Below are 72,089 nucleotides of genomic sequence, written 5' to 3'. Positions count from 1 at the left end.
CACCTTTGTGTTGTTGGTATAGGATCCGCCTTTTTAAAGAAGAGATCAGAATGAAGGTCTACTGCTCGCAAGGAACTCTTCAATCCAGTCACATAGCTGGTGTGATATCCCGTACGCACGTAATTTCTTCCCTACGCGACGGTGCGGAACTGTATTGAAAATATTCCGTAAGTCAAGCAACACGGCATTAACCTGGACGCCGGTAACTACTGCCTTATGTCTCTCATGACGAACGGCGCGAGCTGAATTTCACACGGCTGTTGTTTTCGGAATACATCTGCTACCTTTAGAGGAAATTTTCGTCTCCCGATAGGTCCAAAATGGTCCAAATGGCTCTGAGCTCTATGGGACTTAACTTCTGAGGTCATCAGTCCCCTAGAACGTAGAACTACTTAAACCTAACTAACCTAAGGACATCACACACATCCATGCCCGAGGCAGGATTCGAGCCTGCGACCGTAGCGGTCGCGCGGTTCCAGACTGTAGCGCCTAGAACCGTCCCGATAGGTCTGTTACAATAGTGTAACCGTCAAAAGTGAAATCCATAGGTTTTTATACCTTGTGCTTCACTCGCTTACTTTTACTTTTCCTCAATACGAAAGTGCTAGTATCTGGCTTTCTCGGGATGTAATTCCAGTTTATTGAAGTATTTACTCTCCGGTCATCACTTCCGTATTCCCGGGTGTAGAATTTCTAGCAAAACTACCAAAAATGAACTGTCACCTACGGAAATATTCAGAGAGTCAAATAGTAATGATAGAAGCGACCACCGGACGATCAGTCCGTGAGCATGAACATCTCATTTTAGCAGTGTCCTCGCAGTTACTATTCGCAGTTATGATGGAGATTCGTGGCGCGTACTGACTTTGCATTTGAGTGCCCTGAAATAGTGTGCCAACGTCTGGAACGAAAGAAAAACGAAGAGAAGTGTTAAGGTTCGAAATAACACAGAAAAACAGGGAAGGAAAGCGGGGTGACTTACGTATTCCACGTTACATCGAAAATCGAAGGGCAGCCTACTTAGTGGGAGGTGTCGGAGTGGCGAGTGGCGTGCCCTCCAGCGGGCGGCCGTGGTGTATTGCCCGATCGCGTGCGGCCCGCCCGCACTGCAGTCTTAGCCGGCGGGCCACTCTTTCCCTGTCAGCTCCCCTGTGGCTGCGCGCCTTCACGCGTCAGGGACGGCCGTCCAAGGTTACCACAGTCGACGACCTTGCTGACAGGAAATAGCCACAGGACAATAGCTCCCAGTACAAAGATGGAAGTAATATTTTATTACGTGAAAGATTACAGACTTCCTGAGGCGTCTTTCACATAACGAAATACATTGTGACTTCATGCCTCCGAGAAGGCATTGTCAACAACAACAATATCAAATATTATCAATGTCGTTGTGGACCTTGTCTAAAATTATAATACAACAATGATAAAGTCGATAGCGTATATTGCAAGTACCCATCCTAAGAGTCAAAGTTTGTTAATAGGTTCTACATCTACGTTCACATTTACAGCTACTTTCATACTTCCCAAGCGACTGTACTCTATGTAGCGCAGGGTACTTTCTACTGCTTTCTGAGATTGCCTTTCGTATTTCCGTCGATTGCTGTTAGTACACTACTGGCCATTAAAATTGCTACACCACGAAGATGACGTGCTACAGACGCGAAATTTAACAGACAGGAAGAAGATGCTGTGATATGCAAATGATCAGCTTTTCAGAGCATTCACACAAGGTTGGCGCCGGTGGCGACACCTACAACGTGCTGACACTAGGAAAGTTTACAACCGATTTCTCATACAAAAACAGCAGTTGACCGGCGTTGCTGGCCGAGCGGTTATAGGCGCTACTGTCTGGACCCGCGTGACCGCTACGGACGCAGGTTCGAATCCTGCCTCGGGCATGGATGTGTATGATGTTCTTCGGTTAGGTAGGTTTAAGTAGTTCTACGTTCTAGGGGACTTATGATCTCAGAAGTTAAGTCCCATAGTGCTCAGAGCCATTTGAACCATTTTTGAACTGGAGTTGCCTGGTGACACGTTGTTGTGATGCCTCGTGTAAGGAGGAGAAATACGTAACATCACGTTTACGACATTGACAAAGGTCGGATTGTAGCCTATCGCGATTGCCGTTTATCGTATCGCGACATAGCTGCTCGCGTTGGTCGAGATCCAATGACTGTTAGCAGCATATGGAATCGGTAGGTTCAGGTGGGTAATGCGGAACGTCGTGCTGGATCCCAACGGCCTCGTATCACTAGCAGTCGAGATGACAGGCATCTTATCCGTATGGCTGTAACGGATCGTCCTGCCACGTTTCGATCCCTGAGTCAACAGATGGGGACGCTTGGAAGACAACAATCATCTGTACGAACAGTTCGAGGACGTTTGCAACAGCATGGACTATCAGCTTGGAGACCGTGGCTGCGGTTATCCTTGACGCTGCATCGCAGACAGGAGCGCCTGCGATGGTGTGCTCAACGACGAACCTTGGTGCACGAATGGCAAAACGTCATTTTTTGGGATGAATCCAGGTTCTGTTTATAGCATAATGATGGTCGCATCCGTGTCTGGCGAAATCGCGGTGAACGCACATTGGAAGCGTGTATTCGTCATCGTCATACTGGCGTATCACCCGGCGTGATGATATGGGGTGCCATTGGTTACACGTCTCGGTCACCTCTTGTTCGCATTGACGGCAATGAACAGTGGACGTTACATTTCAGATATGCTACGACCCGTGGCTCTACCCTTCGTTCGATCCCTGCGAAACCCTACATTTCAGCAGGATAATGCACGACCGCGTGTTGCAGAAATTGTTCGACTGCTGCCCTGTCCAGCACATTTTGCAGATCTCTCACCAATTGAAAACATCTGGTCAATGGTGCCCGAGCAACTGGCTCGCCACAATACGCCAGTAACTACTCTTGATGAACTGTGGTATCGTGTTGAAGTTGCATCGGCTGCCATCCAAGATCTGTTTGACTCAATGCCCAGGCGTATCAATGCGGTTATTATGGCCAGAGGTGGTTGTTCCGGGTACTGATTTCTCAGGTTCTATGCACCCAAATTGCGTGAAAATGTAATCACATGTCAATTCTAGTATAATATGTTTGTCCAATGAATACCCGTTTATCATCTGCATTTCTTCTTGGTGTAGCAATCTTAATGGCCAGTAGTGTATTATCAATTTCTTTGTGTACCTTGTCTAAATTTATAATACAACAATGTTAAAATCGATAGCGTATATTGCAAGTACCCATCCTAACAGTCAAAGTTTGTTGGTAGGTTCTACATCTACGGTCACCTTTACAGCTACCTACATACTTCCCAAGCCTCTGTACTCTTTATAGCGGAGGGTACTTTCTATTAATTTCTGAGATTGACTTTCGTATTTCCTTCGATTGCTATTAGTAAATGGTTTGACTAATCTTGCATGTAAGAACAAAGCCGAGAATCCTTGTTGTCAGCAGAGCAGCTTCCTTTGGTGTACCTACATAAGGATGGCAGTTTTACCAACTGGCGAAATTTCATAGGACTGGAATTATCTCCTAGCCAGAGATTAACGTTCTTTTATCTACACATTACAGAAAAGACCCGATTTCATCCCTCGGCTGGAAAACTACCCGCTGCATTAAAGGGAGATTTAAGACATACTTTCTTGGTACCACACTGTCTATTATGAGGTATGTGGGTGCACTGTATAAACGCCCTAAATTTCACAAGAGTCCGAATCAACAACGCTTCGCCCGGGAAAAGACGGCGTCGGCCAAAATTTTGGAGACATCTATTCTGAGAAATCAAATCTTAACCTCACAAATACAAGATGTATTCTTTACATAAAGTGCAGGTCGAGAACGTTATGTTTAGCAGAGAGACAGCTGTAAGACAGGGCAACGATTCGATCTGTCTGAAAGACCAACCGAGTGTAGTTGGTGGATGCGCGAGCGGCAGTCTATTGCTCGAAGCCCGGGCGAGCCGCCGACAGCAGAAACCACCAACAGAGCAGGACGCAGGACCAGCAGCGTTCCTCCAGTACGTTTAGACCTATCTCAGTTTCATTCATCAGAATTAATGATAGTAACGGTGGTGCAATTAGACAGACAAAATAGCAGCAATGGTAAAATGGACGATAGATTAGGAAGGTTCGGGAAAATTTTAACAACCAATTTGACAGTTAAAATAACGATTTAATTGACAGTTTTATAGGTCTAAGGTAAAATTATAATGACTGATTTGACCATTACTGGAAATATTTTTCAGATTTAAACGAGCTATTGGAAGAAATTCCAAGACATGTTAAAGAGCAAATCACTTAAATAGAAGCACTCATATATTCTCAGAACTTTCGGTTAGGTTCTTTTTACACTGATGTAAATCAACAAATTGCCACTCAAAATACTTCAATAGATAGGAAGATAGTCTTTGATGAATATATGAATCTCCATGATTGCAACTTGCCGCAGTGTAGGCGTGAACCGTGAAGAAATGCGGGTTGCTGAACTACGAGTGTTAGGCGACGTGAACGACTGGGGCCACTAGAATCGAGAGTAGAAAGCTGTCAGGGTCAGTCACTGGTAGCAGTCAGATTGATATTGAATCTGTCAGGTCATAACCATTACAAATAGCGGGGAGACGAGGATGTCTGTGGTGCGATGTGGAGAAGCAGGGAAAGGTAGCTGAAGATAGAGAAGAGATTATGGAGGACTAGAGTATCCAAAAATTTCACTATCAGAATCCAGTATATGTGTAATAGCCTCTACCGAGACAGCTCAGGCTGGCCGCGGTGGCCGAGTGGTTCTAGGCGCTTCAGTCCGGAACCGGCGGGGCTGCTACGGTCGCAGGTTCGAATCCTGCCTCGGGCATGGATGTGTGCGATGTCCTTAGGTTAGTTAGGTTTAAATAGTTCTAAGTCTAGGGGACTGATGACCTCAGCTGTTAAGTCCCATAGTGCTTAGAGCCATTTGAACCATTCTGAAGACAGCTCAATTTGATATTACACGAACCTCTGAACCAACAAATGGAGAAGATAAGATCATTCAAGCTCAAATAGAATAGATAAGGCGTGGCAAGCACCCCCAGTCACATGGATCATCCATCCATCCTGTGAATTTTATCAGATGTCGTGGGAAATAATGTGCCACTACCTCCATTAGGTTAAATGATTCTCGCTGCACCTAGCGTCAGAAGCTAAACTCTGCAGACAAGAATGGAAACAGTGTTGGAGCTAACGAGTCAAAACTTAAATTGGTAAAGGCATGACTTGGTTGCCCTTGAGAAGCGCACAAAATGTTAATACAGACAGGAGGCAGCGGGTGGAAATGTGTTTCTGTGGTTACCAACGTTCAAACACCTTCTGTAAAATCAGTGTGGTGTCCTAAAGCAGGACAGAGGGAAGACAGGGGGTCACAGATCAGTTTGCAATTTCCGAGCGGTTAGGGGCAAATGCAGAATGACAAATTTCCAGTGAAGGCAGGCTGATTGTTTGCAGAAGCTCCAAGCACTGTCACAAAGCGCGGATTTTAAAATGCAATGGGATGCTCTCAGCAGGAGACTACAGGATACTCAGGGGTCTGATTAACACTGCTTATTTGCAATGACGCTAACTACTACACTGAAGCCTAGTTCTAAACATTAGAAGAAGCAAAGGGTACAACTGTTCTCAGAACCGAAGTTAATGTCTGAGCCCGTGGAGTGAGCGCTATCCAGCTGCACTTTACTGGCTTCAGACAATCTGCCGAATGGTTTTGTACCTCCAGGGAGGTTCTGGTCAACCACATTCAGCTTCCTTTACTTCTGCTCCTCAGCAGGTAGGGATTTATCTCGACTTTACATTAACAAACTCCCAGTTTGGTAGCAATAGCGCTCAGCTGAAAGCTAAACGTCACCGCACTTCATCTTATGGCCAGTAAAAACAGTGTTTTACGTCACTTGACCTCGCCCAGAGACCTTGTGTAAATGGGGAACGCTGATGTAGCACTCTAAGTAACGTTGCGGTTCTCAGGGGTAAGTATCAAGCTTGCTGCGTCTGGTAAGACGTGCCTTTTTGCGACCATCGTCTACTGTGACGCCTTACAACAGCTTGTACGCGGTGTATACAGTCATCAATTAATTTTCTGATGCGAAACTTCTCCCTCTGGGACAGCTGCCCAGGACGTCTGCAGTTCGCAGGGCTCTTGCGTTACAGTTGACCTCTGGTAACCTAAACTCTGTCACTTTGCCTGCTCTCTCTGTTGTGTCTCTGATTTCCAGTGTTTGAGTGCCCTTGCTGGCCTCCATCATCCTTAAGATTAACAATGCTCAAATCATTACATCGTCAATATATGACAACATGTAGAGTTACACAACTTTAAAAGTGAATTTCAAGCCTGCAGCTGCCTGGGAGCGAATGCGAATCAACGAGATGGGATTGATGAGGATTACTACTCATAGCATCAGCTATTCCCATGCTACAGGAAGTCCTGTTAGATTGGAAAAACAAGCAAGAGTTCACTGTTGTCACAATATATTGCACAGTATGAGTACTAGCAACCCATAGCACCCCTAATGCCCCGCTCCCCTTTCCAGTAAATTAGTGTCGTGCAGCTATCGAAGACACCAACATCACAAGCCGCCAAGCTAAAGTTCCTTACTGACTCTGAGTAACAGAAAAATATTGCTATCACCGTAGAAAGAAGGCAAAATGGAAGGATCTATATGAACTTGGTGCAACGTTGGATAGATGTTCTTGATGCACGACATAATTCCCTTTCTACCACCTTGCACTCTACTTCTGTAGGCCTGTTGAATGAGGTATAAATTGCAAGAACTTCAAATAAACGCACTTTCATTGGCCGGGAGAGCTCACATAGCCAGGATGGTTGCCAGATTTCCCATGTGTATTTTAAAGGTAATTTATGACTCTTATGTAAACCAACTGCCCACTTTTGCTCTTATCCAGAGACACACTATCATAATATTAAATGTACTTAACCTTATCTTAGTTACTGTAAGTTACAATGCAAAAGATAGCCGCCTCAGATGTGTCACCCTTACCTTAATTACAGTAATTTATGACCCAAAATTAGCGTCATAGCTCTCCAGGCACTCTGACATTGGCAATCCAACGTATGACTACCTTCTATTGCGATTTACTGTTTCAGGGCAATTTGTTACAGTTTTGGGGCAATTTTTGCTGCAGTCTTGCCAGTTTTTTCCCAGTATTCCCAACACCCACTTTCAGCTACTTTTCACGATAGCCATCCAAGGACACAAGCAGATTATCATAAATGGGAGAATTTTAATATTTAAGGATTACTACAACACATTATTTAAACAAATTCACTCCTGATACATACAGATTACATCAATATCACATTGTCCATTTTATTTGAATCATAATATTTTGTGGTGGATTGTATAACACATCACTCATATTTGCTTGATGATCTCATTTTGTACAGAATATGAAGAGCTTGATATTATATGCAAGAAAAGTATTAGGACATTCTGAAAAGTAATGCCTTGGAAATTTTTATATGAAAGTTTTTAAATCCCTTTTAATGAAACAAACTTTATTAACATTCTACACATTTATTCTTCGTGTCTACGTATTTATTTCTCCGGGTAGCTACGCTGGCAACGAACACAATTTTCCCAAGGAGGCTTCAACTGCTTCATCACTATTAATGTGAAGTCATCGAAGGTGTTCTTAAGTTTGGAAAAGAGATGAAAATCGGATGAGGCCAAGTCTGGACTGTATGCACGGTGACAACTGACAGTGAACCCTACGTGTCGGATTGTTGCAGATGTCGCAGCGCCAACATGTGGTCTGGCATTTTCATGATGAAGGAGAGGGTGCTTCATGTGTGAACGAACTCTTCAAATTCGTGCTTTTAGTTTTGTGAGAGTCTGCCGGCAGCTGTGGCCGCGCAGTACTAGGCAAGTCAGTCCGCAACCGTGCTGCTGCTATGGTCGCAGGTTCGAATCCTGCCGCGGACATGGATGTGTGTGATGTCTTTAGGTTAGTTAGGTTTAAGTAGTTCTTAAGTCAAGGGGACTGATGAGCTCAGATGTTAAGTACCATAGTGCTTAGGGCCATTTAAACCATTTTTTGTGAGAATCTCGCAGTACCATATGTACCATACCTTGAACATCCAGGAACACTGTGAGCATGAATTTGCCTACTGATGCCTTGGATTTGAAACATTTTGTCGTCGTTGATCCTTTGTGGCAGAGCTCCACTGATGTTCTCTTTTGTTAGGGTCAAAATGGTGAACCCAGCTTTCATCACCTCTTATAGGAATAGGCATTTAAGGCACCCACCACGCACACAGTTGTGTGTACCGCAGTCCTGCAATGAAGGCCCATACGAGCTCTCATGTCAGACAAAGAGCTGTGTCAATACTATCTGAAGATTTATTCTGATGAGCTCATGAACCTGATTCCGGTGATTACACCATGTTATTTCTGCACACCGACGTACTTATATTAGACACTGCCATCTTACACGCTACAATTTGGAGCCTTCTAGCGGCAAAGGGTTGCAACCTGCATCGGTGAAGTGGCAAAGTCGGCTGAGCATCATGGATGATGTGTAATACCACAACTGATATTGAGAAAATAATAAAAATTAGGAGGTATTACAGTTCTTCCCTTTCTACCACCTTGCTCTCTACTTCTCTAGGCCTGTTGAATGAGGTATAAATGGCCAGAACTTCAAAATCCACGGAGAAGAAATAAAAACTTTGAGTTTTGCCGATGACATTGTAATTCTGTCAAGAGACAGTAAAGGACTTGGAAGAGCAGCTGAACGGAATGGATAGCGTCTTGAAAGGAGGATATAAGATGAACATCAACAAAAGCAAAACGAGGGTAACGCAAAGTAGTCGAATTTAGTCAGGTGATGATGAGGGAATTAGATTAGGAAATGAGACACTTAAAGTAGTAAAGGAGTTTTGATATTTGGGGAACAAAATAACTGATGATGGTCGAAGTAGGTAGGATATAAAATGTAGACTGGCAATGGCAAGGAAAGCATTTCTGAAGAAGATAAATTTGTTAACATGGAGTATAGATTTAAGTGTCAGGAAGTCGTTTCTTAAAGTATTTCTGTGGAGTGTATCCATGTATGGAAGTGAAACATGGACGATAAATATTTTGGACAAGAAGAGAATAGAATCTTTCGAAATGTGGTGCTACAGAAGAATGCTGATGATTAGATGGGTAGATCACATAACTAATGAGGATTGAGGAGGAGAGAAGTTTGTGGCACAACTTGACTAGAAGAAGGTATCGGTTGGTAGGACATGTTCTGAGGCATCAAGGGATCACCAGTTTAGTATTGGAGGGCAGTGTGGAGGGTAAAAATCGTAGAGGGAGACCAAGAGACGAATACACTAAGCAGATTCAGAAGGATGTAGGTTGCAGTAGGTACTGGGAGATGAAGCTTGCACAGGATAGAGTAGCATGGAGAGCTGCATCAAACCAGTCTCAGGACTGAAGACAACAACAACAACACAGTTCAAGATGCAGTTCGTTGTCTCTGCTGGTGGAGAGCAGAATGAGGTAACGGGATAACTCGGTTACCAGTAATCATGACTAGTGCCGTTGATTGCAATTTGAAACAGTCTGCATTGTTGCCAGATCTCCTTATGTAAACAAACTTACCATCCCCTTTCTCTCTAATTCTCTAGGCCTGTTGAATGAGGTATAAATGGCAAGAACTTCAAATATACGCACTTTTTTTGGTCGGGAGAGCTGGCACAGCCAGGATGGCTGCCAGATTTCGCACGTGTATTTTAAAAGTAATAAATTACATAAGAGTCATAAATATGTAAACCAATTGCCCACTTCTGCTGTTATCCAGTGACACACTATAATAACGTTAAATGTACTTAGCCTTATTTTAGTTACTGTAAGTTACAATACAAAAGATAGCCGCCTCATATGTGTCACTCTTAATTAATTAGAGTAATTTATGACCCAAAATTAGCCTCACAGCTGTCCAGGCACTCTGACATTGGCAATCCAACGTATGACTACCTTCTATTGCTATTTACTGTTTTAAGGCAATTTGTTACAATTTTTGCTGCAGTCTTGCCAGTTTTTTCCCAGTATTCCAAATACCCGCTTTCAACTTTCCAGGAATACGCCTCCTCAACGGAACTGACGAGGCCTCGATGGGATTTAAATTGGGGGAACAGCCAGGCCGGTCCATTCACTAAATATCCTCTCGACCCAACAGCTCTTGCTCCTTCGCTGTTCAATGTGGTCGCGCTTTGTCAGCCGTAAAAATGAAGTCACCGCCGATTGAACCCCTGAAATGACGCACATGGGGAAGGAGTACAATCTCATAATAATGTTGGCCTGTGAGTGCACCGTGTTCAGATATTTGGAGGTCAGACGCCTGTGCAGCATTATATCTACCCACACCGTAAAAGCTTGACCAAAACGATCATGTTCGACAATATTCCTGGCTGTATTGACTATCCCCACCTCTCGCCCTTTGAGAGTACGCCCAGGTTTACTATTCAGACTTGCGATGTCCCACCAGGATTTCTTCCAATAAGGAATACTTAATTTGTATAAATAACGCAAATTGGCAATCGAACTCTTTTAATTTGGGCAGACAATTACGTGCAGTAGGTCTCAGCAACTCGACTGCTGATCGCTCTCTAGTATACAAAGCATGCACACCACCAAACGAAAGGAATTTTAAATAAATAAATAAATTACTATTGTTTACAGAAAAGGCAGAGGATAACGGAACATTTCACACGGTCGCTACTGTGAGGTGCGATTACGTAACTTTATGGACTGACATGGACAACATACAGACATAATATTGCCTAGCGTGAATATTAGTACATATACCGACTATTCACGTTGGTGTGTAGAATATATGAGTCTGGCGACATACCATCTGACTTTCGGAAAAGCATCATCCACACAATTCCGAAGACAGCAAGAGCTGACAAGTGCGAGAATTATCGCACAATCAGCTTAACAGCTCATGCATCGAAGCTGCTTACAAGAATAATATACAGAAGAATGGAAAAGAAAATTGAGAATGCGCTAGGTGACGATCAGTTTGGCTTTAGGAAAAGTAAAGGCACGAGAGAGGCAATTCTGACGTTACGGCTAATAATGGAAGCAAGGCTAAAGAAAAATCAAGACACGTTCATAGGATTTGTCGACCTGGAAAAAGCGTTCGACAATATAAAATGGTGCAAGCTGTTCAAGATTCTGAAAAAAGTAGGGGTAAGCTATAGGGAGAGACGGGTCATATACAATATGTACAACAACCAAGAGGGAATAATAAGAGTGGACGATCAAGAACGAAGTGCTCGTATTAAGAAGGGAGTAAGACAAGGCTGTAGGGTTTCGCCCCTACTCTTCAATCTGTACATCGAGGAAGCAATGATGGAAATAAAAGAAAGGTTCAGGAGTGGAATTAAAATACAAGGTGAAAGGATATCAATGATACGATTCGCTGATGACTTTGCTATCCTGAGTGAAAGTGAAGAAGAATTAAATGATCTGCTGAACGGAATGAACAGTCTAATGAGTACACAGTATGGTTTGAGAGTAAATCGGAGAAAGACGAAGGTAATGTGCAGTAGTAGAAATGAGAACAGCGAGAAACTTAACATCAGGATTGATGGTTACGAAGTCAATGAAGTTAAGGAATTCTGCTACCTAGGCAGTAAAATAACCAATGACGGACGGAGCAAGGAGGACATCAAAAGCAGACTCGCTATGGCAAAAAAGGCATTTCTGGCCAAGAGAAGTCTACTAATATCAAATACCGGCCTTAATTTGAGGAAGAAATTTCTGAGGATGTAGGTCTGGAGTACAGCATTCTATGGTAGTGAAACATGGACTGTGGAAAAACCGGAACAGAAGAGAATCGAAGCATTTGAGATGTGGTGCTATAGACGAATGTTGAAAATTAGGTGGACTGATAAGGTAAGGAATGAGGAGGTTCTACGCAGAAACGGAGAGGAAAGAAATATGTGGAAAACACTGATAAGGAGAAGGGACAGGATGATAGGACATCTGCTAAGACATGAGGGAATGACTTCCATGGTGCTAGAGGTAGCTGTAGAGGGCAAAAACTATAGAGGAAGACAGAGATTGGAATATGTCAAGCAAATAATTGAGGACGTAGGTTGCAAGTGCTACTCTGAGATGAAGAGGTTAGCACAGGAAAGGAATTCGTGGCGGGCTGCATTAGTCAGTAGACAAAAAAAAAAGAAAAAAAAGTACCGGCATAGAATATCGCTCTCAGGATTATAAGCTACCTACGAAATGTATAGTGAAATATTATAGTCATAAAACCTGATAAACACTGAGGATTTTTAGTTACTGTAGTGGTTGCTTACTGAATGTATACGGAACCTATAAACATTACATTCGTATTTCTTTCAAGTAAAAGACTAGTTGAATTTACAGCATTTGTCAATATTAAAGCAGAAGTTGCCCTTTCTAAATGACAAACCGATTTTATGAAATTGTGTAGACTGAAATCCACCACAGAGTTTGCTGCTAAGAATACTATAAAAGTCACAATACTTTTCGTCGTCTTTTCTAGTCACCAGCATCTGCCTTTCCTGGTGTCAATCATCTGCTACATATTGCTTTTTGTAAGGAATTTAGGTCGTAAATATTTGTGGTTGGTTGTACCAAATGGCCTTTGTGTTGAGGCAGTGAGACAGTAGCAGGCAGACAGCTTCATACATGACTCATGTCTCACATGAAAGATGATCTCAGATCCTGTAGTAAATTGCAAGCAGTTTCGGCTGTGGCCGTAAGATGCCAGCATCTTATGGACTATGAAGTTATCAAGTAGTTAAAACTCTATATCTGGGAAAAAACTATATTTATTGTGATTATCACGACTTTCATCAATTATTTATAATTTATTATGTTATTAGTGTGAATGATGATGTGACAGTGAGTATTAAATAAATGGATATTGTTATGTCGATTAACTGTGTATACTGTGTATAACTTAGCGTAAGAACTGTGTACTCAGAGACTGAATCATACTCAGCGGAAACTTGTAAAGAGCAAGTAGTCAGTTTATGGGACAGCGAAAACATGATACATTTTACGATGATTTTGTTATATAAAGAGGAAGTTATTTTGATATTTGTGGGTTTCATAAATCTGTTCATTTAGTAAACTACTCATAAAAGCTGTTAAGTTGTAATTGGTCAAAAGTAAAAGATGCGGAATTGCTCGGTTTAATAATAACATTGGTTTTTTTACGATGTATATGTGCCAATCAGTGTACAGTACGTTAACGCGTAGCTTATGATCTAAAAGAATTGATGTGTGAATCTTTATTCTATATTCCTTGGTGTGAAGCCTAAGAGGAGTTTTGAGCTCCGTCAACATCGTGTTAAGATGCAGATGTAAGGAGTTCTGAATAGATGTGACAATTTTGCAGAATACTGGTTAAAAGACAACCGTGCAGTGATGCAAAGTGGATGTGAACTTTTCAGAAAAAAGAACACGTAAAATTCCGATTTTAATATGAAAATTATGACCCTTTAATAAACAAACTCCGTGTGAGTGCAAGCTCAACATTAGTAGCGGTCAAACTGTATAATATTTGAGCGAGCATTCTTCACAAACAATCCGTTTGTTAATTCTTTTGTAATGGCTTTGGCTAGTTACCATAAGCTAGCTGTTATAAGTGAGTGTGATTGTGTGTGAAGTGACAATGCAGTGACGTTTTCACTCACTAACAACCCTTCAATTAATCGGTCAGCCAACTGTAACGGAACCTATTAAAGGCTTTATTATTAGGAAGTATGCGATACTCTCCTAATACAACCAGTTTAACTAGCAATTATGGCAATAGAAAAGTAGTTGTGTATGTTAGCAATGATTGCATAACATGTCTACATAAACAGTCAACCCATTCAAATATAACTAATAACTGACCCACACAAAAGTTAACATTACTTGAACACTGATACAGCAGATATCATTATGTAAAAACACTATATTCAACTGAAATTATTAATATGAAATACGAATACAATTGGTCAACTTACGTAGTTTGGATCTCCTTAAAAAAAAAATACCCAGTGAAATCTGTTTATTCACTAGGACTATTTTCACTCACTATTCACGTAAACACATCTATTTTAAACGATAACCACTGTAATTTTTAATAATTCACGTTATTTACTTATGTATGCAAATGAGAGAAGTCAATAGATGTACCTTCGACAAACGGCCTTTTTGCAACAAAGAATTGTTCTGACAAGTTGACAAATCTGTCTGTCATTTTAACGACATGTTAAATTATGTCACTCGATGTAAATTAACAAGTTTTATGCACAAGTTACGATAACAGTTCATGAGTAATGCAAAGAGCACCCTAAGCCCACCCGGCTCTGACAAGCTAATAAATCGACGGTAGCAGAGCACTGTGTTGACACTGGGCACTCTGTGGTGTACGGTAACGTCGAAATTCTACTTTCGATTTCATCTTTCTGGGACTCAGCAGTGAAACAAGCAACTGAAATTCGGTTGGCGACGAATTTAATTAATAGAGACAGCAGCTTCAGCTTGGACAGATCATGGAATCCACCACTTTCTGCAATAAACTCACAAAGACGTCGCAACGGTGCAGCTCACAGTGATACAGGGTGTTTCAAAAATGACCGGTATATTTGAAACGGCAATAAAAACTAAACGAGCACCGATAGAAATACACCGTTTGTTGCAATATGCTTTTGACAACAGTACATTTTTAGGTGGACAAACTTTCGAAATTACAATAGTTACAATTTTCAACAACAGATGGCGCTGCAAGTGATGTGAAAGATATAGAAGACAACGCAGTCTGTGTGTGCGCAATTCTGTACGTCGTCTTTCTGCTGTAAGCGTGTGCTGTTCACAACGTCCAAGTGTGCTGTGGACAACATGGTTTATTCCTTAGAACAGAGGATTTTTCTGGTGTTGGAATTCCACCGCCTAGAACACAGTGTTGTTGCAACAAGACGGAGTTTTCAACGGAGGTTTAATGTAACCAAAGGACCGAAAAGCGATACAATAAAGGATCTGTTTGAAAAATTTCAACGGACTGGGAACGTAACGGATGAACGTGCTGGAAAGGTAGGGCGACCGCGTACGGCAACCACAGAGGGCAACGCGCAGCTAGTGCAGCAGGTGATCGAACAGCGGTACATCGCACGGCCGACGTCTTTAATTTCCTGAATGAATATTTCGATGATCGTGTGATTGCTTTGGGCTATCCGAAACATACAGGGTGCGGCGTGGATTGGCCTCCCTATTTGCCAGACTTGAACCCCTGTGACTTCTTTCTGTGGGGACACTTGAAAGACCAGGTGTACCGCCAGAATCCAGAAACAATTGAACAGCTGAAGCAGTACATCTCATCTGCATGTGAAGCCATTCCGCCAGACACGTTGTCAAAGGTTTCGGGCAATTTCATTCCGAGACTACGCCATATTATTGCTACGCATGGTGGATATGTGGAAAATATCATACTATAGAGTTTCCCAGACCGCAGCGCCATCTGTTGTTGAAAATAGTAACTACTGTAATTCTGAAAGTTTGCCCGCCTGAAAATGTACTGTTGTCCCAAGCATATTGCAACAAACGGTGTATTTCTATCGCTGCTCGTTTAGTTTTTATTGCCGTTTCAAATATACCGGTCATTTTTGAAACACCCTGTACATTGTGTGGATCGACCGTGCAGTCATAGGTCTAATTTCACGGATATTTTGCAGTACCTCTTTGCCGCCGATCAACGTCTCTAGCGCCACATTTTATGTGGCCGCATGCGCAGTGGCGCGGTTCGTGAGTTTAGAAGGACGGAGCAAGTGCTGGTTCAAATGGTTCAAATGGCTCTGAGCACTACGGGACTTAACATCTGTGGTCATCAGACCCCTAGAACTTAGAACTACTTAAACCTAACCAACCTAAGGACTTCACACACATCCATGCCCGAGGCAGGATTCGAACCTGCGACCGTAGCAGTCGCGCGGTTCCGGACTGAGCGCCTAGAACCGCTCGGTCACCACGGCCGGCTAAGTGTTGGTGTGTCAGTCACCCGGCTCACTGTGAAGATGGCTGCAGGGTCTAAAGCCGAAATATCAGAAGAAGTGAAACTCATGCGGCCGCACTCCCGAATCTTTATGGAACTAGCAGTATTAATAGTTTTGTTGGTGAACTTAAACAGTTTAAAACTGAAATTAATGTGGGAGTGGAAAAAAGGCTTGCTGAGTTAAAGAAAATGTGGGGAAGAATTCGCATTTGTCTGATTCTAAGGTTGACGAAATAATGTTTCAAGTTGAGGAACATTGTAAGAAATCTTAGAAAATGTTAAAAACCAGTTAACAAGGTTATTAAAGTGGCAATTATTGGAAGCAAACAAATGGTAGATCAAGTTAAGGATTATGTACATGATATTGAGCAAAGAATTGCTGCTGCAGAACTTGTTTACGAAAATGACCATAAAACCTTAGAGATTAAAATTAGTACTGAAAGCGCGAAGTGTGTACAATCAGTGAAGTAATAGAACTTAGTATAGAGCGGTTGACTACTCAAGCTGAAACAGTACAAACCAAACTGAATGAGCATGACATTAAAGTGTCTGATATAGAACATAACATTATAACTGGCACTAACGACGGGGATTGTAGTTTGGTGACGGTTTCTTCCGAAGCGGCTGATATTACAAACTGACAATTTTTACGTTTTGATAGCTCTGGAAATGTGCATCGAAATGGATTTTGAAATGACTCCGAAAATGTTTTGCCTGCTTTGTGGACTGATAGGCAAAATATAGATTTTATTATGTCGAAATTCTTTGTTGAAGCAAGACATGGGGTGTCACTCCAATCGAACAGTATGACTCGTTAGAGAAATTTAAAGAAGTCGTTTTCAAAGAATACTGGGGTAAGCAGAAACAAATGGAGTTGAAAATGGTTTCTGGGCAGGTGAAAAGTTCAATCCTAGAAAGGAAAACGTAAAGAGGTTTGCATTGAAGTGGGTTACTAAATTGTCGCATTTGGCAAATAAGTTACATCCTGAAAAATTATCATGGGCTTAGAAGGCAATGTGCCTATGAATTGGCGTAATAAAATTATTGCCGCTCCTAGGGATGACATTAACAAGTTTATCAAATACGTGGAAATAGTTGAAAAGTTATTGCAAGTCGAGGAGCAAGCAAATAAAATCTGTAGGCTCCTAACTAATGTAGTAAACCGCCAGAACGTGAAAGTAGACAGACTGGTCGTGTTCCAGAATAATAATATAGGAAAGGCACTGGGAGGTGGCGCCATGATACGACAAAAAGTAACAGAGAACAAGGACCTGCGTATAGATCACGTTCTCGAGGTCTGACGATGAAGATTTTCAAAACAGACAACCGGTGGGCGTGAATAAGAAGAGTTAATGAAAAAATTAAGTACTGTAAAAAGAGAAGAGGTGAATGTGGAGAGGTGTTGCTATCTTCCATTAGTGGACAGATTCACGTATGTTGAAAGGGTGTATAGTGAGTGGAATCCTGCAAATATGTATGTAATATCTAGACACAGAGACGGTTTTGGTAGAAGGGAAGTTGTACACGATTTACTGGAGGAAGATGGCGTCAATAATATTAGGAAAAAGACAGGGCAATCTGTAACTAGTTTGAGGGTACAGATTGAAGAAGTGCAGTGTTTAGTTGACAGTGGCAGTGATCTTTGTGCTGTTAGAAACTGTTTTAAAAAAATGTGTGTGAAATCTTATGGGACTTACCTGCTAAGGTCATCAGTCCCTAAGCTTACGCACTACTTAACCTAAATTATCCTAAGGACAAACACGCACACCCATGCCCGAGGGAGGACTCGAACCTCCGCCGGGACTAGCCACACAGTCCATGAGCGTAGCGCCTCTGAACGCTCGGCTAATTCCGCGCGGCACAAATTGTTTGATACACTGCTTAATAAGGATGAATTGGTAATAATGCCTGTCATGGGTAGTCAAATAATTGCAGCCAGTGGAAAAGTAAAGAAGCCTGTTAAATATAAAGTGATGTTATCTATTAACATAAATGTTATCCAGTTATATCACAACTTTCTGATACTTTCCAGTTTGAACATTGACTTGTTCATTGGGGTTGATTTCTTTAATAAATGCAAAAGGAAGTTGGATATCAATGATGATTCTGTGGTTTTGAAGCAAAAAGGAGAATAGTTACTGCACCATTTTCTAGAAAAAACGAACTGACTACTGAGGAAAGGGACAGAATTCCAATAAGATATTGTAGGAAAGAGGAAGAATGAGTAAGGTATAACGAATATGAGGAAGAATTGGAGGTGGATCCAGAGGAATTTGAAATGGTCTACAACAAAATAGAGGTAAAGATGGAGGATTTATGTAGATTAGAAAGGAGTTGGGGTAAAGATCTCAGAGGATGTTGCTTTCTTTCCAATGCCAGGTGGCTGACGATCACCAGAACTCGAGATATTGGTAAAATTATCTTATTTCCCTTTTATATTGCCACTTTTCCTTTTCTGTCATTCTGAAGTACTTCCTTTATCTTTTAGCTTTTCCACTATCTAGACAGGAATGTAAAGGGATTAGAGGGTGTAATTGTGCTGAAGTTGACTATTAGTAGTGTAAAGAAATTAAGAGTAAAGAAAAGTATTAAGGAAGTTTAAGGGTAATAATGAGGTCTGTTGTTCATAAGGAAAGTGATGCTAAAATAAGGTAATTTGATGTATAGAGGACTTGTTGTTGCGTTGAAAAACAGAGAATTGACATTGAATTAGTGTTGTAAAGATTACTAGAGGTGATGTGTGAATGAAAGGATCAGTACAAGGAAATTAATGGTGGAATAAAGTGAATTGTGGTAAAAGGGAGTGTTACTGTATGTTGTGGAAAAGTGAAGTACTTGATAACAGATGTGGTTTATCAGGAAAATAGTTCGTTAACGTAAACTACCTAATTACGGAACAGAGTGCTGATTATAGAAGGGGGCGCTGCTGTATTGAATAATGATTCATAGGTTTTGGAATAGTGAACTAAAACTAGCCACGTGTGACTTACAAAATGAAGCAGATAATGTTTGGAAAGTAACGAGGACAAAGATAGCTAATTACTAAAGGATGTATTGTGGTGATAAAATGGATAAAGGATTTTGTAGTAATAAAGTGGAAAATACTGGATATGACTATTGAAGCGAGATTAATAGTATGGTGATGTAGGAACTTTTGTGGGAATATGAAATGGATCTGTTAATACTGACAGGACTAAATAAAAGTATAAATGAATAAGACTGGGCGTGAGTGGTATGAAATTTTTTTAAGCTAATTTCATGATATTCTGATGTGATCTGTTCTGCATTAAATGAAAATACTTTGTAGCAAAGATTCTGAGAGGCAAAGTGTCCTCTCTAAAGTATATGAGACTGTTTATATACTTTGATGGAGAGAAACTAGTCAAAACATTGGTAACTACATTATGTTGTACAATTTGAAAGAGAATGATTTATGCTAGTTTTAAGTTTGGAAAAATTTTACAAATCAAATGTAAAGTAAATATGCTAAATTAGTTAAGTAGATTTAGACAACTCTTTCGATAGCAACCTATTTAGGTAAAGTCACTGTTTGATTCTTACTTTGAGAGGTAACAGTTTTTCATGTACTTTCATGTTTGTGCCACTTGATTACACTAATTGAAGAAAATTCTCCATTAATTTTCTTCTGATGGGGAGGATAATAAAAATATTTAAAGTTGTCATTAGTTATAAAAATAAAAACAAAAATATTAAGGAAAATATATGTATTAACATTTATCTTTCAGGAAGATGTTTTATAAAATTGTAGTTTTAGCCGAGACCGTGTTTTTCAGGAAACGACCATGTAACTGTAGCCTGGAGGGTATTGGAAGTGAAGGTGAAGTGTTATGGACGCCACACAAATAAGATGCCGTAACGATGTCAGATACATGATTCATAATGTAGCAGCAGACTAGTGAAGTGTCAGCTACAAGGTAGGATGAATCCACAAAGATACAAGTACGCACTACAAAGCGAAAATTTATGGAAGGGAATTCATTATCTAACTAAAATGCTGTAAACAAAGTGGACTGTTTGAGAAACAGAATTTAATTTGTTATTTCGAAAAACATTATATGATTTGTAATTTTGTGAAAAATATAAAAAGAACAGTTTTCGTCAAACACAGACTAGGTTAGTTTTAGAGCTGCTGAGTTCAGATTATAAATTATGTATTTTAGATTATTACGTTTTCTTTTGGAAATTTGTTATATTTTGGAAAATAGTCGCGATGTTGTACAATTATTAAAAATCTGTTTGCAAAAAGTTTTTGTAATCATAGGGGGTGTGAAGCGTAGCGCTTCATATCGCGCCTATGTAAGTAAGAGACAGTAGGAGGCAAACAGATTCATACATGAGTCATACCTCGCATGACAGACGCGCTCGGATCCAGTTGCTAGCTGTAAGTAGCTTCGGCAGTGGCCGAAAGGTGTCAGCATCTTCTGGTTTATGAAATTCTCAAGTAGTTAAAATTGTATATTTGGGAAACAAAACAGTGATTATTGCGATTAATGCGACAGTAATTAATTATTACTAATTTGTTTTAATTATCAGTGTGAATGATGCTCTGAATGCGAAGTGTTAAGTGTTAAATAAAGGTGTGAACGCGAAGTGCGAAGTGTTAAATAAATGAATATTGGTATGTCTGTTAACTCCACATACGTTAGCATGAGACTGTGTACTGAGAGCACTGAGAGAGCGCATCATACTCAGGGGAATGTGTTAAGTGCAACTAGCCAGTTTAAGGGACTGAGAAAACAAGATACATTTTACGACAGCAGTGTTATTTAAAGACGATGTTATTTTGATATTTGTAAATTTTATGAATTTGTTCATTTAGTCAACTGCTCGTAAAAGCTATTAAGTTGTGATTAGCCAAAAGTAAAAGATGCGGGACTGCGCGGTTTAATGCTAATATTGGCTAGTTTACGATGAATATCAGTCAATCAGATAACAGTACGTTCACGCGTAGCTTATGAGATAAGAGAATTGTTTTGTGAAGCCTAAGAGCAGTTTGGAGATCAGCCATTGCCATGTTAAGATGCGGATATAAGGAGTTCTGAATAGATGAGTTAATTTTGCAGAATAATGATTACAACTTGACCGTACGATTTTAATATGCTATATATGAATCTTGAATAACCAATCTCCACGTGGCAAATTACATAAGTCGTGGCTGCAGACTCAACATTCGTAGTGGTCAAACTGTATCATATTTAAGGGAGCATTCTGTCACAGACAATCCGGTAGTTAATTCTTTTGGTAACGGATTCGGTTCGTTATCGTAAGTTCGCTATTATGAGTGAGTACAATTACGTGTGAATGAGGAAAATGTAACCAAAGATTAGCACAGGATTAGCGGTGTTTTGTATCAAACAAGTGACAATACATTGAACTCCTCACACGAAAACTAACTTTTAATTAATCGTTCTACTAACCTGTTTCTGGAAAACATTTGTTGCACCAGTTTGACTACCGGTTCTACTACAGCTTTCCCAATAGACGAGCATTAATCGTGTTTAACAGAAAAGATGTGTGGGCCAGACTGCAGAAGAAGAAATCACCTTAAGGTGAATGGATATGTTTTCTGCTGGCCGAAACACAAATAACCGCGCCGTTGCAATGTACGTAGTTAGCGATGGTTTATATTACGAAATAATGTACCAGCTTTAATCACTGAAATTTATAAGGTTTATAAAATACGTTTGGGTCGAAAAAATGGACTCCTACTAAGAACGTCAATAGAAACACATGAAAGAAAGCTTACGATTCAAACAATAATCACACGTATATTACTTAGCTTTCACACAGCAGGTAGATCATGGCTTTTGCAAAACAAGTCTTCCTGCTACGAAGTCCGCATTTCACTGATTGCTCAAATAAAAATATACTTTTGTCTTTTATACTAGTGGTGACCTATCATCAAGCCTCTAGCGAGAAATGCCACAAAGCGAAGAATTAGCAGCTTACATTCATGACTTGAAGTAACGTAGTATTTCGTAGCCAGTTTAAAGTATCTTTATGCAGCGTAGTGTGTAAGGTTACCCAGTCCACACCAGCTTAGAACTGGCAATTAATTATAGCGCCTCTTCTTCTGTGAATTATCGCTGTTTAAATACACCGCGGAAATACGAGTAGCATTTATATCTTGTCCATTCGAGGCTTCTCTTGGTAATAAGCTACGAATTCCACCACACTCTACTATACATGTTCCTCGCTCAAAAAACTGCACGAGACTGAGTACAGATACTTCTTCTACAACCTCCTCGTTATATGAAAAACGGCGTTAACTTTGCCGCCTAAACCCATTTGCGGGAATGCACCTAATGCTTCTGACTTAATAGTAAAGGCATGACCATGTACATTAATACCTACATAGCTTTTTAATATTTCAGGTGACATAATCTCTCTAATGAAATACATTAAACAATACATAAAAAATTATTTAAACAGTATGACTGACAAATATGGATATCAGTTTAGACTGCATAGTTATTCGCTTGGTGGCAGCACTCCTTAGTGTCCTGCGTAATGTGCTGCTGTCTGTACTATATTGTGTTCTTACTAATGCCGCTAGATGAAATATGGTTACTTTATAAGGTGCTCTGCCGCCTCTATCTCCTCTGTTAGACGTTGTAATAAAAATATTGAGAAAAATTGTATGACTGAAATATGACGACATACAGAGTTGTAAAGATACTTGTATCATTACACACTGAATCTGCTCTCATCCGTGAACCTAAAGCGACTTCACTCCTGGTTGCTCCAGTTCCTGTGCTCTTGGCACCATCAGAAACAATGTCGCCGATGTGCGGAGGTCAACGGACCACAACCTATTGGTTGTTGGACAAATATATCAACCCCCCTCCACGCCCCCCCCCCCCTCCCTCCCGCCCAAAATTTAATCTCATTCACGGCGGTGCATGAACGAGGTTAAATATGGTTGCAACTGCTCCCTATGTTTTCGTGGGTCCCCGTTTGCCTGTTGCACAATGGGGCGGTCATCTGCGCTGATGCCGACTGTAGTCGACTACTTCCTCTCCTTCTGGGGTCGGTGCCTGTGGTTCGGAACGCTACCAATGCTCGTGAAAAAAATGCTACGACCAATACGAAACTCCTGGTCTGCAATTGTCACTCGCAGTTCTTCCCGTTTCCCGATGACTCTCTCCTTGTGAAGACATCTAAATGTTGCCTCCGACCATGATGTCAAGACCACCACCGCAGTACACCGTAACTACTCGCTATTGACTCCCGTTCCTTCAGCTGCCTCGTATCGCAGTCACATTTCGTGTTACAGTGACGCTGACATCACACCATTTGAAGTACAACTTTCTGTGTTCGAATTAAGACCTTTATAGGTGCTGGACGCTATATTAGACGGCATTAGCGACATATCTCTTTAGGTGAATAATTTTATTTTCGGTTGAGCTTATGTTACACTTTCATGTGGGCTATACCACTCTGTTACGATCTTAGGGCAGTGTATTAGAATTATTTCGATTCTGGTTTGATGCCAAACACTGGAACCACTTTCCGGAATTGGTCCCACGAGCGTTCTCTATCCGACTTGATTTACAGACACACGGAATCTTCCCAGAACATTTCCAGCAAGTGTAACGCCTTCCTTAATCCCATTTTACGTCTTTATCTCATTTTTGTTAGTGTTACTTATAAATATTTTTACGATGTCAAGTGTCTCAGCTCTTCGTCACTGATGTCGTAATCTGAATCTCTAGGGCTCTTTTTTTGGTTATTGATATTGCCTTGTATTTATCCTCATTTAAAGAGAAATTACACTAGGTAGAAATTTTGCCCCAATCTACCTTAATTTCATTTCAAACTTTATTGTAGACATAATTGTCTGTGACCAATATGACTGTAAAGCTGACTCTATCCGATAAATTGTTACACATATTGTGCAGAGTTATATAAGTAACAATCCTTTATGAAATGTTTTTGATTTTTGCTATTAACGAGATTGAACGTCTCTGTAATGGTTACTTTGTCTCCTGAAAACCGGTGAGAAAGGGCTCTGAGGTGACAGAGTAACAAAGGAAAAACAATCAGGGGATAAAATGTAAGTATACGGGGTGTTACAAAAAGGTACGGCCAAACTTTCAGGAAACATTCCTCACACACAAATAAAGAAAAGATGTTATCTGGACATGTGTCCGGAAACGCTTAATTTTCATGTTAGAGCTCATTTTAGTTTCGTCAGTATGTACTGTAGTTCCTCGATTCACCGCCAGTTAGCCCAATTGAAGGAAGGTAATGTTGACCTCGGTGCTTGTGTAGACATGCGACTCATTGCTCTACAGTACTAGCATCAAGCACATCAGTACGTAGCATCAACAGGTTAGTGTTCATCACGGACGTGGTTTTGCAGATGATGGTTCAGATGGCTCTAAGCACTATGGGACTTAACAGCTGAGGTAATCAGTCCCCTAGGACTTAGAACTACTTAAACCTAACTAATCTAAGGACATCACACACATCCATGCCCGAGGAAGGATTCGAACCTGCGACAATAGCGGTGGTTTTGCAGTCAGTGCAATGTTTAGAAATGCGGAGTTGGCAGATGCCCATTTGATGTATGGATTAACACGGGGCAATAGCCGTGCCGCGGTACGTTTGTATCGAGACAGATTTCCAGAACGAAGGTGTCCCGACAGGAAGACGTTCGAAGCAATTGATCGGCGTCTTAGGGAGCACGGAACATTGCATTCTATAACACGCGACTGGGGAAGACCTAGAACGACGAGGACACCTACAATGGACGAGGGAATTCTTCGTGCAGTTGACGATAACCCTAATGTCAGCGTCAGAGAAGTTGCTGCTGTACAAGGTAACGTTGACCACGTCACTGTATGGAGAGTGCTACGGGAGAACCAGTTGTTTCCGTACCATTTACAGGGTGTGCAGGCACTATCAGCTGCTGATTCGCCTCCACGGGTACACTTCTGCGAATGGTTCATCCAACAATGTGTCAATCCTCATTTCAGTGCAAATGTTCTCTTTACGGATGAGGCTTCATTCCAACGTGATCAAATTGTAAATTTTCACAATCAACATGTATGGGCTGACGAGAATCCGCACGCAACTGTGCAATCACGTCATCAACACAGATTTTCTGTGAACGTTTGGGCAGACATTGTTGGTGATGTCTTGATTGGGCCCCATGTTCTTCCACCTACACTCAATGGAGCACGTTATCATGATTTCATACGGGGTACTCTACCTGTGCTGCTAGAACATGTGCATTTACAAGTACGACACAACATGTGGTTGATGCACGATGGAGCTTCTGCACATTTCAGTCGAAGTTTTCGTACGCTTCTCAACAACAGATTCGGTGACCGATGGATTGGTAGAGGCGGACCAATTCCATGGCCTCCACGCTCTCCTGACCACAACCCTATTTACTTTCATTTATGGGGGCATTTGAAAGCTCTTGTCTACGCAACCCCGGTACCAAATGTAGACGGCTGTGATACAATACACCATTCTCCAGGGCTGCATCAGCGCATCAGGGATTCCATGCGACGGAGGGTGGGTGCATGTATCCTCGCTAACGGAGGACATTTTGAACATTTCCTGTAACAAAGTTTTGGAAGTCACGCTGGTACGTTCTGTTGCTGTGTGTTTCCATTCCATGATTAATGTGATGTGAAGAGAAGTAATAAAATGAGCTCTAACATGGAAAGTAAGCGTTTCCGGACACATGTCCACATAACATATTTTCTTTCTTTGTGTGCGAGAAATGTTCCCTGAAAGTTTGGCCGTACCTTTTGGTAACACCCTGTATAAAGCACAGCCTGTAATAACAAGGAAAGTGGAGGCAATGCCATATTTTTCATTGCTCCAGTGTAATACACAAACGGTCTGATACATTGTTACATATAATAATTAACAAAATTACTCCGAAGATAGCAGAAATATGGCAAGAGTGGGATGGATAACTAACGTGAATTTTTACATTGCTGGTGAATTTGGGAACCTATGGTGACCATCGTTATAGTCACAGGTTAAAGATAATGGCCGGTTTTGTGCGCCTACTATATTGTGCAAGATAAAGGTATTACTGTTTAGTAGCAGAGGATAGAAACACAAGGAAGGTGCAGGGATCGCACCATAAGTTAACAAATAAGTAATAATGTTTAGATGACGATTGTTCGTCTATTAAAAAAAAGATCGTGTCAACCGACGGAGAAGAAAGTGCTCCTGTCAGCGGCTGGTATGCCACAAGAGTATTTATTTCACGTATGAAACCATGTAACACACATATATTTCCTATGTTTTTCGCCCTTTTATCGTTCGTTCTTAATATAGCATGTGATGTGAAAGTTTCTAGATCTGCAGGTGAGTTAACGTAGTCAATTTAATTCCAAGTTGTTTCGACAAGTCCGCTAGTTTCTTTGTGTAGTATAGACCACGGATTTCATAGCTGGGTGCTCGTACTCCAGTTAAACTGCGAGCGAGATACGCTTCACGCCGCTCTAGAGATTACTACCAACGCCATAAAACAGTAAAACAACTTCACAAATATTTAAGATCAATCAAAAATTTTTCCGAGTTATAGCAGCACTACAATAAATTCCTGAAGGTTGGAATAGCACCCTTCCTTTACGCACTAGCTATACATAAATTTACGTGTAAAAGGTTGTTATTAACCACAGCTGTTGTCTTTCCCTCATTTGAGTTTCAAAGTAAGATATGACGGTCATTCGCCAGACAAATGCAGCCGTTTGTTCCGGAGAAGCAGCTTCGTGATAAATAGAATGGTTTATTTGACAGGGGCTGGGTCGCCGCTCCTCAGCCAGCACGAGAGGAACTTAATAAGCTACGGAGGAAGTATGGCGCAAATAACCGCGTTCCGAGGTCAGGCCTGTGTGTGTTTGCACGCACGTGGGACCACTTATTGCGTGCTGATGCCATCTCTGTTCTTATCGTGGTTCCTTTTGCGACCTGATTTTCTTCTTTCGCCGTTCCTTGGTCACCATCCACTGGCTATAAGAGAACACCGTCGAAAGTGCCACTCATGAATACGAGAACTTGTAAGGTAATCTGTTGAATATGAATGAAATACAAATTTTTAGCCATAAATAAATAAAAGTTATAAAGACATATTCTGATCTCAGATTTCTTGATGTGTTGTCATTTGGAGACGGCGAAAACATGTACTTTAGCGGTTTATTTTGTAAATAACAGTACCTTTTGGAAATGACATTTTATTTTTATTTTTAAACAGACATGTGTCTTTTAGTTGTTTTAGGTATCGTCAGTGGTTTCAAAAGAATTGAAAGAAATGCTCTGTGAGCATTTCTATAATTAACTGCGTTTTAGAACTCTGCTGTTTACATACATGAACATCACCAGAGTGCTCCAACTACCTTACAAACTACCATACCTACCTACCTACCCACCGCAATATGACACTCCCCTGCTACCCTTCCTTGATCTCAGCAGTTAACCTAGCAGGACGATCAAATACAATGAACATCTTTGTTATGACTTAACAACTAAATGAAAAACTTTGAATAAGAGAAGTTCTAGACCAGAAGCGCTTACAGGTGATCGAATGGACAGACATGAACCACAGAAATCGTAAAAGAGCTTAACTTTCATCCCTTAATTCTAAATAATGTGAATCTTAAACTCACGTAATAGCACTGCTATGAAACGCTACGTACCACAAAATTTTTATAATGAAGTAGACAGTTTAATTTTTTATTTCCTTGGAAGACCACTGAAGATGCTCAAAACAGTTAGTTGATAGATATTTGGAAATTTGTGGTAAGGACTATGGGACCAAACTGCAACTTACTCTAAGGACAATACGCACACCCATGCCCGAGGGAGGACTCGAATCTCTGAAGTGGGAAGCCGCGCGAACCGTGACAAGACGCCCAAGACTGCACGGTTACCCCGCGCGGCCATAGATATTTTGTGAAAAACCAAAATAAAGCTTCAGTTGCAAAATACGAGTAATGCATATTCTCATCTCAAAGACAACCAACATTGCATTAGAAACCAGAAGAAAAATGCCTGCAAATATAAACAACGTACATTCTTCTCGTTTACTCGTGTTTATTGTATGTTCTAAATTCATATCTGTTCTATCAGGCGTAAATATTGTAAGTAAGTAAAAGAAACTACAAAATGTACTTCATTTTTATAACAATTTTCAGTCATTTTATTACATAATCTACCAACATTGGACGGATGTACTAGATTCTCCATGGAATTTTGTTGAGAATCTCTACGGTGAAGACCGCATAAACTATTCATCTGATGACCTTGTGATTTATCGTACTATTTTTCTCTCTTCCTCATCATTAATGGACAATTGACTGAAATCAATTGCAGTAACGCCTTATGTCCACAAAAGTAGTAATTTCACGAGATTCCATTTCTGCGCATCTTCGCTGGCTGAGTAGGCTGAGTAGAGACAATGGTTACAATACTAGAGTTTTATTCGAGGGGAATCGGATCGCAACGCACTCTCGAGAAATCCTGTAATAGGTTCGTCGCGATTTAATCTAAAATATGTTGCCAAGAAATTAATATACTGTAAGTGATTATTACAAAAAACGTTTCAGTAACAGATAACTTACAATGTTATGCGTAACTCTTGAGATCTAGTGCTGGAATCGTCATAAGCTCCTCAGAGGAAGGGGTTACATCGTGCATTGCGTGTAATTTGACATTTACGGGGATTGGACAAAAATCTGCAGATACCGTGAGGAATGCATGCTTGAGCATGCACGGTCTAGTCACATTAATGTGACCGCTGCCTGTGTTCAACGTCAACGTAGAATAGCCACCCACAGAGAACAGGTGGTAACGCTAGCAGTGGTGGGTATACGCTAACTTGACAAAAGTCATGGGATAGTTCCTAATATCGTATCGGACCTCCTTTTCACCGGCATGGTCAGGAGCACGACGTGGTTTGGACTCAACAAGTCTTTTGAAGTCCCCTGCAGAAATATTGACTCATGCTGCCTTTATAGCCGTCTTAACTGCGAAAGTGTTGCTGGTGCACTATTCTGTGCACGAACTAATCTCTAGATTACGTCCCATGAATGCTCTGCAGTATTCATGTCTGGCGATCATGGTGGCCACATCATTCGCTCGAATTGTCCAGAATGTTCTTCTACATCTACATCTACATGGATACCCTGCAAATTACATTTAAGTGCCTGGCAGAGGGTTCATCGAACCACCTTCACAATTCTCTATTATTCCAATCTCGTATAGCGCGTGGAAAGAATGAACACCTATATCTTTCCGTACGAGCTCTAATTTCCCTTATTTTATCGTGGTGATCGTTCCGCCCTATGTAGGTCGGTGTCAATAAAATATTTTTGCATTCGGAGGAGAAAGTTGGTGATGGGAATTTCGTGAGAAGATTGCGTCGCAACGAAAACGCCTTTCTTTTAATGATTTCCAGCCCAAATCCTGTAACATTTCTGTGACACTCTCTCCCATATTCAAATAAACGTGTTGCCTTTCTTTGAACATTTTCGATGTACTCCGTCAGTCCTACCTGGTAAGGATCCCACACCGCTCAGTAGTAGTCTAAACGAGGACGGTCAAACGTAGTGCAGGCGGTCTCCTTAGTAGATCTGTTACATTTTCTGAGTGTCCTGCCAGTAAAATTTAGCCTTTAGTTACCCTTCCCCACAACATTTTCTATGTGTTCTTTCCAATTTAAGTTGTTCGTAATTGTAATACCTAGGTATTTAGTTGAATTTACGGCTTTTAGATTAGACTGCTTTATCGTGTAAGCGAAGTTCAACGAGTTCCTTTTAGCACTCATGTGGATGACCTAACACTTTTTGTTATTTAGGGTCAACTGCCACTTTTCGCACCATTCAGATATTTTTTCTAAATCGTTTTGCAGGTCCTTTTGATCTTCTAATGACTTTATTAGTCGATAAACGACAGCGCTTCTCCAAACAACCAAAGACGGCTGTTCAGATTGTTTCCCAAATCATTTATATAGATAAGGAACAGTCAAGGGCCTATAACACTACCTTGGGGAACGCCTGAAATCACTTCGGTTTTACTCGATGACATTCTGTCAGTTACTACGAACTGTGATCTCTCTGACAGGAAATCGCAAATCCAGTCACATAACTGAGACGATATTCCATAAGCATTCAATTTTACTACGAACCGCTTGTTTGGTACAGTGTCAAAAGCCTTCCGGAAATCCAGGTATACAGAATCGATCTGAAATACCTTGTTAACAGCACTCAACACTTCACGTGAATAAAGAGCTTGTTGTGTTCTCAAACCAATGTTTGGGAACATTAAGTCCATTAATGGCTGCACATGGTTTCCACCTATCCTATAATAACCATTTCCAATCAATAATAGGTTCAGTTAGACCAAAGGACTCAGTCCAATCCATGTAATCACAGCCCACACCATTATGAAATAACCTTGCACAGTGCCTTGTTGGCAACTTGGATCCATGGCCTCGTATTATCTGCACCACACTCGAACCCTACTCTTATCAACTGAAATTGGGACTCATTTGAAAATGCCACGGTTTTACGATCGTCTATGGTCCAACCGATATCGTCACGAGCCCAGGAGAGGCGCTGCAGACGATGTGCTGTTAGCAAAGGCAATCGCGTCGGTAGTCTGGAGCCATAGTCCGTCAACGCCAAATTTCGCTGCACTGTCTTACCGGATACGTTCGTCGTACGTCCCACATTGATTTCTGCGGTTGTTTCACGCAGTGTTGCTTGTCTGTCAGCACTGACAATTCTATTCAAACGCCACTGCTCCCAGTCGTTAAGTGAAGACCGTCGGGCACTGCGTTGCCCGTGGTGAGAGGTAATGCCTGAAATTTGGTATTCTCGGCACACTCTTGACACATCGCATTTCGGAATATTGAATTCGGTAACGATTTCCGAAATGGAATGTCCCATGTGTCTAGTTCTAACTACCAGTCCACGTTCAGAATCTGTTCATTCTTGCCCTGCGTCCTTTTCACGTCTGCCGGCCGGACTGGCCGAGCGGTTCTAGGCGCTACAGTCTGGAACCGCGTGACCGCTGCGGTCGCAGGTTCGAATCCTGCCTTCGGCATGGATGTGTGTGATGTCCTTATGTTAGTTAGCTTTAAGTAGTTCTAAGTTCTAGGGGACTAATGACCTCAGATGTTAAGTCCCATAGTGCTCAGAGCCATTTGAACCATTTTTATCACGTCCAAAACCTGTTCATGTGAATCACCTGAGTATAAATGAGAGCTCCGCCAGGTGCCCTGCCCTTTTATACCTTGTATAAGCGTTACGACCGCCATGTGTATTTGTCTTTATCACTGTCCTGTGGCTTTTCTAACTTCAGTGTATAAAACGTGTCTGGGGAGGGGGTCGGAAAACAATGTAGACGTTGTCATAATGTGGACATGGAGCGATTGTCTGACGTCCAGAAGAGAATGATCATTGGCCTTCTGAACAAGGGTGGAATTACTTCCGAAACGTCTGAGTTTATGAACTGTCTGCATGCCGCCGTGTTTAAATTATGCCGTGCATGGCACAATGGCGCTATCCAGAACCGGGGTCGAGGCAACAGTGGTGCACTACGGGCCATAGAAGACAGGGATGGACAACGGCTGCGGAGATGTGCCCCGTCAAATACACGCGTGGCTGTTGAGCAACTGACTACCCAGACGAATAAAGGGGCTAGCAACAGTATTTCTCAATGACTGTGCAGTGAACGTTGCCGCACACTGACCTCCGCAGCAGGTGCCTGGTTTATGTATCCATGCTGACTGCTGTTCATTGATGACGAAGGGTGGAATTAGCACCCCCTACGCCGCAACTTTACGTCAACTGAGTGGCGACAGGTCGCTTGTGCAGATGAATAACATTTTATACTCCATAGGGCAGATGGTGGTTGGCGTGAGATGTATGAAAGCAAACACCTTGAAACCAGGAGGGTGGGTTACGGTCTGGAGAATGTTTTCGTGGGATTCCCTTCATGATCTCGTCATTCTGCAAGACGAGTGTGCATCTATCCTTGTGGACCAAGTCCATCCCCACATGCAGTTTTTTTTTCCTTGGCACGACGGCATCAACCAGCAGGAAATTTCAACATTTCATGTACACTAAGTGATCAAACGTATACGGACACATGGCTGAGAATGACTGACTAGTTCGTGGCGCCCTCAAGCGGTAATGTTGGAATTCAGTATGGTGTAGGCCCAAAGGTGGCCTTGATGACAGCTTCTGCTCGCTCAGGCATACCTTCAGTCTGGTGCTGGAAGGTTTCTTGGCGAGTGGCAGACAGTTTTTCAAATGCCGGGATGGTTTCTTTGAAAGGGCACGGCCGACTTCCTTCCCTGTCCTTCCCTAATCCGATGAGACTGATAACCTCGCTGTCTGGTCTTCCCCAAACAACCCAACCCAACCCAACCCGACCCACTCCGCCACAGGCCGTGCATTATGCACAGATTCTCGATCGTGTTGAAAGATGCAGTCGCCAGCCCCAAATTACTCTTCAACATGGCGCATGGATATGGCTGGCTCTATTTGCAGTCACGTGTCGAGCGGAAGGAAAGAGGACCGCGGCTGTAGCGACGCCGTGTACGTCACCTGGTGGTCTCTGGGAAGCATCTGTGTTTCCGGGACGACCGGTCAGGCTGACCCTCGGTCTGGGGCCCGCTGTACCGGTCTGCTTCGCGGGAAGCGAGTGTTGCAGGCGCTTAGTCTGGATAGGAGTTTAGGAGTGTGGAAATCCTGCGTACAGACGTATGACACAAGTGACATCCAGCCACCTGACCACAATCGAAGTAGGTGAGTTCCGTGGAGTGCCCCATTCTGCTCTCTAACGACGTCCAATGACTACTGAGGTCGCTGATACGGAACACCTGTCAGTAGGTGGTAGCACAATGTACCTAACATGAGAAACGTATCTATTTGGGGGGTGTTCGAATACTTTTGATCACGTAGTGTAGCTCTCAGTGTACGTAAGTGTTTCGAAGACCAAAAGGGTTAGTTTACCATACTCCGCTGGCCATTAAACTCCCCAGAATTAAACAAAGTCGAGAATATGTGGGATCACCTCGATCGGGCTGTTTGCGCATTGGATTCTCCACCGAGAAACCTAGCGCAGCTGTCCACGATATTCGAATTGGCATTGCTCCACATCCCCGGGGGGAGCTTGCCTAACCTCGCTGACTCTCTTCCTCCACGACTCGCGCCTCAAAAGCTGGTTATTGAGGCCTTCCACAGGTGGTCACATTAATGTGACAGGACATTGTAGTAGCAGATACCAGCCAAGCTTTAAGGTTGAGCTACTGAATTTGACTGCTAAGGCTTCTGTGCCAATGTAGCCGAGGTGCTAGGTGTTACAAGAGGTAGTGTGTTGGAGATTTATACCGCATTTAGGGAAAGCGGAAAAGAGTCATCCGCTAAGTCAGAGCGAGATCGAAAGTGTCATTACAGTAAAGGTCGTCGACCCGCTGCTCCACGTGGGTACGAGAGATAATACACACTAAGAATTTAGTTTGATAGGAAAGAAGTGTTGTGTCCTCATCGTCACTGTAGAGTTTTGTGCCATAGGAATCAAGGGAGACGATGTTGTTTGGTGGCCACTATCCTCTATGTACAACATAACTGCACACATGAATTAACTGGGCTCTTTATTTACTTAAACGGATAGCTGATACTTAAATTTAACAGCGTCGATTTGTGGTGGTACAATTTTTTCAGTATTAGTACTCGTTAGCGTCACTGCTAGTGCAGTACAAGTCCCGATATGAGATGAATGACACACGCCAAACTGGAGTGTGAGATGGTGCATCAGTGACTCAGCTGCTGAGCTGGTGACCGAGCTAAAGACTGAACGACTGAGCCGACAACTGAGACTGAGCTAGTGACTGAGACTGAGCTAGTGACTGAGACTGAGTCAGTGACTGAGACTGAGCTAGTGTCTGAGACTGAGCTAGTGACTGAGACTGTGCTAGTGACTGAGACTGAGCTAGTGACTGAGACTGAAACTGAGCTAGTGACTGAGACTGAGCTAGTGACTAAGACTGAGTCAGTGACTGAGACTGAGCTAGTAACTGAGACTGAGCTAGTGACTGAGACTGAGCTAGTGACTGAGACTGAGCTAGTGACTGAGACTGAGACTGAGCTAGTGACTGAGACTGTGCTAGTGACTGAGACTGAGCTAGTGACTGAGACTGAGCTAGTGACTGAGACTGAGCTAGTGACTGAGACTGAGCTAGTGACTGAGACTGAGACTGAGCTAGTGACTGAGACTGTGCTAGTGACTGAGACTGAGCTAGTGACTGAGACTGTGCTAGTGACTGAGATTGAGCTAGTGACTGAGACTGAGACGGAGCTAGTGACTAAGACTGAGCTAGTGACTGAGACTGAGCTAGTGACTGAGACTGTGCTAGTGACTGAGACTGAGCTAGTGACTGAGACTGAAACTGAGCTAGTGACTGAGACTGAGCTAGTGACTAAGACTGAGTCAGTGACTGAGACTGAGCTAGTAACTGAGACTGAGCTAGTGACTGAGACTGAGCTAGTGACTGAGACTGAGCTAGTGACTGAGACTGATACTGAGCTAGTGACTGAGACTGTGCTAGTGACTGAGACTGAGCTAGTGACTGAGACTGAGCTAGTGACTGAGACTGAGCTAGTGACTGAGACTGAGCTAGTGACTGAGACTGAGACTGAGCTAGTGACTGAGACTGTGCTAGTGACTGAGACTGAGCTAGTGACTGAGACTGTGCTAGTGACTGAGACTGAGCTAGTGACTGAGACTGAGACTGAGCTAGTGTCTGAGACTGAGCTAGTGACTGAGACTGAGCTAGTGACTGAGACTGAGACTGAGCAAGTGACTGAGACTGAGCTAGTGACTGAGACTGAGACTGAGCTAGTGACTGAGACTGAGACTGAGCTAGTGACTGAGACTGAGACTGAGCTAGTGACTGAGACTGAGACTGAGCTAGTGATTGAGACTGAGCTAGTGACTGAGACTGAGTTAGTCACTGAGACTGAGCTAGTGACTGAGACTCAGACTGAGCTAGTGACTGAGACTGAGCTAGTGACTGAGACTGAGCTAGTGACTGAGACTGTGCTAGTGACTGAGACTGAGCTAGTGACTGAGACTGAGCTAGTGACTGAGACTGTGCTAGTGACTGAGACTGAGCTAGTGACTGAGACTGAGCTAGTGACTGAGACTGAGCTAGTGACTGAGACTGTGCTAGTGACTGAGACTGAGCTAGTGACTGAGACTGAGACTGAGCTAGTGACTGAGACTGAGACTGAACTAGTGACTGACACTGAGCTAGTGACTGAGACTGAGACTGAGCTAGTGACTGAGACTGAGCTAGTGACTGAGACTGAGCTAGTGACTGAGACTGAGACTGAGCAAGTGACTGAGACTGAGCTAGTGACTGAGACTGAGCTAGTAACTGAGACTGAGACTGAGCTAGTGACTGAGACTGAGCTAGTGACTGAGACTGTGCTAGTGACTGAGACTGAGCTAGTGACTGAGACTGAGCTAGTGACTGAGACTGAGCTAGTGACTGAGACTGAGCTAGTGACTGAGACTGAGACTGAGCTAGTGACTGAGACTGTGCTAGTGACTGAGACTGAGCTAGTGACTGAGACTGAGACTGAGCTAGTGACTGAGACTGAGCTAGTGACTGACACTGAGCTAGTGACTGAGACTGAGACTGAACTAGTGACTGACACTGAGCTAGTGACTGAGACTGAGACTGAGCTAGTGACTGAGACTGAGCTAGTGACTGAGACTGAGCTAGTGACTGAGACTGAGACTGAGCTAGTGACTGAGACTGAGCTAGTGACTGAGACTGAGCTAGAGACTGAGACTGAGCTAGTGACTGAGACTGAGACGGAGCTCGTGACTGAGACTGAGCTAGTGACTGAGACTGAGCTAGTGACTGAGATTGAGCTAGTGACTGAGACTGAGCTAGTGACTGAGACTGAGCTAGTGACTGAGACTGAGCTAGTGACTGAGACTGAGCTAGTGACTGAGACTGGCAAGTGAGTGAGACTGAGCTAGTGACTGAGACTGAGACTGAGCTAGTGACTGAGACTGAGCTAGTGACTGAGACTGAGCTAGTGACTGAGACTGAGACTGGGCTAGTGACTAAGACTGAGCTAGTGACTGAGACTGAGCTAGTGACTGAGACTGAGCTAGTGACTGAGACTGAGACTGAGCTAGTGTCTGAGACTGAGCTAGTGACTGAGACTGAGCTAGTGACTGAGACTGAGACTGAGCAAGTGACTGAGACTGAGCTAGTGACTGAGACTGAGACTGAGCTAGTGACTGAGACTGAGACTGAGCTAGTGACTGAGACTGAGACTGAGCTAGTGATTGAGACTGAGCTAGTGACTGAGACTGAGTTAGTGACTGAGACTGAGCTAGTGACTGAGACTCAGACTGAGCTAGTGACTGAGACTGAGCTAGTGACTGAGACTGAGCTAGTGACTGAGACTGTGCTAGTGACTGAGACTGAGCTAGTGACTGAGACTGAGCTAGTGACTGAGACTGTGCTAGTGACTGAGACTGAGCTAGTGACTGAGACTGAGCTAGTGACTGAGACTGAGCTAGTGACTGAGACTGTGCTAGTGACTGAGACTGAGCTAGTGACTGAGACTGAGACTGAGCTAGTGACTGAGACTGAGACTGAACTAGTGACTGACACTGAGCTAGTGACTGAGACTGAGACTGAGCTAGTGACTGAGACTGAGCTAGTGACTGAGACTGAGCTAGTGACTGAGACTGAGACTGAGCTAGTGACTGAGACTGAGCTAGTGACTGAGACTGAGCTAGTGACTGAGCCTGAGCTAGTGACTGAGACTGAGCTAGTGACTGAGACTGAGACTGAGCAAGTGACTGAGACTGAGCTAGCGACTGAGACTGAGACTGAGATAGTGACTGAGACTGAGACTGAGCTAGTGCCTGAGACTGAGCTAGTGACTGAGACTGAGCTAGTGACTGAGACTGAGGTAGTGACCGAGACTGAGCTAGTGACTGAGACTGAGCTAGTGATTGAGCTAGTGACTGAGACTGAGCTAGTGACTGAGACTGAGTTAGTGACTGAGACTGAGCTAGTGACTGAGACTGAGCTAGTGACTGAGACTGAGCTAGTGACTGAGACTGAGACTGAGCTAGTGTCTGAGACTGAGACTGAGCTAGTGACTGAGACTGAGCTAGTGACTGAGACTGAGCTAGTGACTGAGCCTGAGCTAGTGACTGAGACTGAGCTAGTGACTGAGACTGAGACTGAGCTAGTGACTGAGACTGAGCTAGTGACTGAGACTGTGCTAGTGACTGAGACTGAGCTAGTGACTGAGACTGTGCTAGTGACTGAGACTGAGCTAGTGACTGAGACTGAGACTGAGCTAGTGTCTGAGACTGAGCTAGTGACTGAGACTGAGCTAGTGACTGAGACTGAGACTGAGCAAGTGACTGAGACTGAGCTAGTGACTGAGACTGAGACTGAGCTAGTGACTGAGACTGAGACTGAGCTAGTGACTGAGACTGAGACTGAGCTAGTGACTGAGACTGAGACTGAGCTAGTGATTGAGACTGAGCTAGTGACTGAGACTGAGTTAGTCACTGAGACTGAGCTAGTGACTGAGACTCAGACTGAGCTAGTGACTGAGACTGAGCTAGTGACTGAGACTGAGCTAGTGACTGAGACTGTGCTAGTGACTGAGACTGAGCTAGTGACTGAGACTGAGCTAGTGACTGAGACTGTGCTAGTGACTGAGACTGAGCTAGTGACTGAGACTGAGCTAGTGACTGAGACTGAGCTAGTGACTGAGACTGTGCTAGTGACTGAGACTGAGCTAGTGACTGAGACTGAGACTGAGCTAGTGACTGAGACTGAGACTGAACTAGTGACTGACACTGAGCTAGTGACTGAGACTGAGACTGAGCTAGTGACTGAGACTGAGCTAGTGACTGAGACTGAGCTAGTGACTGAGACTGAGACTGAGCAAGTGACTGAGACTGAGCTAGTGACTGAGACTGAGCTAGTAACTGAGACTGAGACTGAGCTAGTGACTGAGACTGAGCTAGTGACTGAGACTGTGCTAGTGACTGAGACTGAGCTAGTGACTGAGACTGAGCTAGTGACTGAGACTGAGCTAGTGACTGAGACTGAGCTAGTGACTGAGACTGAGACTGAGCTAGTGACTGAGACTGTGCTAGTGACTGAGACTGAGCTAGTGACTGAGACTGAGACTGAGCTAGTGACTGAGACTGAGCTAGTGACTGACACTGAGCTAGTGACTGAGACTGAGACTGAACTAGTGACTGACACTGAGCTAGTGACTGAGACTGAGACTGAGCTAGTGACTGAGACTGAGCTAGTGACTGAGACTGAGCTAGTGACTGAGACTGAGACTGAGCTAGTGACTGAGACTGAGCTAGTGACTGAGACTGAGCTAGAGACTGAGACTGAGCTAGTGACTGAGACTGAGACGGAGCTCGTGACTGAGACTGAGCTAGTGACTGAGACTGAGCTAGTGACTGAGATTGAGCTAGTGACTGAGACTGAGCTAGTGACTGAGACTGAGCTAGTGACTGAGACTGAGCTAGTGACTGAGACTGAGCTAGTGACTGAGACTGGCAAGTGAGTGAGACTGAGCTAGTGACTGAGACTGAGACTGAGCTAGTGACTGAGACTGAGCTAGTGACTGAGACTGAGCTAGTGACTGAGACTGAGACTGGGCTAGTGACTAAGACTGAGCTAGTGACTGAGACTGAGCTAGTGACTGAGACTGAGCTAGTGACTGAGACTGAGACTGAGCTAGTGTCTGAGACTGAGCTAGTGACTGAGACTGAGCTAGTGACTGAGACTGAGACTGAGCAAGTGACTGAGACTGAGCTAGTGACTGAGACTGAGACTGAGCTAGTGACTGAGACTGAGACTGAGCTAGTGACTGAGACTGAGACTGAGCTAGTGATTGAGACTGAGCTAGTGACTGAGACTGAGTTAGTGACTGAGACTGAGCTAGTGACTGAGACTCAGACTGAGCTAGTGACTGAGACTGAGCTAGTGACTGAGACTGAGCTAGTGACTGAGACTGTGCTAGTGACTGAGACTGAGCTAGTGACTGAGACTGAGCTAGTGACTGAGACTGTGCTAGTGACTGAGACTGAGCTAGTGACTGAGACTGAGCTAGTGACTGAGACTGAGCTAGTGACTGAGACTGTGCTAGTGACTGAGACTGAGCTAGTGACTGAGACTGAGACTGAGCTAGTGACTGAGACTGAGACTGAACTAGTGACTGACACTGAGCTAGTGACTGAGACTGAGACTGAGCTAGTGACTGAGACTGAGCTAGTGACTGAGACTGAGCTAGTGACTGAGACTGAGACTGAGCTAGTGACTGAGACTGAGCTAGTGACTGAGACTGAGCTAGTGACTGAGCCTGAGCTAGTGACTGAGACTGAGCTAGTGACTGAGACTGAGACTGAGCAAGTGACTGAGACTGAGCTAGCGACTGAGACTGAGACTGAGATAGTGACTGAGACTGAGACTGAGCTAGTGCCTGAGACTGAGCTAGTGACTGAGACTGAGCTAGTGACTGAGACTGAGGTAGTGACCGAGACTGAGCTAGTGACTGAGACTGAGCTAGTGATTGAGCTAGTGACTGAGACTGAGCTAGTGACTGAGACTGAGTTAGTGACTGAGACTGAGCTAGTGACTGAGACTGAGCTAGTGACTGAGACTGAGCTAGTGACTGAGACTGAGACTGAGCTAGTGTCTGAGACTGAGCTAGTGACTGAGACTGAGCTAGTGACTGAGACTGAGACTGAGCAAGTGACTGAGACTGAGCTAGTGACTGAGACTGAGACTGAGCTAGTGACTGAGACTGAGACTGAGCTAGTGACTGAGACTGAGACTGAGCTAGTGACTGAGACTGAGACTGAGCTAGTGATTGAGACTGAGCTAGTGACTGAGACTGAGTTAATGACTGAGACTGAGCTAGTGACTGAGACTCAGACTGAGCTAGTGACTGAGACTGAGCTAGTGACTGAGACTGAGCTAGTGACTGAGACTGTGCTAGTGACTGAGACTGAGCTAGTGACTGAGACTGAGCTAGTGACTGAGACTGTGCTAGTGACTGAGACTGAGCTAGTGACTTGAGCTAGTGACTGAGACTGAGCTAGTGACTGAGACTGTGCTAGTGACTGAGACTGAGCTAGTGACTGAGACTGAGACTGAGCTAGTGACTGAGACTGAGACTGAACTAGTGACTGACACTGAGCTAGTGACTGAGACTGAGACTGAGCTAGTGACTGAGACTGAGCTAGTGACTGAGACTGAGCTAGTGACTGAGACTGAGACTGAGCTAGTGACTGAGACTGAGCTAGTGACTGAGACTGAGCTAGTGACTGAGCCTGAGCTAGTGACTGAGACTGAGCTAGTGACTGAGACTGAGACTGAGCAAGTGACTGATACTGAGCTAGCGACTGAGACTGAGACTGAGCTAGTGACTGAGACTGAGACTGAGCTAGTGCCTGAGACTGAGCTAGTGACTGAGACTGAGCTAGTGACTGAGACTGAGGTAGTGACCGAGACTGAGCTAGTGACTGAGACTGAGCTAGTGATTGAGCTAGTGACTGAGACTGAGCTAGTGACTGAGACTGAGTTAGTGACTGAGACTGAGCTAGTGACTGAGACTGAGCTAGTGACTGAGACTGAGCTAGTGACTGAGACTGAGCTAGTGATTGAGCTAGTGACTGAGCCTGAGCTAGTGATGAGACTGAGCTAGTGTCTGAGCCTGAGCTAGTGACTGGGACTGAGCTAGTGACTGAGACTGAGCTAGTGACCAAGACTGACAAAGGAATGGGCCAATAAGCAATGTGAATGGTCCAATAAGCAATGTCCAAACTTACTCTCAATGTTTTTGCACAGAAAGCAGACAACAAAAGAAACACACTGCGAATATTTTAGCTGCTAAGAGGCACTGCAAGTATTTTGTAAAAAATGTTGAAGTTACACATTTTTGCCACCCCAAAATCAGCTTATGACAGCTGTTTGTGCAGCCCTTCCCGCTTCCGCGTAACTCGGCATATCTACAGAGCTTCAGGCGAATCACTCACGCACCGCCGCGTAGCGGTTCAGAGTTTACAGACTCCAATTTTAAGCACCTAAAGCCAGGTTTACAATGGAGAGAATGGTAGTGAACACGTGCGAATGAGCATTTGCAGAAAATTCACTAACATTCGCTTATATATGGGTAGAATCGTTTATACAAGGATTGGAACTTTAATAGTGGCAACTATTTATTTACAGCTCGTTCAAAATAGTCTAATTTATGCGAGTCTCTCACTGTCACTTGTTTGGACGTGGCAAGCGGAGTGCCATTGTTCGAGGGTTGGATTCCCTCACTTCCTGATCGAGGACTCACTGCCTGGGTTACACTCAGGGTGTGTCTTCGACGTGGAAGAGCCCCAACCTTTCCTGTCTCGTTGTTGCCTGTCTGAACGCCGTCACTACTGCCATCCTTCCGGTTCTCGCCGCCGCCGCCGCCGTCTTCGTGCCCCCCTCGCTCGCCGCCAGCATGTCCCAATCAGCCACCACTATTATTTTCACCTCTCCCTCCTCTGCTCCAACCACCATCACGTAGACCTCATCCTCCACCCCCGATCCCGTTCTTCCTTCCCTTACTGTCCATCCCACTCCTGCGCCATTTTCGGCCATAACTACCCCCAACTCTGCCTCCCATGTCACTTTCACCCCATCGACCTCTGCTCCCTGCAACACCTCCGACAGGCTCCAAGCCAGCACGGATTTCGGCTCGCCGTTCCACAGTCTCTGTGACACCCACGCCCCCTCCCTCTGCGTTATCCGGTCCTCAGGGCGGTACTGCCCCCCGCCATCTCCCCCTGTAACCCATCCCACAGCCCGCTCTCGACCCTGTCGTGACCACGAAAACCTTCCAAGTGCCCTAATGTTGACCCTTCCCTCGCAATATCCTCAAAGAAAACCCTCGATCCCCGTGACCCTCTCACCCCCATGGACGCGACTCCGACCCCCACGACCACCTCCTCTCTGACACCCAATGTGGCTTTCGACCTTCCTTCACTGCCGCTGACCAACTCCTATGCCTCACTCATCTCCTCTCCTTCCAGCTTAACTCCTGTTGCTCAGCCATTTTTGTCTCCCTGGACCTCGAAAAGGCATACAACCATGACTGGCATCCTAGTGTCCTGTTTAAACTCCAAACCTAAGCCATTCCTGTCAACTGCATCTGTCTGATAGCCTCTTTCCTCTCCCGCCGCCCTTCCTATGTTACCATCCATAAAGCCAATTCCCACACCTTCTACCCCTCTGCAGGTGTGCCTCAGGACTCTGTCCTCTCCTGTCCCCTTTACCTTCTGTACACGGCAGATATGCCCCAACAACCCCACCCCCCTCTAGTACACCTCTTGTAGTATGTCGATGACACCATTCCTTGCCCTCTCTCCTACCCTCCAACGGTCCCAACGCCTTCTCCAGCATCACCTTGACCTTTTTGCCTCAAGGTGAAACCAGTGGATCCTGAAAATCAATCCTTCCGAGACCTAGGCAATCATCGTAGGTCATACTACTCGCTCCTTCCGGCTCCTGGATTTCTCCCCTACCATCTGCGCCCATCCTGTCCGCCTCTCCCCCACCCTAACCTACCTTGGCCTCACCATTGACCGTCACCTCACTTGGATCCCTCATCTCCACTCCATCCAATCGAAAGCCCACAACCGCCTCCGACTCCCCCAACTCTTCTCTGGCCGGGCATGGGGTTGGCACCCCTCTACCATCCTCAACACCTACAAATCCTTATCCATCCCACCCTCTGTTATGCCAGCCCCGCCTGGATATTTGACCCCCCCCCCCCCCCCAAATTCTGTAAGTCCCTCCAGATCCTTGAGCGTCATGATTTCTGCCTTGTCTTCTGTATTCGCCTCCCATCCCCCACACGGATCCTCTATGACCTCATTCATTTCCCCCATCTGCTCCTATTGCTCGAACATCTCTGCATACTCTACACCTCCCGCCACCTTGATCCTGCTCACCTCCTGGTTGCTCCTCTCTTTTCCCCTGCCACGCCTTCACCGTTGTGTCCCCCGTACCCTCCATCACTACACCCTTCATCTCCTTTACCAAGGTGGCTTCCATCAACTTCCCCTCCCGGATGATGCCCTCTCTTCCTCCATTTATCCCTCCTATCAACTCTCGTCCTCACCCCCGTCCTTGCCCTGGGCTTCCTCTTACCCCCTTCCCTCCTGTTTTCTCCCCACCTACCCTCTCCCTACATCCCTTCTCCCCCACCCTAAGTCATTTTCTATTCCCCTCCTCTGCCTTTCCCACTCCCTGTCACGTCTGCCCAGCACCCCACCCTCCCTCTTATGGGTCCTCGTCCTCCATCGGCTCCTTTCCCCCCTTCCCTCCTTCGTTTTTCCTCTCCTTCCCCCTTTTTATTTTCCCATCATCTGTCTCGGTTCCCCCCCACCTGCCTTCAGCTGTGGTAAGTCATATTTGCCAACTTTTTAGTGTAGTGTTCAAGTTAATGTTCAGTGTTGTTCGTCCTTCCAGAGTGTTGCGAACAGAAATCATGCTGTCGCTGGGTGTGAATTTTATGTCTCTTGCAAACAGAAACCAGACTGTCGCCGTGTTTTTTAATTGTTTTTCTATTATTTTACCTGTATGCTTTATGTGTATTTTATTAGCATCATCATCCCTTTGTTTCTATGTCCTAAGTTCCACGATTTTATCGCCTGTTTTCATTGTTTATTATTTTTGTCTTTTTAAAACAAATTCTGTAGGCTGAAGAACGGCATACTAAGCTGCTGCCAGCCTGCCCCCTTCGGGGGAAATCGAAACTCAATAAAGAAAAAAATAAATAAAGCGGAGTGCAGTGGGGAAGCCGTGAAACGAAAAATTTTGCACAAAGAATGGTTTCTTGAGGCAACTAAAGAGAGCAGAGTGGCACAGAGGAGCACGAAAAGGAAGAGAGAATATGATGAATACACAAACAAAGAATATTATACAACTGGAGCGTTTTAAGAACAACAGAGATGAGTAAATGTACCTTTATACTGAATTTTCCAAGAAACAAATTTTCTAACACCTTTATTTTATGAAAAAAAGCTATTTGAGCTAGAGGTCTGAAATTTTTTGTGATAATTCAGGCTATCATTTGGAGAAAAGTAGACTACAGACACCAGCTTACTATCACCAGGAGGAAAAAAATACCCTTATTAATTATAAAAAAATTATCTGAATTTTGATTGCCTATTTCATGTATTTATAGTATGAAAGCTATTCATTGAAATCATTTGATTGTAGTCTACTTTTTAGACAACAATCTCATAAATGTGTGCACAATGTTTTAAGCATCTAGGAAAAGTAGTTTGTAAGTGTATAGACTTCAAACGTAGAGTGGCAGGAAAAATTTTAAATTACTGACTGACATAAATGTTTATATAATAAAATTTATATTGAAGCTATTCGGATTATTATTATTATACCAAAATCTTCATCCTCAAAACACTTTCATTGTCCTAAATGAAGGGTTTAAGGAAGGGTTACTCGCATTAAAGGTTTACTTGAATATTGATTATTTTGTGGACATTGTTGCCGTTCTTTTGGTGCCAGTTAAGTTTTAGGAACTGGGTTCTCTCTGCACTGGTACAAGGTAAGGTAAAATTCCAGATTCTGGCAGTGACGAGCCAATCGGGCCCGACCGACAGCCGCTTCATCCTCTGCAAATGGCGTTATCGGATGCAGTGTGGAGGGACATATAGTCAGCAACAGCTCCCCTAGTCGATCGCAATTGAGTTGGCAGTTGATGGTTGGAGTGCTGACACATTATCTGCGAATCCAGTAATGCTCGAAACTGATGGGTTATGCATGGGGATCGTATCAACCTGTACCGCATCAAAACAGCCTGAAGATGACGCAATGAAGCGCCAAAACTAGTAGCGACAAAATAAAATAAAATCATAAGAACTGCTGTAGGTGTTTTTATTTTTTGTGACTATAGTAAACGGTCGTCGTCCCAGAGACCTCCTGCCAAAAGAATGGACATGCAAAAGCTTGTTTGCACTTTGGCTCAACACGTGGAGACCATGATAAGCCCTTTTTCCAATTCACCTGAAAGTTACATTGTAAATAGTCTTGTACCCATATCCCTAGGACTTCTGTTTCAGTAAATGATTTCAGTAATGTGTTGTCAAGACATAGTGTTGAATAAAATTCTTGTACAAGTGGAGAAAAGTGAAAATTCGTAAAGACAGTTTCCTTCTTGATTTATTGTTATCTTATTTTTTTGAAACCGGGTAGTAACCACGGACACTGAAGTATCTATTGCTACTTTCATATACATTTCCTTAGGAGCTGTTATTATAGTTCTGATGTCATCAGCAAATAAGTTTGTTTTTTCACTTTAATAAAATCATTTAAATCATTAGTGTAAAGAAGGAACAATAGACAGAACCTCGTGGCACACCATACTTCATTGCTGATTTATTGGATAGATGTGTTGTTGTTGTAATGAGATTTTCTTTAGTTATATCATGCTTTAAAATCACCTTTTGCTGCCTATTGTCCAGGTGAGATCTCCTCTGACACCTTTTTGAGCTAATGTTTGAACAAGAAAGTCTGGTCAATTATGTCAAATACTTTTGAGAGGTCTAGGAAAATACCCGTAGCATATTCTCCGTCATCCAGAACTTAAAAGGAGCTTCTAAATACTCATACATAGCCGTTAACGTAGACTTCGATTTGCAGAATGTGTGGTGATTTGGTGAGAGTAACGAATTTTTTGTAATGCAGGTCTGAAGGCTGTTGCGGAAAACTGTTGCTAATATTTTGGAGAAAACACTGAGTTGGGATACTAGACGACAGTTATTTACATTTTCAGTGCTCTTTTTTTGAATAGAGGAGTAATTTTAACTGTTTTTAAGCTATCGGGAAAGGTTGCAGTTGATAAGTATGTGTCCACTATATATGTTAGTAGAGGAGTTTTTAAAGGCGTCATCTGTCACACCATGTAGCCTACCTGTTGTTTCCGAGCCACCTTATTACTTGTTTCATTACTATCTCTGTGACTGCATGAAGGAACATGAATTTAAGACTAGCATTTGAACAATTTGGCTGGCACATAGGTCTGTCTTCATACACATTTTGGATTGAATATTTTGGTATATTAGCAAAATACATATGAATCTTATCAGCTACCTCATTTGGATCCGAGAGTCTGTTATTTTCAATTTTCAGAGAGATATTCGTTGATGATGACCGTTACCTACCAGTTTTGCTCTAATAACCAACCAGACAGCTTTCATTTTATGTTTTGCCCTTGAAATGCAGTTATAATTATTTCGTCATTTGGCTTCTTTCGTAACTTTGATGAATATTTGAATATATTTTGTGACATAATTTCTAAATTCTCAAGTAGTGGTATTGTGTTTGGTGAAAGAGTGGACAATATTCTTTCTACTGGAAGTTATAATACCTTTTGTTATCTAACGTTTGTTTTTATGTATCTCAAACTTCCTCTTTTCCACTGGAGATACAATATGAAAATTATGCAAATACACATTGTCTAAACTGTCAAATATGCTGTTTGTTTCAGTTTCACTGAAGACATCCTCCCAGTTTCCCTTGACAGCATAAAAATTTAACGCTACGATCATGTCAACATTGAATCCCTCTGTTCAGTTATTTTAGTTTTTGGTCCCCATTTACTGTTGGTGGTCAGTTCAATAGACATGATCTGTGTTTTATGGACACTGTAACGCATATTTATAACGATGGTGTTATAGTTAAGGTCACATAGTATTATAAAAAATGTAGTCAACAACAGTTTTACTTTCGGCAGTAATCCTAGTTGGAGAACTGACTGCTTGTATAAAACCAAAACTATTGATTATATTTAACATCTTGTTCCTATGATTTGAATCTTGTAAAAAGTTTACATTGAAATCGCCACAGATAATTACTGTTTTCCATCACATTTTATATTAATTAGGAACCTTTTGAAATTTTTAATGAACATTTTCGATTCTCCATATCTACAGTGAGTTACAATTGTGGAATTAACATCTGTCAGATCTACTATGCATAGTTCAAAGTATTTGTACGTTGCCAAGTTTTGATGCTTTTCTACTGCTGTAAATTTTAAATAATATTTTATAAAAGTACCTGTACCACCACATTTACTTTTGTTTCTACAATAATAACTGGCAAATTTGTATCCAGGAATCACAGTTAACATAATCTAGTCTTTGTCTAACCAGCGCTCGGTTACACATATAATATCAGTATTTAGTTCAAGATTCACTAATTCATACTATATTAACTTAACTTCAAGAGATTGAGCGGTGCGGTGAAGTGCTTTAATCATTAGAATACTTACTTCCAGATGTTATATTATCATTGATTCTACTTTTTTCTGATGGAACACTTACATTAAAATAGTCTTCTAACACTTATTTTGATTATCAGAGTCATCATAAGATTTGGTAGGAGATAACACAGTATTTTTTTCGTTTTTCTGCATTTGACACACAACGATTTTACGTTAATGTTTAGACTACTTTATGAGCTATTAATTTTTTTCCAAGTCCATTCAAATGGAGGTCATGTGAGGTATGAAACCTTCGACCAAAACCACTGATAACAAGAACATTAACTTTTGAAAACTGCATAAATTCGAGAGCTGTTCGTTTTAAGTTCCAATTTCCCTGTTCATACATGACCAAGGCGTTAAGTCGTAACGGTGCGGAATGTTGATGTATATAACATACGTGTGTCCCAGACAGCGGAAGCACTCATTAGTTCTGTGCAGGCTACCGATGTTTCACTCCGGTACACGTCGTTTGAGCTGGCAAACAGTGCAATGGAATCCTTCGATAACTTATCGATTTTCTCCTACTGAACATGCTTTCTTATTTGAGATTGGGATGCACTAGTCTTGACGAAACTTATTTCCTTCATAGCTTCTGTCGCTTCATTTACATGAGAAACGTACTCACGCCCGTGACCGTCTGCAAGGCGATTACAGTCCGAATCATGTTGGCAGATATTTTGAGGTGCAGGAACAGCACCAGAGGTTTACAAGTAGTAGTGTTTCCGAGATGTGTCTGGAACGCACGGTGTTTTCATATGTTAAGTACATTCTACACAGCACTGTCACTAAACATTTCAGACGTGTTTGTTAGTGGAATACTTGCGGGACTATTTAATATACCAGTAACGTATTATTGTTCCATGTTTTTGTAAAGTTCTTGGTTCCTTTCAGTGAGGAGTCTACCTTTGCACATCGAACGTGAAATTTTGTCTTATATTTTGCTCATGCAATACCACTTTTAGTGATTTTTTCGCATTTTTCACAGACGCTGTCATTTGTTTTCACAGGTACAAGTAGGTATATCAAAATCTAATACCAGCTCACTGTTTCCTTTATTTCGATTTTTACTGTTTTGGTGATGGTCGCATTTATGATTTAAAACATGTAACTCTTCTAAAAGCATGGCAATAATTTCGACTTTATAGTCTCTTTTTTAATATTTTGCCAACACCATAGTCATTACATCTTTCACAACACCATAGTTTTGTCTTGGATTTACGTTACAGCACGCATCTCGCAATAGCAAAGTTCTGATATCGGCATTCGCAATTTCTACAACATTGTACTTGCTCCATGTGTGACTTCATTTATTCGATTTTGCGTCTGCCCATTTTTTCCCTCAGAAATGTTTTTGAGATTAAAACTCGCCATACACACATCAACACGCCATGCACATATCATCACGAAGTACTGCGATTTCATTCACGCGATTTTGTGTCTGCACATTTCTTCTCTTAGAAACGTTTTCGAGGACAAAACACGCCATAAACATCATGATTTACATAAAATGTTTTACACGCGATGCGCTCTTTATCACTTCTGTTGCATTTATTCCGGAAGCTAACATACTCACAATTTGCATGCAGCGTCAAAAGCAATAAAATTGTTTCCAACAGAGAAGAAAGCAAACTCACAATTGTTGCTAAATCTGAGCCACAGACGATAAGACTCTTCAAAACATTCGCTTCTGAAGCAAAAGTAATTATGTTTACAAAAATAATCGTGTGTTAGCAAAGTCGAGTGAAATGTAAGAATGGGCGAATCATTAGACTCGATGAAAAAATTTAAGAATCAAAGAACGCGCCTATGACAATTACAACAGACGACACCAGAAAGATATTCTTCTCACGCATTAAATACGTGTTTACATTCTCTTGCTTTCAGTGGAAGAAGCTGTAAATATACACATATTCGAAAGTATTTCTTTATAAACGAGTTGTAGCTTATGCTAATAAATCAGTGTGATTCGGCTGTTTTTAAATGTATTTCGCAATAATTCATGACTCTAGGTAATTTACTAACGCATGGAACGCAAAAATATAACAATTATTTCGTGAATTAAGTAGAAATTAATTAAAAGCAAACATTATTGTTATGACGCTTTCTCACAGATGTCATTAGAGCAAGAGCACACGTTTAGTTTGGGAAAGCAAGAGGAAGGAATTTGGCTGTGACGTTATCAAAAAACTACCCCAGCATTTACAGTAAACGATTTACGGAAACTACGAAAAACCAAAATCAAGTGACATGACGGGAATGCGAACCGCCGTCCTCTACAATTTGTGTCCAGTGCCTTACGCCAGCGCAATCCCGCTCAGTGGCTACGAAGTTCTCTCTGCAACGCAATGTACTTGAGTATATATGTAGATGTCGATGGAGATGGAGATGTAGCGTTAGATGCCCTGAAACTCCACGCTGCTTTGGCGAGCGAGTACGACCGCTGTGCAGTAACAATTTTCATTTGAATTTCCAACGACACACCGTAATTTAATTTGTCCTTGGCATTCTGAATCATCTGTTATCGTACCTCTGACGTTTTAATAGAGCACCGAAATATCCCGCATAAAATGTGTAGAAATGAGGTCAGGGCGTGTAACCTACCGGTCCTTTCCACCTCGTATAATGTTTCAAATACCCTCTCTCGCTAGACACCGGTCACTCGTCTTATTAATATGTCTAGTATCGGAATACCGTTCAGTTTTCTCCATATATTTTGATTTATTTATTAGGATCGCCGGACTCACTTTAAATACAAAATTCCATGAATGAAGAGATATCAGTCTTAAAAAACTATATAATCCTTCGTATTATTTCATTCTTGAGTACTCATAGTTTGTCCGGCGAATAAGTGAACTGCAGGGAAGAAATAAATTACACAGGATCAGCTATGACAAAATGCACCCAAACCCTTAAAGTCACAAAACGGTTGACCAGCTATTTAAGAGAAAAAACGCACATATACACTGCCTAACAAAAAAAGTGAAGCATCCAGAAGACATGATCTGATGTTAACGTAACTTCATACACGTACACACCCTCTACATCTACATGATCCTCTGCAATTCACAGATAAGTGTTTGGGAGAGTACTCATCGAACCTCCTTGAAACTTTTCTCTCTTCGTCCATTCTAGAGAGTGGAGCGAGCGGGGAAAAACGCTCTTAAATCTTGATTTTTCTTGAATGAAATTTTCACTCTACAGCGGAGTGTGCGCTGATACGAAACTTCCTGGCACATTAAAACTGGGTGCCGGACCGAGAGTCGAACTCGGCACCTTTGCCTTTCTCTGGCAAGTGCTCTACTAATTGAGCTACCCAAACACGACTCGCGCCCCGTCCTCACAGCTTTAATTCCGCCACTACCTCGTCTCCTACCTTCCAAACTTCACAGAAGCTCTCCTGCGAAGGAGCACTTGCCCGCGAAAGGCAAAGGTCCCGAGATCGAGTCTCGGTCTAGCACACAGTATTAATCTGCCAGGAAGTTTTGATTTTTCTTATTTTATTATGATGATCATTCCTCCCTATGTAGGTGGGCGCCAAAAACATATTTTCACACTCTGGGGACAAAGTTGGTTACCGAAATTTCATGGTGCCGCAACGATAATGGCCTTTGCTTTAATGATTGTCACCCCAATTCGCGTATCGTATCCGCGGCGCTCTCTCCCCTATTTCGCGATGATACAAAACGATCTGCTCTTCTTTGAACTTTTTCGATGGCCTTCGTCGATCCTATCTGATGCGGATCCCACACCGCGCAGCAGTATTCCAGAGGATGGCGTACAAGTGGAGTGTAGGCAGTCTCTTTAGTAGACCTGTTACATTTTCTCAGTTTCCTGCCAATAAATAGTAGTTTGCTTCACCCACAACATTATCTATGTGTTCGTTTCAAATTACGTTATTCGTAACTGTAATCCCTAAGTATTTAGCTGAATTTACAACCTTTAGATTTGTGTGATTTATCGTATGACCCAAATTTAGCGTATTCCATTTGATACTCAGATGGATGACTTCACAACTTTGATTATTTAGAGTCAATTGCCACTTTTCGCACCATACAGATATCTTGTCTAAATAGTTTTGCATTTTGTTGTCTAACAGGATCCCTAGATCTGTCCTCGGTAGAACGTCACCTTCAGCCCAGCACCTTTATCCAGTACATCAAGGAGCAGTTACAACAGTTATTGACTAGGATGCGGCCGGCCGCGGTGGTCTCGCGGTTCTAGGCGCGCAGTCCGGAACCGTGCGACTGCTACGGTCGCAGGTTCGAATCCTGCCTCGGGCATGGATGTGTGTGATGTCCTTAGGTTAGTTAGGTTTAAGTAGTTCTAAGTTCTAGGGGACTGATGACCACAGCAGTTGAGTCCCATAGTGCTCAGAGCCATTTTTTTGACTAGGATGCCACAGGAGAGGTCAGAACAGTCGGATGTGAGACTTGTCCCACCGAATCAGTGCATGAATCCAGGCCAGACGAGGAGCAACGTCATACTGAGCCCGTGATGTTTCATTTGGTTTTTTCCTCCCTTTGCAGGTGATTCACTTTAATTGTCAGGCAGTGTAGACATAGAACAAAATATTCACGTTTACTGTGTCTAAATCGAACGGACGCCATGTTCGGTCAGAAAGGTTTTAGTAACCCAGTTTTCGCTAAGCATTTAATGTCTCCAATCGTACATGGAAAATTCAGTCCCCACAGCATAACTCTCCGCCGTAGTCTTGAATCAAGCACACTCATACAATTCAGACGCCATGGTTTACTGCTTTATCGTTTCGTATGTCGGACAGCTGTTTGGTGTCTAAGTATGCAGAAGGCCATACATGCATCGTCGCCGTCTCCATTTGTACCGCCACCAACTGCCACTCTATTTCACAGTCGCCAGGACAGCCCACCAGTGTGTGCCACTCGCGTTGCCAAACCTGCCCCCCTCCACACACCCCCCCCCCCCCCCCCCGCCACCCTACAACTCCTTGTAACTGTTTTCGTTTCCCACCGGTTGCCTCACTATTGTTAACAGCTGCTTTCTCATGCCGTTTCTTGTTGAGTAAGCAATTCCTATAAGCCAACAGCTGTTCTGCTTGTGCATCCCTCTTTCATGAAGCAAAATAGTGCACTGATTAGACAATAGACTCGCATTCGGGGGGACAGCGGTTTAACTACAAGATTCAGATTTTACGTAGTTTTCGTAAACCGCTTAAGACAAAATACCAGGATACTTATTTTGAAGAGAACACCGTCGATTTCCTTCCCCTTGCTCAGATTCAGCTACGTCTCTAGTGACGGAACGTATGACACTAAAGTCCTTCCTTCTTGCAATAAAATGGGGTATCATATGAATCAATAGAACGAAAAGCCAGTCCATGTGGCAAATATTTTATTTTTCATTCGATAACTAGTAATGTACATTTTCAGTGCATACAGATAACTCCAGCATGCTGCAAGTTCGTACCATACGAACGTCTTTATAATAACTCTTAGTCCCTGAGGTCCGTCACTGTAGAGCTTGGGAAAGATGAAATGTTTATTTTTAACTGCCGCGCGTTTGCAACGAAGTTCCAGAAATCAGATCCCCGGAAGGTTCTCCGGAAAGGTGGCTGAGTATTTATGTTTGGTAGAGCTTATAAAATAGTCAGAAACAACCCATATAAAAGACTAGCTGAAAGCATTTAGTCCTATGTAGAAAATGCAAAAGGACAGTAATTACGGCTCAAAGGCACAATCAAGCACGTGTAGGTAAATACACTACTGGCCATCAAAATTGCCACACCAACGAGAAATGCAGATGATAAAGTGGTATTCATTGGTCAAATATATTATACTAGAACTGACATGTGATTACATTTTCACGCAATTTGGGTGCGTAGATCCTGAGAAATCAGTACCCAGAACAACCACCCCTGGCCGTAATAACGGCCTTGATACGCCTGGGCATTGAGTCAAACAGAGCTTGGATGGCGTGGACAGGTACAGCCGCCCATGCAGCTTCAACACGATACCACAGTTCATCAAGAGTAGTGACTGGCGTATTGTGACGAACCAGTTGCTCGACCACCATTGACCAGACGTTTTCAATTGGTGAGAGATATGGAGAATGTGCTGGCCAGGGCAGCAGTCGAACATTTTCTGAATCCAGAGAGGCCCGTATAGGACCTGCAACATGCGGTCGTGGTTATCCTGCTGAAATGTGGGGTTTCGCAGGGATCGAATGAAGCGTAGACCCATGGGTCGTAACACATCTGAAATGTAACGTCCACTGTTCAAAGTGCCGTCAATGCGAACAAGAGGTGACCGAGACGTGTAACCAATGGCACCCCATGCCATCACGCCGGGTGCTACGCCAGTATGGCGATGACGAATACACGCTTCCAATGTGCGTTCACCGCGATGTAGCCAAACACGGATGCGATCATCATGATGCTGTAAAGAGAACCTGGATTCATCTGAAAAAAATACGTTTTGCCATTTTTGCACCCAGGTTCGTCGTTGAGTACACCATCGCAGGTGCTCCTGTCTATGATGCAGTGTCAAGGGTTACCGCAGCCATGGTCTCCGAGCTGATAGTCCGTGCTTCTGCAGACGTCGTCGAACTGTTGGTGCAGATGGTTGTTGTCTTGCAAACGTCCCCATCTGTTGACTCAGGGATCGAGACGTGGCTGCACGATCCATTACAGCTATGCGGATAAGATGCCTGTCATCTCGACTGCAAGTGATACGAGGCCGTTGGGATCCAGCACGGCGTTCCGTATTACCCTCCTGAACCCACCGATTCCATATTCTGCTAACAGTCATTGGATCTCGACGAAAACGAGCAGCAATGTCACGATACGATAAACCGCAAACGCGATAGGCTACGTTTATCAAAGTCAGAAAAGTGATGGTACGCATTTCTCCTCCTTACACGAGGCATCACAACAACGTATCACCAGGCAACGCCGGCCAACTTCTGTTTGTGTATGAGAAATCGGTTGGAAACTTTCCTCATGACATCACGTTGTAGGTGTCGCCACCGGCGCCAACCTTGTGTGAATGTTCTGAAAAGCTAATCATTTGCATATCACAGCATCTTCTTCTTGTCGGTCAAATTTCACGTCTGTAGCACGTCATCTTCGTGGTGTAGCAATTTTAATGGCCAGTACTGTACTGTGGTTCATGGTGTAGGTTCCTGTAGTCATGTCCTAGTTCATGAACCACGGGCAACGTATGAGTGGCCAAGTAAGTGGTCCCGACAGTCGGGATACCAGTTACTTTGGAATAAGGCTGGGCATCTCGGACATATTCTGAGTCGTGGTCACCTTTGTGCTCATACGGCAAAGACTACTAAATCCACCGGTTAGTCCCTCAACCGTTAGGGGTAAGACTCAATGGGACTCGGGGCAAGTAAGGCCAGCAACCTGCTTCCCCGATATTTTAAATAGGATGCTGGCAACAATCCGAGCAAAATGTCTCGGACCTTTGGAGGTGACAGAGTTCCACCTCTAACTGACAAACCAGGGACTCCTAAGATACGACTTGGCAAACAAATGGTAATGAGATGAGGAGCTATTAATATCAATGGGGGCTACCCTGGGAAGAAGGTAGAGCTGGCAGATGCTGCAAGTAAGATGGGGCTGGACGTTTTAGCTGTTAGTGACATTCGGATAAGGGGTGAGAAAGAAGAGGAAGTGGGAGAATACAAGGTCTACCTGTCAGGAGTCAAAGCAGGAATAGCACAATGGGGTGTAGGGCTTTACAACAGGAAAGAAATGGAACCCAGCGTAATTTCAGTAAGGTATGTAAACAAACGACTTATGTGGATAGATTTGACAGTGTCTAGCAAGAAAATTAGGATTGTGTCAGTATATTCGCATTGTGAAGGGACAGATCAAGATAAGATGGATAGTTTTTATGAGGCACTCAGTGATGTAGCTGTTAGAGTAAAGGACAAGGACAGTGTTCTGCTCATGGGTGATTTTAATGCCAGGATTGGAAATCGAACACAAGGGTATGAAAAGGTTATGGGTAAATTTGGAGAGGATATGGAGGCCAACAGGAACGGGAAACAACTCTTGGATTTCTGTGCCAGTATGGGCTTAGTAATCACAAACTCCTTTTTTAAACATAAGAACAGTCACCGGTATACTTGGGAAGGCAGGGGACCCAGATCTGTCATTGACTATATAATAACAGACCAGGAATTCAGGAAGGCTGTGAGGGACACACGTGTATTCAGGGGATTCTTTGATGACACTGATCATTATTTAATCTGCAGTGAAATTGGGATTGTGAGGCCGAAGGTGCAGGAGGTCATGTCCATATGTAGGAGGATAAGAGTGGAGAAACTTCAGGATAAGGAAATCAGGCACAAGTACATAACAGCAATCTCAGAAAAGTACCAGTTAGTTGAATGTAGTCAGTTACGGTCATTGGAAAAGGAATGGACAAGGTACAGGGACACAGTACTAGAAGTGGCTAAAGAATATCTAGGAACAGTAGTGTGTAAAAGTAGGATGAAGCAAACAGCTTGGTGGAATGACACAGTCAAGGCAGCCTGCAAAAGGAAAAAAGAAGGCGTATCAAAAGTGGCTACATACTAGAACTCAGGTAGACAGAGAAGGATATGTTAAAGAAAGAAACAAAGCCAAACAGATAATTGCAGCATCCAAGAAGAAATCTTGGAAAGACTTTGGAAACAGATTGGAGACTATGGGTCAAGCTGCTGGAAAACCATTCTGGAGTGTAATTAGCAGTCTTCGAAAGGGAGGTAAGAAGGAAATGACAAGTATTTTGGACAGGTCAGGAAAACTGCTGGTGAATCCTGTGGATGCCTTGGGCAGATGGAGGGAATATTTTGAAGAGTTGCTCAATGTAGGTGAAAATACGATCAGCAATGTTTCAGATTTCGAAGTAGAATGGGATAGGAATGATGATGGAAATAGGATCACATTTGAGGAAGCGGAGAAAATGGTCAATAGATTGCACTGCAATAAAGCAGCTGGGGTGGATGAAATTAAGTCGGAACTCATCAAATACAGTGGAACGTCAGGTCTTAAATGGCTACACAGGATAATTGAAATGGCCTGGGAGTCGGGACAGGTTCCATCAGACTGGACAAAAGCAGTAATCACACCAATCTTTAAACATGGAAACAGAAAAGATTGTAACAACTACAGAGGTATCCCTTTAATTGTGGGTAAAATCTTCTCAGGTATTGTTGAAAGGAAAGTGCGAGTATTAGTTGAGGACCAATTGGATGAAAATCAGTGTGGGTTTAGGCCTCTTAGAGGTTGTCAGGACCAGATCTTTAGTTTACGGCAAATAATGGAGAAGTGTTATGAGTGGAACAGGGAACTGTATCTATGCTTTATAGATCTAGAAAAGGCATATGACCGGGTTCCTAGGAGGAAGTTATTGTCTGTTCTACGAGATTATGGAATAGGAGGCAAACTTTTACAAGCAATTAAAGGTCTTTACATGGATAGTCAGGCAGCAGTTAGAGTTGACGGTAAATTGAGTTCATGGTTCAGAGTAGTTTCAGGGGTAAGACAAGGCTGCACTGCAACCTGTCTCCACTGTTGTTCATATTATTTATGGATCATATGTTGAAAACAATAGACTGGCTGGGTGAGATAAAGTTATGTGAACACAAAATAAGCAGTCTTGCATATGCGGATGACTTAGTTGTGATGGCACATTCGATTGAAAGTTTGCAAAGTAATATTTCAGAACTAGATCAGAAATGTAAGGACTATGGTATGAAGATTAGCATCTCCAAAACGAAAGTAATGTCAGTGGGAAAGATATATAAACGGATTGAGTGCCAGATAGGAGGAACAGAGTTAGAACAGGTGGACAGTTTCAAGTACTTAGGATGCATATTCTCACAGGATGGCAACATAGTGAAAGAACTGGAAGCGAGGTGTAGCAAAGCTAATGCAGTGAGCGCTCAGCTACGATCTACTCTCTTCTACAAGAAGGAAGTCAGTACCAAGACTAAGTTATCTGTGCACCGTTCAATCTTTCGACCAACTTTGTTGTATGGGAGCGAAAGCTGGGCGGATTCAGGTTACCTTATCAACAAGGTTGAGGTTACGGATATGAAAGTAGCTAGGATGATTGCAGGTACTAGCAGATGGGAACAATGGCAGGAGGGTGTCCACAATGAGGAAATCAAAGAAAAACTGGGAATGAACTCTATAGATGTAGCAGTCAGGATGAACAGGCTTAGGTGGTGGGGTCATGTTACACGCATGGGAGAAGCAAGGTTACCCAACAGACTCATGGGTTCAGCAGTAGAGGGTAGGAGGAGTCGGGGCAGACCAAGGAGAAGGTACCTGGATTCGGTTAAGAATGATTTTGAAGTAATAGGTTTAACATCAGAAAAGGCACCAATGTTAGCACTGAATAGGGGATCATGGAGGAATTTTATAAGGCGGCTATGCTCCAGACTGAACGCTGAAAGGCATAAAGTCTTAAATGATGATGATGATGATTATTATGAGTACTGTACTAACCAAGTAATGAAATAAAAGCCGGTAAAGATTGATAGTGATTTAATGCTCTCAATCGGAGAACGTTGTAAAAAAGGGGGTTTGTCAAGCTATAAATACACTATATAAGACAAAAAATTAATAGATATGATGTATACGTACAGAAACAAATTGTTGCAGTTTCAGAAAAATTGGGTGATTTATTCAAGACAAAAATCTTCACAAATCGAGCAAGTCAATAACATATTGGTCCACATCTGTCTCTTATACAAGCAGTTATTCAACTTGGCATTAATTGATGGATTTTTTTTGACGTCCTCTTGAGGGATATCGTGCCAAATTTGTCCATTGCCTCTTTACATCGTCAAAAGCCCGATATGGTTGGAGGGTCCTGCCCATAATGCTCCAAACTTTCCCAATATGGTAGAGATCCGGCGACCTTGCTGACCGAGGCATGGTTTGCCAAGCACGATGACAAGCAATAGAAACTGTCGCCATGTGGGTCAGACATTATCCTCCTGAAATGCAAGACCAGGATAAATTGCCATGAAATGCAACAAGACAGAGCGTAGAATATCTTCGATGTATCGCTATGCTGTAAGGATGCTGCGGATGACAACCAAAGGAGTCCTGCTATAAAATGAAATGGCACCCCAGACCATCACTTCTGGTGGTCGGGCCATATCATGGGTGACAGTCAGGCAGGTATGCCACCCTGTCTGGGTGTCTACAGATACGTCATGGCGGGTTCAAATGGGTCTGAGCACTATAGGACTTAACTTCTGAGGTCATCAGTCCCCTAGAACGTAGAACTACTTAACCCAAGGACATCACACACATCCATGCCCGAGGCAGGATTCGAACCTGCGACCGTAGCAGCAGCGCGGTTCCAGACTTAGCGCCTAGAACCGCTCGACTACTCCGGCCGGCTAATGGCTGGTCATCTGGGCTCAGGTCGAAACAAAACTCATAAATTGAGACAGTTATACTCCAGTCAATGACATTTCAGACCGAATGCGCCCAAGGCCACTGCAGACAAGCTTGTAGGTGTACAGAGGTCAATGGTAGTCGGGCAAGGGGCCGCTGGTAGGTGAGCAAGTTTCAGTGCGGATGCACTACTAACGCCGAAGTCCTATGGAAATCAGAAATCTGCGACTAGGGTATTAACAAACGAGGGCCGTTGTGGTGAAGTTGGAAATTTGTATGTGGCGGAAAGCGTGTTAGCATAGCCGAGACGGTTAAAGCAACTTTTCTAGAGAAGTGGAGCACCTGCGCTCAAGTCCTGATGGGGCATAAACTTTCAACTCTCACCTTTGCATTGCCACAATGCCCTGTGGAGTTGGAAACAATTATTTCCTTCTTATCTCCTTCCCATCACGTTTCCTTTCCATTCCTTTCACCCCAATTATTCATGTATGTGTCCCAGCTGCTCTATCATGTGTGATGCCTGCTTTGTTGTCCCACAGAACGGAACCACTAATGATTATAACTCTATGGACGCGGCGACGTTTTGATGAACTAGTTTCAGAGCCGATGCACAACGAACGTGTGAACTCCTACGGAAAATAGAAATCTGCGAGTTGGCTATTAACTGGCGGCGGTCGTTGGGTTTGCAACGAGCAGGAAGTTGGGAATTTGAGGCTGACGGTAAGCGTGGCTGAACGGCCGAGTCGGTTAAGGGAGCATCCGGGTAGATTTCCAGCACAAATTTTCAACTCTCTTCATGGCATTGCCGCATTGTCCTGTCTTCCTGAAAGTTATTTCATTCCTGTCTGTTTCCCATCGCATTTCCTTTCCATTCTTTTCACCCCAAATATTCAGACGGTGGAACTGCCCTGCCGCTAAATATTAAAATTTTGCGTTTTGCGTCGATACCAGTATGAATAACTAACGCTTGAAGATACTGCAACACCAAAGTTACACTGGTACACACAAATATAGGCATTCCAGGTATTGGGAAACAGCTAAGACTAAGAAATTCCCGTTAGAGTTTATGATGTTGAATTAACCTTTTTCCTAACTTATCTTTTTCGAGATTATCTAGTGCAGCCAACAGCTTTACGAGATTAAAAAGGTTCGTAGGTAAATCCTATTTAGAGAAACGATTAAAGAAATAATGGGCACTACTGCAGATCAGTATTGCTAACTTCCATCTGTTGTAAGATCCCAGAACAGAATTTAGATATGTAAAGGAAATGCTCAGATGCGAAGTGAAATAGGATGAGCACATAAGCTGTGCAATAGGTCAGGCGAATGGGCGACTTAGCACTGTTGGACGTGTTCTGGGAAAGTGTAGCATATTGTTAATGGAGAGCACATACAAGACGTCTGTGCGACCATTTCTAGCTTACTGCTCCATCGTTAGTAGTTGTTATTACTAAGTAGGTATGGCAGCAGACAAGCAACGAATTCGGAGTTGCACTGCTAGGATCGTAGTATGTCGGTATATTCCATTAGAAATAGTAAGTGAGGTGCTCATAGAGCTTAAACTGGAATCTTTGGAGGAAATGCAACATTGTTATCGTGAAACCCTATCGTGTAAATGTTGAGAACTGGTTTACAAAGAAGTCTGCAACAGTTCTGTTACCTACATCGTATATCTCAATTAGGGATATGGGAATGGGAAGAAAGAAATTAGGGATAAGACAGTTAATCGTACAGTTGCTTGAATGGGATAGAAATTGACATAGAATGTTACTAGAAAATACATTGTGTTGAATTAGTTTGAAAGTGGATAGTTTTAAAGAAATGAAACTCGTATGGTGGCAGCTTGAGTGAATGTTAATTTAGCACCTTACATGAGATTTTATACGTCGTAACAATTAAATGAATATTTCACCTGGTATACTTTGGTGATAGTGAGCAGATTTGCCTGTCAAAATGTACAGTATGCATGCAAAAGAGGGATAACACTCCATTCAACAGTATTAACGCACCGAACCCAAATCCTGCATGCCAATGAGGAAAAGGAGAAAAGAGCTGCTGGAAGGAATGCTTTAGTTTGGGGACACACGTGAGTTGCACAGTCGTGGACCGTATACAATGGAAGGCTTCTAACAGGGGTCGGTGACCTGCAGTGAGAGAGACAACGAACGCGACAGACGGTACATTGAGGGGAGCAGGTAGAGACCCAGCGCTGCCTGCAATGGAGAAGGTTTTTAGAAAACTGCGTTGGTGAATTTCCAGATGGATGCAAACAGGCAGCAGGCCTTTGTGACCGAGCGGTTCTAGGCGCTTCAGTCTGGAACCGCGCGACCGCTACGGTCGCAGGTTCGAATCCTGCCTCGGGCATGGATGTGTGTGATGTCCTTAGGTTAGTTAGGTTTAAGTAGTTCTAAGTTCTAGGGGACTGATGACCTGAGATGTAAAGTCGATGGTGCTCAGAGCCATTGTTCCATTTGCAAACAGGCAAGAGACTCAGCTAAAAGAGAGTCGCATTTACTGATCACGTGAAAGATCCGTGGTACTCTCGTGACGTTCATGTGTAGCTTTTAGGCGTCAGGAGCGGACACAAAATGTCCGATTGGCTGAAATAAACTCTGAAGGAGTAGAAGTTGCGATATTTCGGCGCAGTTTAAAGGTAGGCGCTTTGCCATTGGCGGGGGTAGTTTCCACGAGATGAAAGGAATGCTCCCATTGGTCTGGAAACGCAGTGACGCGAAGCACAGAAGGACACAGGTGGGAGATAGTTTGCTACGGAAAACAGAATACCGAAAATTTCGGTTACTCTCCTCTGAACCAGATTTAAGCGTAGAATAGGGCGCATTGCGCTCTGTACGAAGCCAAAAGAGGAATTTTGTGTGGACACTACGTTCATTGTGGCTGACATTCAGCTAGAAATTAGCTTAAGAGTCGTTGAGCTGTGATAGCGGAGAAACGAAGCAGCCGCGTAGTTAATTATTCTTGTGAGAACTGAGAGGGTGTTGAAGTATACACGCTGCTCCATCAATGCATGTTCTCTCACCATATTTTCCAGACTTGGGATGAGTGCATGTTTTCTCGCCTGACGAGAAACATAGGGAAGTTTCAGCTGATAAAACCAGTAAAGATTTTGAAACTGCCTGGCAGATTAAAACTGTGTGCCCGACCGAGACTCGAACTCGGGACCTTGCCCGCGAAAGGCAAAGGTCCCGAGTTCGAGTCTCGGTCGGGCACACAGTTTTAATCTGCCAGGCAGTTTCATATCAGCGCACACTCCGCTGCAGAGTGAAAATCTCATTCAGTAAAGATTTTGATTAGCTTTTTATAGGATTTTCGGAGGGCGAGAGCAACCATGCAGCGGACAACACGTCACAGATGAAGGTAAATGCAGCTGGCCGAGGCGTAAAATTGTTGGACCACCAGCTTGCGTCGACTGTGAAAATAAGCAACCTTGAGTAATCTTTTGCATATCTTGTCACAAAAACTAACCATCCTCTGCAGACTTGATTGTCATCCTAAATCGTACCGAACTTAGAACTGGATTCGGATGATTTGGCATAATATTGGCCAAATCAGACAGTGCTTCACTGTCTAGATAAAAGAAAAATCTTGTAGAGAGCCTTCTATTTAAATTTGATATTGTTGTGTTCAGTGTTATTTGTGCTAATTTATTTTGACAATTGTCCGGAAATTGTCATTTCACAATCTATCTAAACCATTGTGCTTCATTGACAACAATACAGAAATTAAACAAAATTTTGTACAGCTTATCGCCGATGTGCTCTGACATAGAATAGGGGTCCACTCCTAACCCCAGTAATTTATTACAGGGACGCTAACGCACTAACAGGGTGTTTTTGCTGATGTCTGATGAATGTGAAAAGTAACGAAATTTATTCTAAATTCTATTTATTCTCAAAAATTTAAATGCTCTTAGAATGTTACATCTCATATATGTCTGAAGTAAAAGCTCGAAGCATATTTTTATCGATGAATATAACAGCGCTCTATAATAATAGCTACGAACAATGCGACCATTAATTTGTAGTTAGTTTTATATTAAAATGTTTGATGTGTGAGTACTGCTGTGACTGCTAGCTCTATAGGAAATTCATCTACCATGGAAAATAATGTTCAGTGTGGATTCTAGTGGATCTGGAGGACCAAAAAGCAATATGATGATAAGAGTGTCATTTGTGGATTCAGTAATGGGTTCAAATGATTCATATGGCTCTAAGCACCATGGGACGTAATATCTGAGGTCATCAGTCCCCTAGACTTAGAACTACTTAAACCCAACTAACATAAGGACATCACACACATCTATGCCCGAGGCGGGATTTGAACCTGCAACCGTAGCAGCAGCGCAGTTCCGGACTGAAGCTTCTAGTACGTAATGGGCTAAAGTCCTTCAAAAGTAGGAGCTAGTAGAGCGCGAGGCGACAGTGAGACAAATCAGTTGTAAAATCATCGCCATAGACAATGAGAAGGATATTATGAAGCCAAACGTGCCTTGGGATAACCCTGTCAATGGAACATTCGAACAGGTACGAGAGAACTTTATGTGATGATGTAACACCAGCATAGAAGATCTGTGAATAAGTGTTGTGGATGTAGCACATTGTGCAAGCTGTGCAGATTCATAAAATCATTATGAATATGTTGTTGTACAGTAGAATAGAACTAGATTGAAGAATAAAACTTTTTGAGCTCTTTGGAACGACGTCCTAGTGTAATGAGCCTGAACAGTATGCAATAGCTGCGTAAAGAGTACGAACTTTTGGTGGGCCTGTATCACAAAAAAGGAAGGAGTACATTACCACAGACTGTGAAAGAGAGAGCCTTTCAATACTTCATTCACCACCATTGCATCATTGCAAAAGAGGCGTAACGATATTCTTTTAATGGGACAGCAAGAAGAAACTACACCTAAAGACTATGCAGAAGTGCCTTTTAGACAGAAAACCTTGCATAAAAGAACTCTCTGAAACTAAAATAAATGCAGCAGAGAACGGTGAAAGACTCGAAAAGCTGGAGCACAGTTGCTCACTCACACGAGGAGAATCACCTATCAACCACTAAATAACCCTATTCTTCCTTCCACTCAGAGCACAGAGTCTGGTCATCCCATCTTCAGGCCAGATTAGGGCCAGGTAGATCTTCCGTGGATGAAGAACTGAACTGTCTGATGGCAAGCTATGCAATTTACAAGCAGGGCGCCATCTAACACCGCGCCTGGGCAGTGCCTGTATCGCCTCACTGGTTGTAAGCTGGGACCGCCACCTGGGCTGTCCTTCGTATCGCTGTTGGGACTTTCGCCTTCTCGCCATCACGGCAACCGTCATCATAGTATGCGGATTTTTGGGCGCAAGCCTAAGCGCAACTACAGTACTGGCCATTAATAATGCTACCCCACGAAGAGGACGTGCTACAGACGCGAAATTTAACCGACAGGAAGAAGATGCTGTGATATGCAAATGATTAGCCTTTCAGAGCACTCACACAAGATTAGCGCCCGTGGCGACACCTACAGCGTGCTGACATAAGGGAAGTTTCCAACCGATCGGTAATACGGAACGCCGTGCTAGGTCCCAACGGCCTCGTATCACTAGCAGTCGAGATGACAGGCAACTTATCCGCAGGGCTGTAACGGATCGTGCAGCCACGTCTTGATCCCTGGGTCAACAGATGGGGACGTTTTCAAGACAACAACCATCTGCACGAACAGTTCGACGACCTTTGCAGCAGCGTGGACCATCAGCTCGGAGACCCTTGACGCTTCATCACAGACAGGAGCGCCTACGATGGTGTACTCAACGAACGAATAGCAAAACGTAATTTTTTGGATGAATCCAGGCTCTGTTTACAGCATCATGATGGTCGCATCTGTGTTTAGCGACATCGCGGTGAACGCACATTAGAAGCGTGTATTCGTCATCGCCATACTGGCGTATCACCCGGCGTGATAGTATGGGGTGCCATTGGTTACACGTCTCTTTCACCTCTTGTTCGCATTGACGGCACTTTGAACAGTCGACGCTTTATTTCAGATGTGTTACGACCCATGGCTCTACCCTTCATTCGATCCCTGGAAATCCTACATTTCAGCAGGATAATGCAAGACCGTATGTTGCAGGTCCTGTACGGGCCTTTGTGGATACAGAAAATGTTCGACTGATGCCCAGGCCAGCACATACTCCAGATCTCTCACCAATTAGAAACGTCTGGTCAATGGGGGCCGAGCAACTGACTCGTCACAATACACCAGTCACTACTGTTGATGAACTGTGGTACCGTGTTGAAGCTGCATGGGCAGCTGTACCTGTACACGCCATCCAAGCTCTGTTTGACTCAATGCCCAGAGGTGGTTGTTCTGGTTACTGATGTCTCAGGATCTGTGCACCCAAATTGAGTGAAAATGTAATCACATGTCAGCTCTAGTATAATACATTTGTCCATTAAATACCCGTTTATCATCTGCATTTCTTCTTGGTGTATCAATTTTAATGGTCACTAATGTAGATTCAATGAGAGCGCGTAGGCTTCGGCGGACGTCCACAGTCACGTTAGGCTGAGGGGACACGCCGATCTCCGCTCTGCCCTACACTATATTGTGGAACTGATCACAGGAAACACCGGATGCTTCGACCACAGATTCCACAAAGGACACCGACGGGCCACTCCGTGCGTTGGTGCAACGTGAACATAGCACGGTTGCTTCCAGGCCACGCCGTGGAGGACACTGAATCACTGTAAAATTCTCAGCAATAAGTGGATGTTAATTTAATGCTGTCTCATTGACGCCCTGTGCGTGAGACAAGTCCTGGACCCCAGTAGGGGCCACATCCACTGAGCCCCTATAACGCTTCTACTTGCATTCTTTTTTCATCGTCAGCAAATCAACAGTAACTAAAACATTTTCTCACTTTGTAACATAATTTCCAACTTAGTTGCTTCCGGAATTAAGTGTTGTCTGCGTTAGTAATTGTGGTGAACGAAAATTTAAGTTGCAGCATCATATTTCCTCTAATGGCAACAGTCTTATTCCTCGTAACTATTTCAGTCTAAGGAAAATAAATAAACCGATTTCGCTAGTTTGTCTTGGTGAGTGATAAAAAAGTAATAATTTAGTTGAAAATCACAAATATACACTTCCCAACGAGATCTAGGAGTCGCTGCACATTTTCTCGCTAGCTACTTGCCCATAGAGGAAAGAAATGTTTCATTGATTTTGATTGACTTTTAACTTTTTCATATACAAATAACTGTATGAGAATGAATATGTCTCTAAAATTAGTTATTTGTACATATATCAAACATAATTTAGTGTATATCAGTTAATATTAATAGCTTGGCTTTTTCTTCTGTTTGTTCCCTTCTCTGATATGTTTCTCTAACAGCGTTGATTACCGCTGTCGAAACGCTGTGTAATTTTACGTGAAAATTATAGCATGGTATAACTGCGCTATTGCATGTTTTAAAGTGGCAGGGGGATGCATAATTAGGATATATCTGTCTTCACTGTTTGCAGATAGCACACAAAAGGTCATACCTTCTAACAAATGTAACAGTAGTTCAGAGTTAGATGGAATTAGCATTAATCACTAGCCTGATTCATCTCCGTATCTTGCTCTAATGTATTAAGTAGTACAGGTTTAATTTAGATGCGAATATAGTTTGATGTCGTTAGACAAACTGTACATAGAACTTAACATTGCAAACTATCTAGAATGCTATGTTTGGGGAAGCGTCTTATATCGAGCGGTAGTGTTTCGAGGCTCTCGTGCACACGACAGGTTATAGTTAAGTGATTATTCTAAAGTACTGTACCAGATTCAATGTTTCAAAAGGTTTTAATGCATTCATTCGTGCTATATATAAACATTATGTTATTCAGGAACTATCTCGAAGCAGTTAGATTTTCGTTCCGGAGATTAATTTTTAGTTCTGATCCAAAAATCGCGTATTGGTGTATTTGGAAATACATGCAGCAGCAATGGTTCACTTTAATAACCGAAAGGACAGCATGCCTTAAACGACAAAGAAGTCATGGATTCTGATCAGTTTGCGTGATTCATCCTGGCCCATATATACTGATGTATTTGTCACAAATCTCTGTGAGATGTACAACCTCTTTTTCGTAACGTCTTTATTTCTACGAGACTATCAGACTGGGTCCAATCGTGAAGGTTTTGTTTCAATTTTTCTCTCTCTTTCGTCATTTTATTCACACTCTGTTGAACAAGCAATTATAGATTCATTTGATACCCTGGGTGCGGAACTCGAGCTAACAATCATATTTGAAATCAAGTCCTTGGCCCGATGCTAAACTCACGACACTTGTACTGGAAAATTCTCACCTAAAAAATCAACAGAATAACAAGAAAAAACGAAATGTAGTAACACATTTGTAAACAACGTAGCACAAACATTTGCTACAGACTACTGAAGATGCTTCACAAACACAAGAAACTAAACGCATATGGCACAAAACAAACTGCCTTTCATTTCGTTGCAAAAGCGGAATAAATCTCTACGAATATAGTAGTAACTAGTAACTAGGGAACGACGGAAAACATGTCCGAAGGAACAAACACCACATATATGTAATAAGGCGAAGATGACCAACGATCCGTTCAGTGCCGATGCATACCAAGCTCGAACTCCTACGGGAACCGGCGAGATACCGCGAATGGTGATACTAATGAGCAGGGCCACTACATCCCTGGTGAGCGGTATAAGCTGAGAATTTGGGTGTGTCAGTAGGCGGGCAATAGCAGTTCGGACGGCTGTGGTGACCACTGTCTCCGGATGGCGCAATGGTCAGCGCATCTGCCTAGTGAGCAGGAAACCCGCAATCGAATCCCCGTCGACACAAATATTCAACTTGCCCCATTGATATAAAATAATGCTGACAAGTAGCTAATGTTTTTAATTTCTCTGTGTGATTCCTGTGTGATTCATAGGGCTGCAGGATCAATATGATGTCTGTTCTTTGGGACAGGTCCCAAAGAAGGGTATGTGCATGCAGGGTATTTCACACATGCATGGGTATTTCACAATTCATGTTACACGCTTTCCAAAAACGTGATCCAGCGACGCTAGAAAGCCTGAAAGTTATAAGCGCAGGCGCCTGTAAATGTATATATACACATAAGGTGATTGCATATTGTTGTTACAAACTGTCTATGATGATGGAGAGAGATAAATGTATTAATTTGAGGAAAGGTTCCCTATACCAGAAACGAACAAGTCTGAAGTTATAAGCGAAAACGGTTCTGATATCTCTGACAGATTGTAGGGTAGGCAACTTTCAAAGGTGGTAGTATGGACCAAAACAAGAAAAAAATAAGACGAGTAAACATTGGATATAAAACGCATACCTGAAGAGCTATAAGCATATGGTCATTTTCGCTACTGTGAAACACCTCTCCTGTATTCAACAAATGCTCATAGCTCTTAAGGTATTAGTTTAAGTTAGATTAAGTAGTGCGTGAGCCTAGGGACCGATGATCTCAGCAGTTTGGTCCCATAGGAACTTACCACAAATTACCTCTTAAGGTATGAATTGTAGAGCCAATGTTCACTAGACATTGCTTCTTGTTTTGGTCCATACTGTTGCCTCTGAAAGTTACCTATCCTAGAATATTAAAAACAGTGGTACCACTACATATATTCCACTGCTGGTGGTATCAGAACGATTTCGCTTATAACTTCCGACTCTTTCGTGTCTAGTACAGGGATCGTTACCTCAAATTGATACATTTATTTTCTCCATAACCATAGAAAGTCCATAACGTCATCAGGGAATTACCCTGCATATACATATATTTACAGGCACCAGCGCCTGTAAGTTTGAGACTCTGCAGCGTCGTTGGACGACGTTTCCGGACATGGGTATCGATGTAAAACTACACTGGTCGAAAAAAAACTGGAGCACCAAAAAGTGATTAATGTAGAATAATAAAATTTTGGGAATACATTTGTCTAGGTAATGTATGTAAGTAATTAACATTACAAGATCACAGGTTACTGCAAGCGCGAGATAAGCTATTTCAAATCTCAAATGCTGGTACATTAATAACTAGTGTAACCGCCAGACTGTTGAGTGCAAGTATGTAAACGTGCATGCACTGTGTTGCACAGGTGCCGGATGTCAGATTGTGGGATTGAGTTCCATGCCTGTCGCACTTGATTGTTCAATACAGGGACGGTTAATGCTGTTTGTAGATGACGATGAAGTTGTCGTCTGATAATGTTCCAAATGTCCTCGACTGGAGAGAGACCTGGTGTTCGAGCAGGCCAAGGCAACATGTCGACACTCTGTAGAGCATGTTGGGCTACAGGAGCGGTATGTAGACGAGCGTTATCCAGTTGGAAAACACACCCAGGAATTGTGTTTATGAATGGCAGCAAAACGCATCGAACCACCAGACGGACGCACAGATTTGTAGTAAGGGTGCATGGGATAACTACAGGAATGCCCCTGGCGTCATACGAAATCGCGCGCGAGATCAGAACTTCAGATGTTGGTCCAGTGCGTCTAGCATGGAGACAGGGTGGATGTGGGCCATCGAGTGGCCTCTCTCTAACCAACAAACAGCCATTCCTGGCACTCAGGCAGAAACAGCTTTTGTAACACCCCACCCATCACTTATCTGGTTTTGGCGTGTGTTCACCCCAGCTAATTGATTAAAAGATCAAGAGAGAGGGCAAAACTGCCGCAATGTCAGATAATGCAAAGAAAGTAATAAGGCACTGTGACTCCTGATTGAACTGTGGTGGCAGTGTTGAGATTAATTGATTCAGAATTGATCCATTTTAATTAAAAAGGGGTGCACATTGATGTCATATTCAGCTATTGAACACCAGATGCAAATGTTGAACATAACATTAATTAAGAAAGTGACTTGGGATTTCAACTACTTGATTGAAAACAGATGCAGTCGATTAGCACAGATTTATTTTATCTCACGACCTTCAATCATCACATTACATGACTCTCCTAACAGGCAGTGGTAATAAATCGCGTTTGCGTGGAGTAAAGCGTGATAAATCAAAAGTAATTCATATCGACTGATCCAGGCATAATGCGAAGTGTGAGAAGAATTCTACAATACGTGGCCCATGAAACCCTCATGGAAACTTTGCTGACGTGATCCAACAAATTAATCAGTGGCCGGAGCTGGCGCAATATCACCGAATTCAGCATAGTGGGGCGTCGTCGTTGCGCGGACGTCGGCCGACCTCGTGGTGCTGCAAGGCTGCACTCATCTATTCACTTCTAGCCATCTTTCTCAGTACATAGCTGAACGAAAACTTTCTATCTCCAAGCACAATCGTTCTGTTTGCTAAGTCCTAAACTGCAGAGATGCTCACTGTCTCTCAGGCAAGCTGAGTAAAGAACGTCACGTCCGCACTCTAGGCAAGCTGGGAACGGAAGAGCCCTATGGAGACTTCTCTCAATCCGCTCTTCGCCTCAGTTTCCCCTCCAGCAAAATCACTTATTGCAGCGCAATTCGCGTTAATTATGCATCACTTCCCAGCGCCGACCAATGCCTGCTCTGGGAAGTGAACAAATTCCCACAAAATTTCCCTTCCTCTCAACTTCTGCTATTTAGCTCCTCCCAGGCCACCCATCAAGTTTAGCGTTTGCACAAAACACCAATTTTTCCGGAATTCTGACTCCCAGGAGAGTACTTCAAATTCCTGGGTCCTACGTTCCCATCGGAGGCTGTCGTATTTCATTCTGTCGCTCTTCACCTGATTTACTTCAGACTCTGCGGACGGTGAATTCAGCGTGAAGTTGCTACAGTCACGAACACGCATATTTTGACCTCTGCTGACGACTGCACCGTAGCTTTGCGAGGCTTTCTCGCATGTTTCACTGGAAACAGGATGACAGACATTTATCAACAGGCATAGAAGTTCTCCGTCTGCTTCCCGGTACACCAGCATCGGGTCAACCACCCACTTACTGTCAGTCATCTTAAGGCAGCTGGAGGCTGCACCCCGTTACCGCTTTCTCAGAGCTTGAGCCGCCCTAAGCTGCCTATTGTCGCTTCCCTTCGCCGCTCCCCAGCCGGCCACGGTCAATTCTGAATACTTCCCTGGGATAAACTAGCCTCCAGTAAATCGATGCGTTTCCACAATGTTTTCATGTAATGTGAATTACTTTAAAACCATCACCCGACATTAATTATTCCAATACATCCATACTCTACCCTTTACAAGATGCATTGTGCCTTGGCAGTCATTTTTGTTCAGCCCTACTGTTTGCTCAACGTGAGTTAGGTGATCTTTAATGACTTCATGTAAGGGGCATAGTTCTTGCCATCTTACACTTTCATCAGAAAACACAACAGACTTCCACCCAGACCTCCAATAAGCTCTAACTTGACAACACTGAAGCCGCAATTGATGGTGATTTGAGGTTAGTGGAGTGCAAGCTACAGAGCGTGTGGCTTGTAGCTGCCCTTGAAGTAACCGATTGTGTAACTATGGTGTCAACTGGGGCGTGTGCAAATGCAGTACAACATGCAGCGCCAAACGCCGAACACGATGTTTTTCCCTCTCGGTTATACCACGGAGCCCGGTCTCCTTGCAACCATACATTGTCGTGACCACCATGGCTGCTATCGTGTACTGTGGCTACATTCCTGCCACGTCTTCCTGCAATATCGCAGAAGGAGCATGCAACTTCTTGTAGCTCTATTACAAGACCTCGTTCAAACTCAGTGAGATGTTGATTATTGCATCTTTGTCGTCTTAAAGGTATTCTTGACTAACATCAACTCACAACGTTCAGTCCCAAAGGTAACTAACGCTCACAACCGTTACAGCGTGTATTTCAATCAAACCCTGATATGCATCCTCATAGTGGCGCTACTAGTTCCACTCCTATACGACTGGCACGAAATTTTAACAGAGATCATCTTTCAGATATAGAAACACGGCTCCTAACTTTTGTTCGTGTCACACAACTTCTTGCTGGTGCTGTAATTTCTTTCCGTCAGTGTTTTCAAATGGTTCTAATGGCTGTGAGCACTATGGGACTTAACATCTATGGTCATCAGTCCCCTAGAACTTAGAACTACTTAAACCTAACTAACCTAAGGGCATCACACAACACCCGTCAGTGTTTAATAAAGGCAAAGCTGGTCAATGATCCCTACAGTGCAGATACACACCAAGCTCGAACTCTTACGAGAATTGGCGAGAGAGAATTTGG

At 43.1% G+C, this 72,089-nt stretch overlaps 1 protein-coding gene across 1 annotated transcript; it reads right to left on the bottom strand.

Moving 5' to 3' along the window:
* Positions 1 to 36,208: 36,208 nt before the first annotated feature.
* Positions 36,209 to 42,103, bottom strand: LOC126298332 (uro-adherence factor A-like). Its single transcript, XM_049989627.1, has 6 exons — positions 42,098 to 42,103; positions 41,542 to 42,002; positions 39,737 to 39,794; positions 38,837 to 39,669; positions 38,526 to 38,577; positions 36,209 to 37,522 (listed from the first exon to the last, which is right to left on the bottom strand). Exons 1-6 carry the CDS (start codon positions 42,101 to 42,103, stop codon positions 36,209 to 36,211), a joined length of 2,724 nt encoding a protein of 907 aa, XP_049845584.1.
* Positions 42,104 to 72,089: the final 29,986 nt, after the last annotated feature.

The sequence above is a fragment of the Schistocerca gregaria genome, chromosome X (assembly GCF_023897955.1).
Source record: "Schistocerca gregaria isolate iqSchGreg1 chromosome X, iqSchGreg1.2, whole genome shotgun sequence".
NCBI classification, from domain to species: Eukaryota; Metazoa; Arthropoda; class Insecta; order Orthoptera; family Acrididae; genus Schistocerca; species Schistocerca gregaria.
Note: the sequence above shows the minus strand (reverse complement) of the source record. Positions and strands in the feature narration are given on the sequence as shown.

What these genes read in the sequence shown, in the direction of transcription:
- LOC126298332 (XM_049989627.1), bottom strand. An exon ending in GCAACAACGAGACAGGAAAG is followed by an intron (nt 39,795 to 41,541) that starts GTTGGGGCTCTT and finishes CTCAGTCACTAG; the next exon opens with CTCAGTCTCAGTCACTAGCT. An exon ending in CAGTCTCAGTCACTAGCTCA is followed by an intron (nt 38,578 to 38,836) that starts GTCTCAGTCACT and finishes CTCAGTCACTAG; the next exon opens with CTCAGTCTCAGTCACGAGCT.